This window comes from Cupressus sempervirens, chromosome 3 (assembly GCF_028749045.1).
Source record: "Cupressus sempervirens isolate cs-2001-9-10 chromosome 3, ASM2874904v1, whole genome shotgun sequence".
NCBI classification, from domain to species: Eukaryota; Viridiplantae; Streptophyta; class Pinopsida; order Cupressales; family Cupressaceae; genus Cupressus; species Cupressus sempervirens.
Window position 1 is genome coordinate 682755111 of NC_143120.1, and position 61657 is coordinate 682816767.

The following is a 61657-nucleotide window of genomic DNA, read 5'->3' on the forward strand; positions in this document are numbered from 1 at the left end:
ATTTTATTTGTCAACCCAGGAGCGTAAGCTTGAAAGGGTGGCTACAAAGTATATGCTCTAATTCCTCTGTAAGTCATTACAATTAAAACAAAATAAAAATGTTGAAAGAACTAAGCTAGCAACTGAATGACATTCTGCCTTAAAGCTTAAGGTAATGCTACAAATAGTAAATCTACTTATGCACCTATGCTGCAGGAACAATTCAATTATTCTGTTATTAATGGCTGCAGGATTAGCAGATTTCTACTTTGCAAAGAAAATGAATAAAGAAATAAAATCTATTCTAACAAAGCAATTCACTCACCAAGTGGGCCCCCTTGGATGAGTGAACAAAAAAATGATCAAGTTTGAAGGTGGAGACTTGAACTCTATATTCTATTCATTCGTAATAAGAGGTTAGATTTGAAAGTAAGATTACACACTACTAAACAAAACAATCTATTCTATCTTTCTTCTAGTCAAAATGAGGAAAAATCTCCCTTTAAGGTTACAATAGAAATTATTTAAAGGAAAGCTGCAACAACTTCCTACTTCTATGATCACTCCATCATCAAGGATTAATTACAGATCATAAAGTTCACAACAAAAATATCATTAACTACATTTTAATTCCTCCAAGAATATAGTAGGTTGAGGAAGTTGTATTCATGTGCTACCATAACAGGAATCACACCATATTCTTCTTGTTGCGATGATTCATCAATTTGGTAGGCGTTGACTTAGTGTTGAAATGCTAACTTGGACATGCACAACAAACACCTAAAAAGCATTAAATGCAACAACTTCTACATGCATGCATATTCATTTCATCATATGTTAGACATGGTATAATGTTCAAATTATCACTCTTGCAATTCCTATGGCTGCAGGAAGAAACCTACCCAAACATAGCATGGATGAGAAGATATTTATTAGCATGTAATATTCCTTCATTAAACCATAGAAATCCATAGATTCAAGAAAACACAACATATCTGAACAATCTATACTTCAATCTTCATGTCTTAACATATAGAAAATATATTCATAAAAGCATAAGTTCTTTTGCTTAAACCATAGAGTCATTAAATATTTCTTTCAAGATAATCATCTAAAAGCAAGATAAAAGGTTCCCAAAATAATGGCCTTTTAGAGGCTCATCATTTCCCCCAACTAATCTATTGCTGGTCTCCAACAATCATGAAGTTCTAGATCCGAGCTCGCACTCTCCAGTCATTAGGTGTCCTTCCTGGCTACTTAATGCATGCTTCCTTAATAGCTTTAATATAGGTAGGGAATTCCTTAATAGAATCCAACAATGGTATTTTTATTGTCATTTGTTTCAGCTGATTAAGAAAATCAATGATTGCATGGTTCTCTGTGGGTTAGCCTTGTTCTATTAACCTACGGGGAAATGGAGGTTCTTTGGCTATAGGAGAGGTATGCTGATTTGAATCATCTATACACTCAATTTGAGGATCCTCAGCTTTAGTTATTATAGGTTTTTTGGGTGCAGGAAGAGTGGTGCCTGACCTTAAGTGAATATTATTCAATGAGATGGCATAGCTTTGCTGCTGAGCTTGCTGCTTAGTATTGTTTGGATTAGGATTGGGTTAAACTAGTAGTTGGGTCTACTTGGTAGGTGTATTAGTGGCTATAAGAGGAGACATTAGAGCTTGTTGCTGAGTTGGTGGCAATAGGGTTGGCTGACTAGTTTAGGTACTCCAATTCTGAGGTAGCTGCTAACCCTGCTGAGGTTACTGCCAACCCTGTTGAGGTTGTTGCCAACCTTGTTGAGGTTGAGATCATTGCCAACCTTGCTGAGGTTGCTACCAACCCTATTGAGGCTGCTACCAACCTTGCTGAGGTTGTTTCCAACCCTGTTGATGTTGTTTCCAAATATGATTTCCACTAAAACCAATATTTTGAATTTTTTCCATTGATTATTACTATTATAAATTTGAAGAGGATCTTGTGGCATACCTTGTATTTGATCCCATGGCCTTCTTTGGGTGACATAAAGAACCTCTCCATTTTTATCAATGGCTTTGAACTCGGTTGGCATTGGTTGTGTCTCCACACTTGCAACAGACTTACATCTATAGTGCTTTTTCTTTTCTCTAAAATGTGGATAGTATTCAGTCAACATGGCATCAGCTTCATCTTTCTTTCTTTGAGCTTGCATGGTGTCCAACTAAGTGGCTACATCATTAATGATGTCTTTCTTGAAGTCTAATAGCAAATTATATAATTATAGCTTCGATAATCTTGAATTGCCATTGGACTTATGTGGTAGAACTCTAAGTCCCCTATCTTTCTTGATAGTAGCTTTGGAATAATTTAAGCATATACTTTGTATATCAGTCCAAGTCTTTTGAGTGATATCCCTCCTACCATAAGGTCTAGAGCTTCAATGCTTCCTTCGTTTACACCCCTTAGAAAAAGATGTTTCTTGGATTCCTCATTCAATTGATGTCCTTTGTTATGCTGCAGATTCAACATGAACTAGAAACATAATATTCCAAGCATTCATCATCCTTTTGAGACATTTTGAAAATGTCATCCCCTTTTAAAACTTGACCTCTACAATATTCCTTATACTTTGGAAGAAACAAATTGCTCATTGTAGACCAATATACTATAGCATTGGCACCCAACCCCATGAACCATCTCAGAGAAACTTATCTGATGGTAGAAGGAAATAACTTCAATTTTTAGGCATCAATTGTATAGTCATAACTACTACATCGTATGTCAAACTCAAAGAGAAAGGTTTCAGGGTCTTCAGTGATCTAGCCATAAAATTTGGGGAGTGCAACAATAGATATGTTCTTCAAATTTTGGTTACCTTGTTGAGTAGGAATAGGAAAAGGCAATGTTGGTCGAGGCTAAGCCATTCCTAGAGGAGGTACTACTAATGGTGATTGATAGATGAAAAGACCAAGTGGATTATCTTGGTATTTAGGTTCAACAAAGAGAACATTTAGATGCAAGGATTCATCAAAGGATGAGGGTATTTGTTCTTGAGTAGCAGTGAATGGATTTTCAAAAGGTCCTTCTTCATTCTCGCTGTGAGGTTCTTTAGGTTCTAGATGAAAAATGTCTTCTTGAATATTACAAGGAAGAAATCTCCCAAAGGGGTCTCTTATTCTATGCATACAAAATAATGCAAAAATCTAATCTAATATAATGACTTTAGGGTTGAATTAGATTGACAACTTCCTCATCAATGACACCAAAAATGGCTGGTCAGCTAATTACCTTAGTAACAAAGGATTGGACATCCATCTACATTGACTCTATGACTAAACAAAATCATGTATTTTCCTAAGAACAACATACTAAATTCATTTTATTTGTCAACCCAAGAGCGTAAGCTTGAGAGGGTGGTTGCAAAGTATATTCTCTGATTCCTCTTTAAGTTGTTACAATTAAAATAGAAAAGGAATGTTGAAAGAACTAAGTTAGGAATTGAAATGACATTTTTCGTTAAAGCTTAAGGTAATGCTACTAACAATAAATCTACTTATGCACCTATGCGGTAGGAATAATTCAATGATTCTGTTATCAATGGCTGTAGGAACAATAGATTTCTACTTTGCAAAGAAAATGAACAAAGCAATAAAATCTATTCTAACAAAGTAGTTCACTCATGAAGTGGGCCCCCTTGGATGAGTGAATAGAAAAATGATCAAGTATGAAGGTAAAAACTTGAACTCTGTATTCTATTCATTCGTAATAAGAGGTTACATCTAAAAGTAAGATTATACACTACTAAATAGAACAATCTATTCTATCTTTCTTTTGGTCAAAACCAAGAAAAATTTCCTTTCAAGGTTACAACAAAAATTATTTAAAGGAAAGCTACAACAACTTCCCACTTCTACGATCACTCCATCATTGAGGATTAATTACAGATCATAAAGTTCACAACATAAATTTCATTAACTGCATTTTAATTCCTCCAATAATATAGTAGGTTGAGGAAGTTGTATTCATGCACAACCATAACAGAAATCACACCATATTCTTCTTGTTGCGATGATTAATCAATCTAGTCAGCATTGACTTAGTGTTGAAATGCTGAATTGGACATGTGCAAAAAACACCTACAAAACATTAACCACAACAACTTCTACATGCATACATATTCACTTCATCATCAATGTTAGACAAGGTATAATGTTCAAATTATCACTCTTGCAAATCCCACGGCTGTAGGAAGAAACCTACCCAAACATAACATGGATGAGAAGATATTTATCAGCATGTAATATTCCTTCATCAAACCATAGAGATCCATAGATTCAAGTAAACATAGTATATCTAAACAATCTATACTTCAATCTTCATGTCTTAACATATAGATAATATATTCATAAAAACATAAATTCTTTTTCTTGAACCATAGAGTCATTAAGTGTTTCTTGCAATATAATTGCCTAAAAACAAGATAAAAGCTTTCCAAAATAATGGCCTTTTAGAGGCTCATCATTGTCTGTGATTATTATTTTTAATTTATAATGTCTTCCAAGTGACTTGAGGATGTCTATGGACTAAAGGAATAAGGATAAGGAGTATGATATTTTCTTTTGATTTTGCCTATGGGAATTATTCCAATGATTTTAAATGTCAAATATTTCTAGATATTTGTGCATACGTGCTTCCATATATCTCATAATAATTAAATCATGCAAAATTTTCACATAGGTGGATGGATTAAGATAAGCTACACATAACTCAACTCCAAATATTTGTACACCAAGGTGAGGTTGGAACTCTTTCCTCATCTAGTTCATTGCATTACTGCTTTAGTCTCCAAGTTCATCAATCTTTTACTATTATTTCTATTTTTAATAAAAATTACACTCTTGATTTGCTTCAATAATTTGGTATGGTTAATTGCAATCCAACCCCTAGTTTTTAGTAGTCATTGTGTTGTCTACAAATTGTAGTACTTAGTTGATTCATACTACCTTCTATCAATAGTTTGTTGGCAACCTTTTGTACTTGACATAGTCACGTCATCATATTTCCCTTGCAGCTAGTCTTGTCACTCCATTTTCTCAATATCATCATTAGTCATTAGAAGGAAACCAAGTGTATATTGAGGTACTAGTGCATGAGCACCTAACCATCCATTTACCATTGCATCTACAATTTTAACTCTTAATGAGTTCTAATCAAAGTAATTTATGCTTAACAAACATTTTTAATAAGGTAGTAATAGTTATTCAATAATATGAGCCTAATTGTAAGACCTAGTCCCCATTTGGTACTTTATAAACCATGGGTTTTGACTATGGTCAAGAGGTATTTCTTAGACCTAGCATATTATAGGAGTGTATTTATATTTCTAAACATATTCTAGGCCCCTAGGTCACAAGGCAAAGGTCCTAGATGGGTCAGATTGCAGAGTTTGTAAAAGTTACTAAATGCAACAAAAAGTTGTCAATTTTTGCCAAAAAACTCCCCAATGGTGAAAACCTTTGAATATAGGTTGGGATGGTTGGGGAAGGACTTCAAATAGCCCTTCCAAGTAGGTAGAAGTCACATAATGTAATTTTTCCTTTCAAATCAAATAAAGATCCCATTTTTCCTTGTAAAATGCTGCAATTTCTAAGTGTATGAACATGTATGGATTGGCACATGTGAATAACATATTGTTCTAGAATCCTGGATATCATAATTGATCAATGAAATTTATTTGAGGGTTTGAAGTTCTCTGTAACTCAAGATATTCAAATTTCTTTCTTGAGTGCACCAAAACCCTCCTTTTGGTGGCCAGTTTTAGAAATGAAGCCCTAACATGCATTTCCACCATGGTCCCAAACCACTTGGTAAAATGGAAGTTAGGAATTCATATTATAAGATTCCTGAAGGATGGGAGATGGAAGTCAAGGCTCCTATTTTTGCTAGCAAGCCCCAGGCCAAACATCTTTATGTGTTTGGTGTAGGAAAATGGGTATTAGAGTGTTCTAGGAACTTGGAGGATGGATGAAGATAAAAAAAGGGTGGATATTGAAGCCTAGTAGTTCCCTAAATTTTTCCTAATTGATAGTTTTTCTTGGTCAAACACCTATTCAACATTTCCTCCTCAAACCCTAGCAAGTAAGCTTTAACAAGGAATTTGCTGCATTCTTGGTTAGGGGACAATCTGACCAGTCTAAAGTCTTTAAGTTTGGAATCTTAGACTTCCTCCAATAGGTTATCCATATATGCAATTTTTTTTGGGGTCCTTTGGAGGAATTTCAAACCAAGTCCTAATTACCTTGTTGATAGGGCTAATAGGGGCTCTTTAGCCTAAAAGGCACTATAGTTATTTGTGACCTTTGGGAACAAAATGGGCTAATCAAACTCACTAGTTTGAGATGGTTGATCATTAAGGAACCTTTCCACTCCCCCCTAAACTCATAGGTTCCATAACTAAGCAAAAACCTAGTTTGTGTAGAATTTGGAAGCCTAGTTGTGCAATTTTGGTGCCTAGCCTATGTTTTGGAGTACTTGAAAGTGTCCTAAGGCCACACCACATCAATTTTTCTATTTAAGGAAGAGCTCTGCATCAAGTGGTATCAAAGCATACCTAAGATCCCTTAGGCTAACAAATTTTTTTAGACCAAGGTAGAAGAAGATGAAGGAGGTTATCTTCAAGTATGACCAATGTAGAGATTTTGAAATACTTGAGAGATCAAAGATTAAGGAAAGACGAGAAAAGATATGCATTTAATGAGGTAAGAAATGAACAAACTTAAGGAGGAACTTCATAACAAAAGTAGTGAAAACTCTAAAGAAGTCAGAAAAGGGAGTGATGACGAACCCCTTGAGCAAGAGGAAGAAGAATTTCTTGCTAACCAGAGGCTTCTTATGAGGACTTTGAAATCTATGGAGAGGAGAACCATGGATGCTAAGTTTGATTTGCCCACATACAATGGGAAGATGGGCCCAGAGGTTGCAATGGATTGGGTGCATACCCCAAATAGTTTCTTTGATTGTGAAGACATCCCTGAGAACCAAAGGGTGAAGATTGCCAAGTATAGACTCAAGGGCTCTACACTCACATGGTGGAACTTCATCCAAGATGATCGGATGAAGAATGAGAAGAATCCAGTCATGACATGGAAGAATATGGCGGCTCTACTCAGAGAGACATAATTCCCTAAGGATTATGAAGTTCAACTTCATAAGAAAAGAATGAGTTTGAGGCAGAAAGAGATGGATATCCTTAGCTACACCAAGGAATTCTAGAAGTTGGTTATGAAATCCAAACTTGTTGAACCTAAAAGTGTGAAGCTTGCAAGATATATGTAAGGATTAAGGCTTATCATCTAAGATGAACTAATTTTGAAAATCTCTACCACTATAAATCAGTGCTATTAATTTACTCTTAAAGTTGAGTAGAAGTTCAAAAGAAGAAATGAACAGAGTGGTAGAAAAAAAGGGAAGAATGATATAGGAAAAGGAAATTATGGGGGTAAAGGAACACAAAGAAACAAACCCCAAGGAGATTCTAACAAAGAAAACACCCAAGGTGAGATTAGTTCAAGAGGTGGATATAAAGGAAGGAGAGGTAATGGCAGAGGTAGGAATGGTGGAAGGAACAATGGGTAGATCAAGTACTATAACTACAATTAGATGGGCCACTATGCAAACAAGTGTCCTCAGAAGCATAACAACCAAGGAGAAAGAAGGATCAATATTTTTCAAGAAGATGATGACGATGAAGGTGTTAGAGATTGTACTAGTGAAGAGGGGGACACTCTCATGATGAAGAGGACATTGATTCAAGCACTTATGCCAGTGGAACCTCCACAAAGGAAAACTCTCTTTAGGACCAACTATAAAACCCTTGGAAAGGTATATAAAGTTGACACTTGTCATTGATTATGGTTCTACTAAGAAAATATTGTTTCTAAGGAAATGGTAGAAAAATTGAATCTTGAAAGGATATACCACCCAAGCCCCTCCCATGTATCTTGGTTAGCAAAAGGCCAACAACCCTAATCAATGGACAAGCTTGGGTAGATTTCTCAATCAAAGACTATAGGGATAGGGTTCTTTGTGATATTTTGGACATGGACATATGTCATCTTCTTCTAGGTTGTCCACGGAAGTATGACCTCAAAGAAAAATATGATGGGGTCACAAGCAAATACCAAATTGTGAAGGATGGTCAAAAGTTCAATCTTCTTCCCAACCCTGACCCTCACCAAGAGAAGCCCATGGAATAATTTTTGTTATGTTAGGCAAACAAGAAATGTTACAAACCATTTAGGACTCTCAAATTGGGTATGCCTTAGTTTTCAAGCCAAAGACAAAACCAATCCGTCAAGAAGTATCGAAAGAGATCAATAACCTACTATAGAAATACAAGGGAATCCTTGCAAGGACACACCAGATGAACTCCCACAACTAAGGGACATCTCACATTAGATTGACTTCATACTAGGTTCCTCTCTTTCTAATAAGGCTACATATAAACTAACCCTTTATCAGAATGCAAAGGTGTCAAGATAGATCAATGATTTGTTGTCCAAAGGACTCATTCAAAAGAGTCTTAGCCCTTTTGTAGTCCCTAGTGTCCTAGCCCCTATTAAAGATGGAAATGGAGGCTATGCACTAACTCTAAGGTAATAAACAAAATAACTATCAGATATAGGTTCCCTATACCCAGAATTGAAGATTTACTTGATCAACTAGGAGTATGCTACTTCACCAAAATAGATCTTAAATTAGGCTACCATCAGATAAGGATTAGGCCTAGAGATGAGTGAAAAACTACATTTAAGACCACTGAAGGGTTGTATGAATGGCTTGTCATGCCATTTGGTCTAAGAAATACCCCTAGCACCTTTATGAGATTGATGAATCAACTATTGCATGAATTCATAGGAAATTTTTTAGTTTTCTATCTTGATGATATATTGATTTTCAGTAGCAGTAAGAAGGAATAGTTGAAACATGTTGAACAAGTCCTCAAAAGGCTGCATAACAATAAACTAGAAATCAGCCTTGAAAAATGCTCATTCCTATAGAAAGAGTTGACATTCTTGTGTTTTGTCATCTCAAAGGGTGTAATGAAGAGGGATCCTAAAAAAGGTAGAGACTATCCTCAATTGGCCAACACCTAAGACATCTCAAGAAGTTAGGAGATTTCATGGATTGGCCACATTTTACAAAAAACTCATTAAAAACTTTAGTCACATTTATGGACCTCTCTTGGTTACTTCAAAGGAGGTAAGAAAACAAAGTTTAAATGGTCCACTCAAGAAGATACATCATTTGAGTATTTAAAATGTAGAGTATGACAATATCCTATCTTGGCACTACCTATCTTCAACAAACTATTCACTGTAAAGACTGATTCTAGCATCCTTTCCATAAGAGTAGTTTTTAGTCAGTAGGAAGACCAGTTGCTTTCTTCTCAGAAAAACTTAATGCTACAAAGAAAAGGTACAATACCTATGACCTAGAACTATATGCTATGGTTCAGGCTCTAAAGAAATGGAGGCACTAGTTTCTTCCTAAGGAGTTCATTGTCTATACAGACAACCATGCACTAAGCTTTCTCAATAGCTAGGACAAGTTGAGTTGTAGATAAATTAAATAGGTAGAGAAACTTCAAGGATTCACATTCTCCATAAAACAAGAGAAAGAAACTGCAAATAAGGTAGCAGATTCCTTGAGCAGGAGAATCACCTTGGTAGAAGAAGTTCAAATGAAAAGTATGAGGATGAATTCTTTTAAAAAATTGTACAAGGATGATCTAGAATTTGAAGAGATCCACACGATCTATTCTATACTATTAGATGCCTATACCATGACATATTCAGAGTACTTGTTGTAGAATGATCTATTTAGAGGAGGACAACTTTGCATTCCTAAATGCTCCATGAGGGAAAACTTGATCAGAGAGAAGAACTATGCAACTTTAGGACAACACTTTGGGATTGAAAAAACTTTGGAATTGGTGAGAAGAAACTATTTTTGGCCCAAACTACTTATTGATGTCAAGAAATTTGTTGAATGTTGCACAATATGCTAAAGAGCGAAAGGAGTAAGGACAAATCAGGGACTTTACCAACCCCTACCTATTCCAACAAAGCCATGGGACAATGTGAGTATGGACTTTGTCTTAGGCCTCCTAAGGACAAGATATGAATTTGATAGCATTTTTGTCATTGTTGGTAGATTTAGAAAAATGGCTCATTTTGTTCCTTGTAAGAGCTCTAATGATGCTTCTCATATTGCTAACTTGTTTTTTAAGGAAGTTGTCAAGATACATGGATTGCCAACATCCATAATATCAGACAACGATGTTAAATTCTAGGGCCATTTTTGGGGGACCATATGGAAAAAAATAGGCACTAACCTATCCTTGAGTTTTGCCCACCATCTACAAATAGATGGGCATACTAAAGCAGTGAACAGATCATTGGGCAACCTTTTAAGGTGCCTTACCAAACAACATCAGCAGACATGGGATGTAATTCCCCCTCAAGTCTAGAGTTTGCATTTAATGATTCAGTCAATAAATCCACAAGGAAAACTTCATTGTAAATCAATTATGGCTTCCATCCTAGAGGAGTCATGGAACTAAGAGACTTGCCTAATGATGCAAGAACCAATGCACAAGGTGAAGAATTCTCAACATGGATAAAATAGATCCATGATTAGGTCAGAGATACTTTGAATTAAAAAACTGCCAAGTACAAGTAGCAAATAGACAAGAAAAAAAGACATGTATCATTTAAATTGGGAGATCAAGTATGGGCATATCTGAACAAGGAAAGGCTACCTAGAGGCCATACCTAGTTGCAGATGAAGAAAATTGGGCCATGTCAGATACTACACAAATTTGGAGAAAATGCATATGAAATTTCATTACCTCCTAAGATATCAATTTCCTCTATCTTTAATGTTGTTGATCTCACCCTTTTCAAAGGTGATGCCAATACTAATGATGTCATGCAGGATATTGATGAGATTTAGGCAGAATGGATCAAGGATCTACCTCCTAGCTAACCACTTCAGTTGGAAAAGATTTTGGATTCAAAGGTAGCCAAGAAGATAAGGAAGAAGAACTCTACTACCTATTTGGTCAAATGGAAGGGTCTACCAGACATAGATGCTACTTGGATGAATGGAGAATGCATTTCCAAGAATGGCACATCTGTTGAACAACTATCCTCAAGTGGGACTTGAGTTTTTCAAGCAAGGGAGTACAGTGCAGGAGCACCTAACCCTCCATTTACCATTTCATCTACAATTTTAACTCTTCATGAGTTCTACTCAAAGGAATTTATGCCCAAGAGACATTTGTAATAAGGTAGTACTTGTTATTCAATAATATAAGCCTAATTGTAAGGCCTAGTCCCCATTTGGCACTTTATAAACCATGGGTTTTGACTATAGTCAAGAGGAATTTCTTATACCTAGCATAGGATAGGAGTGTATTGAGGTTTATAAACATATTCTAGGCCCCTAGGGCACAAGGAAAAGGTCCTAGATGGTTCAGATTATGGAATTTGTAAAAGTTGCAAAAAGTTGCTAAATGCAACAAAAAGTTGGTTGACAACTTTTGCAAAAAGTTGTTAATTTTTGTTAAAACACTCCCCAACAGTCACAAACTTTAAATACCAGTTTGGATGGTTGGGGAAGGAATTCAAATATCCCTTTTAGGTGGGTGGAAGTTACAGAATGTAATTTTTCCTCTCAAATCAAATAAAGATCCCATTTTCCCTTGTAAAATGCTACAATTTTTGAGTGTACATACAAGTACAGATTGGCACATGTGAATACCCATTATTTTGAAATCCTAGATATTGTATTTGATCAATGCAATTGATTTGAGGGTTTGAAGTTCTCTGCAACTCAAGATATTCAAAGTTCTTTCTTGAGTGCACCAAAACCCTCCTTTTGGTGGCCAATTTTAGAAATGAAGCCCTAACTTGCAATCCCACCGAAGGATTCCCAAAACACTTAGTAAAATTAAAGTTAAGAAGTTGTATTATAAGATTCCTAAAATATGGGAGATGGAAGTCAAGGCTCCTATTTTTTCTTGCAAGCCCTAGGCCAAACATCTCTATGTGTTTGGTGCAGGACAACGGGTATTAGAGTGATGCAGGCACTTGGGGGATGGATGAAGCTAACCTAAGGGTGGATATTAAATCTTGGTAGTTCCCTACATGTTTCATAATTGATATTTTTTCCTGGTCAAACACTTATTCAACATTTCCTCCTCAAACCCTAGCAATATGCTTTAACAAGGAATTTGTTACATTTTTGGTTAGGGGATAATCTGACCAGTCTGGAGTCTGTAAGTTTGGAATCTTAGAATTCTTCCAAAAGGGTATCCATATATGCAATTTTTTTTTTTGGGTCCTTTGGAGAAATTTCAAACCAAGTCCTAATTACCTTATTGATAGGGCTAATAGGGGCTCTTTGGCCTAAAAGGCAATATAGCTATTTGTGACCTTTGGGAACAAAATGGGCTAATACAACTCATTAGTTTGAGATGGTTGATAATTAAGAAACCTTTCCACTCCCCCATTAACTCATAGGTTCCATATCTAAGAAAAAACCTAGTTTGTGTAGATTTTGTGTTTTGGAAGCCTAGTTGTGCAATTTTGGTGCCGAGGCTATGTTTTGGAGTAAATTTGTTTCAAAGGTGTAGAACCATCTCTTGACACTATTTTGGAGTACTTGAAAGTGTCCTAAGGCCACACCACATCAATTTTTCTATTTAAGGGAGAGCTCTGCATCAAGTACATTCAAGGTAGTACACAATTTGAGATTCACTACACATAAGAAAGTGCTACTAATATTGTGGGATCCATTATTCTTAGATTGGATTGTGTTCCCTACTTAGAGTATTTTCCTACATAACATAAAATTGTAAACATATTTACTAAATATGTGGCATCTCCTTGCTATCTTTAGTTGCAATCAATGCTACGGGTGTAGGAAGTAGTCCTTGACGAGTCCTCCTTTCTTTTAGGTCTTTTTTTTAACAATACATGTGATTTTTATTTGGAGAGGAGTTTTCTCCCATGTGATTTTTTCTCCTTTCTCCCTTTGTTAGAGCTTTACAATTCATTACATTGTAGTTATACATAGATACCTAGAATGGCTAAGTGGTCAAGAATCATAATACATCTCATATTGTATCTTGCTTTTTCATTCATTGATTGTAATCCTTGCATATTTTTTCCTTAGTTTCTCTTAGGAGGGGTGTTGGTGTACTTATTAATGTTGTGCACAATTTCTTAAGCTTACTTGGGAAATTTTATTCTTCTAGATGAAATAATTACATAAAAGCTAATAAAGTTACGTATATCATTTTTTTTTGCCATATTGGTTATACCCACTCTTATTCCCTTTTGAGACATCTATCTTCGTCACTTGTATTATTTTCTTCCACTTTATGCTTTATAAGCATCAAGGCTATATAATTCAAGACATCTCATTCTCATAATGTATTGCATATATTGACTAGTGAACTAGTTTGTGGTTTCATCTCATTATTTTTGCTGGTATATGATGTGACTTGCAACACAAACTCCTAGGTGCATCAATATTAGTTAGAGAGAAACATGTAAAGCAAGGATGACATCATGAATCTATCAACTTGGAGGATGAAAGCACAAAAATGAAACTTGCACAAAAATGGAACCAAAGCATAACATGCTAGTGTCTAGAATCCATACCATAGTTTTGTTTGGTTGTTGGTGACCATTATCAGTGCTTCAATCCTATAGTTAAGTTTGACAAGGGTTCCTGAAAGATTAGAGTATTTGAATAGTTGACCAAATCTTGAGGTTTGAGTTAGAGATCTTTGTATTTTGTACATGTTTGATGTAAAGTTTCAAAACAAAAGTTATTCCATGTGTTCTTATGTATGTTTTTATCATATGATCTAAGATTCATTGAGAGGGCATTACATCCTACATACTTCCTCATCCAAAGGCTCCTATATATCTTGATTATCTCATCCTTGAGCCTTTGTGTGATCTTGATTTTCAAGTGCATTCCCAAGTAGACATTAACATCATTTTGATTTATTCAATCTAAATTTACAAAAATAAATGTAATTTAGTGGTTTAATTAATTTTTTTTAGGTTAACCTAAATGTTATTAAAGTGAACTTACATCAAATTCAAGCCTTTTCAAGGAAAACTAAGCTACTAGGATAACTTTCAAATATTGTTTCCTCCCAACTCTTCTCATTACCTCTTGTTTTGTTGTTGTTGTTTACAAGTGTGTATAATTTTTTTCTCGATATAAGACATATATTTTGTTCATTTCCACTATCAACATATGCAATAGTTGATGAAGATATGAGTGAAACAAGTGAATAGTTTTTGGTGTTTGTCTTCAATTGTACATTTGAATTTTGTCAATAAAATTAAATTATGAGGAATTGTCACAATTGATTATACTAATTAAGTTTTATTTTGAAATTGATATGTTCCATTTTATAATCCACAATAAGATCAATCTATTTTGAGATCTATAAATGATTTATTTAGTGCATCTAATAGTACCACCTTGGACTTGCAAAGTAAAAAAGACATCGAACATACTGCTCTCTTCATAATAGTCCTATTTATAATTTTCTTACTTATAAATTCAATTGATTATAATAATTAAATTTTATTTTGAATTAATAAGAAATTATTAAACCTTATTCATCAAACACCTTCTATCATTGCCAGGTAAAGGCAATGAGACTCCTCACCAAATGTATTCCAAGACCAATTTTCTGAGTTAAGCTTTAAAATTTCAAGGAGGACATGGGGCAGGTGGATCTCTCTAGTGTGTATTAAGGGTTTATAAGAACTTTCCCTTTGTTTGTTTGAGTTTCTTATGTTTTAGAATTTCACTAATGTAGTGTCATGTAGTGACCATTTGACTAGATCTTGAGGTTTGCGTTTAAGATCTTTATATGTTCTACATGTTTAATGTAAATATTTCTAAACAAAATTATTTCGTTTGTTCTTACGTATGTTTCACTCATTTAATTGAAGGTTCCTTGGGAGGGCATTACATCCTACATAATTCCTCATTCAAACACTCTTGTAATTCTTGTGCATTTCATCCTTTAGCCTCTACTTAATATAGAATTTCAAGTGCATTACCATCATCACATTTATTTATTATTTCTTCATTTCTAAAAATAAATGTAATTTAGTGGATCTTTTTGTATTTTAGGTTAATCTAAAACTTAACTAATAAAGTGCACTTACTTTAAATTCAATCCTTTTCAAGGCAAACTAAACTACTAGGACAACTTTAAGATATTATTCCCTCTCAATGATTCTAATTCCTCTTGTTTTGTAGTTGGTGACTACAAGTGCACAAAATATTGTTGTTGATTTAAAGTATAGGTTTTGTTCATACTCAATATTGACATTTGCAACAAAAGATGCATGCAGTTGGAGTCCCTTCCTTAGGTAGGAGAAATTGTTCATTTAGTTGTAAATTACATAGTGTCCATCAAGAAATTGTTCATTTGACTACACATTTCTCAATTGTTATTAATCCAATAAATAAATATTTAATTAAGCAAGTGCAGTATATGAAAAATGATCTTGTATACATACCCTCTAGGGAAGCCAACTTCATAGATCCCAAGTCCCATAAGAGTTATTATAGGTACTCCATAAATTGGACTAAGAAATCTAAGAAGTGTAAGACTACCAACTCATTCATGTCAAGTTTTAGAGACTACAAAGTGGTGAAATCCCAATTTTTTCTTGTAGCCTATAGAAAGTAAACAGAGCTAGCAACATTTTTTAAGAAATAGGGAATATTGAGAGGGGGGTGGGTGGGTTTAAGCTTGCATAAAAGATCAAACTGAAAAATAAACATACACATAACACAATGCAACTCATAACACCATTATTTGTTAACTACCGAGGAAACCCCGGCCAAGGGAGAACCTCGATGTAGATGGTACCCATAAGATGATTCACTAATCAAAAGTATCTTGTGAAAGATATTGACCCTCTTAGGAATCTATTACACTATATTGTATTTGTCCTTTGTTAGAGGACTAGACCTTGTTAGAAGCCTCAACACTATTAGGAGTTTTTATTACAATACAAAAGAGTGCAAGATGAACCCACTACTCAAACATGCATATACAACTATACAATGCTATCAATAGAGATAGATACAATTTTTTTTACAGTGGTGATGTCTTCAATATCTGATCTATTTTTGTAGTTCCTTCTTCAAAACTATATGTACAATTGGTCTACTCTTTAGTAACATCAAATTCACATCTATACTTATCACATAAAGTATTCATGCAAACATTATATCAATACAATAAAATTCCACACTTTTCTTAACAAAATTCATTTCCTTTGTACCAATTGTCTTAGTCCTATCGACCTTGTTACTTGACACTTTGCTAAATATTTTGAATAGTCTTTTTCTATGTGTCGGTTAACAATTACGGTGTCATCCCAACATTGTTAAGTAATTATATTGGCAAACCAAAACAATTCCTTAACTAAAATTCCATTATGATTCCTTTAACTCTATTATGTCTTGGCAACCCGTACTTGGTAAATTCACAATAACTCCTATTCTTGACAAAATCTTTTACACATTTACCCACAAGTTGTATAAAACTTGTTTCACCATCTCGAAAATGTGTATAACATTAGATGTCTTCTATGAAATGCATCAAATCAAAATGTCCAATTGTTAACTATTTTCCTTCATCATACTTAGAAAAATTTCCAAACTTCTATACTTCAAACATATTCTTATCTTTTTCCATCTTAAAATAGGCTATAGGTTTCCATAAATGACAACTCTAGTACATTAGAATTGCCAACATAATTGCCTAGAGACCACAAAATCCAACAATATTTTATTAATTGAATGCAATAATGAGAGAAACATGCACTTCTCATATTGAATGTGAAAGTATCTATAAACAAATTAAGTAAAAAAGTATTCATGTGTTAGGAAAGTGTTATAGACCATATGCATTTCCTAATCAACTTTGAACAAACTAAAATGTACAATTTTTTTATATACATATGTATCATGTGTGTCCAATATGTTTTGAAATTTTTTGGGTTGGAATAATGAAAGCATAGGACCATCCAATAAGAGTAGTAAGCATAGTCTCAAGTTACAAATAGTAACGTATGGATAACTCTGGGTGGAGTTTGAACCAAATTGCAAAAAGTAATAAAAAATTAGGAATGTTTGTAAATTAGTTTCAAATCCTAAACGTGATATGATATTTACAGTTTATTGAATGGATTTTCCAATAATGCTTAGTAGTTTATCTCATCTTTTTTCCTTCTCATGTTTGTTAGGGCTTGTTATAAAAGGGCAAAAATACACTTGATTAAATTATTTATGTAATATATTAAAATTTACAAAACAATTGTACTTCCATTTTTAATTTAATCAATAGATAGAAACAAATCGTCTAATCAGGTGCATTTCAACTCTTACATAGACATTGCCTTCCCTGTGCACTTACTAATCATTTTTTCATGTTTGTGTAGTGCCGCTTTCATCACCCACGTGGATTTTTTTCATGATTGCATACCTTTGAATCATGTTTATACATTTCTAATTACCCATACCTTTGAATCATGCTTGTGCATTCTTGATTACCCACTTTCATTCAGTCACCTTTGTGCAGTTCTTAACACTTAGATGTTTTCATATTTGTGCACTTTTGAATACCCACTTGGATTCTATCATGTTAGGGTACTTCTTATAATACTAGTTTTGGTTGTGATTGATGGACATGGAAAGTTGTCAAGAAGATGGCTAGGACAAGGATGCCCTTCCTTAGGAAAATTGGGTTTGTCCAAGTTCTTCTTCCCTTTGATCAAAATGTTCAAGGAAATAACATGTGGAGTTGTGAGTTAACATTAAGAAAAGAGCTCCATAGGAAATGCCTTTCCACTATGGAGGTTTTTTCATGCTCCCTAAGGACTATGGAAATCACACCAATTTCTATCTCACATGCATGTGATTCAAGGGCCATAAGACTAAGACCCAAACTATTTAAAAAGGGCAGTCACCATGTTTCCTCCTCATGATTTACCTCTGTAAATTAGTTTTGGGTATATTTTTCAATTATTAAGCATTGTTTTAATACAAAGAACCTCCTCCATGCGAATAAATCCTCACATAAAACTCTTGTGGTACTTCCATCAAAAGATGGTTAAATTTTCTCATGGGTAAATCATAGATGAAATTGACTAGTTTTATTAAGCTTTCCTTCATTGCATCTAGAACATGTCAGATTTTTATTTTTCTAATTCAACAATTATCCTTTCTTTATTTTTTTCATGTATAAAATAAAAAATAGATTTTCTTTTGTGAATTTTTATATACTTCTCATATGGAATTTAGCTTATATTAAAATTGCTACATATACAAATAAAATGTTTGATTTCACTTTTCTTTTAGAATAAGGGTTCCATATCTTGGAAAAGCATACCATCCCAAATTTTCATGTATGTCTCTTTGAATTCTTTTTATCATTCATTCATGATGAGATTAGAGGAACTCAGATTCTATCTAAAACTACACTTTCTTGAAAGATGACCGATTGCAACTATTGGTCATGTGCATTGACAATATGTGCAACCCTCATCCATTAAATATGTGCGATCGTATTTCCATTTCAAACACAAATAAAACTTACAATATTAAAATGTATTGCAGATAATTCACCAATTCAACTTGCATCTTGAGATATTTCATGCAAATTTCATCTCGTACATATTCAGGAATCACTTCATTTCATTCCCTTTGATGGCATCTATTTGAAACATTCGATCAAAAATCTCATATGCATCATCATAATAGTCGCATTCTAAGTCTATCTTATTTTCTCATTTGAATGGTAATTTGGGGAGCATCTTTCTTAATCTTACAAAACAAATTTGTGTCGATATCAATGTCGACACACAAGAATCCCATGCAGCCCTTTTTAATTTTGTGGTGCCAACTATCAAACTCCGGCTTAATGATACGAGTATGAGGGATTGTGGAAGATTTTGAAATAAGAGCACAAATTCCCAAAGTCAAATCTCATTCCTTAAATATTAATCAAATTTTAGAAAAGAACCAAACACATTCTCCACATTTTGCCAAATAGTCAAATCATAAAATTCATAGGGAAGATTGGGAAGTAGAAACTAAGTAGGCTATTGTCTTGGAAGATCGTGTGAAACTTGAAATAAGGGTTTCTAAGCAAGAATATGAGAATAATTATGAATAATCCATTGTTATTAATTTTTCAAGATTTTCATTTTTTGCTTCATTTCTATGAGATAAGAAATGTGTCAAGCAATAAAACTTGGAGGAAAAGTAAACCATACCATTTTAAAGAATTTTTTTTTCCGCAACTTAGGTAGTGAAATAAATTTAGCTCGAATATTTTAATTTCATCTACATTTTGCATTCCTAGAAGCCAAAAATGTTAACAAAGAAACAACCATAAATGCCAATAAAGCAATTTTTAAGTAGCTAACTGGGAATTTTTGATAGAAGATGATACAAGTTCCATTAGACTAAAATTTTTTGTGGGTATTCATTGCAAGGCAAAAGCATAAAGAATAGACATTAGAAAACATAAATTGAAAAGCATGATAAACTTGATTGCTTATTCATTCCTTACAATAGAAAAGGGAAAAAATAGTGCCACACCAAAAAAGAAATAGCCAAACGCTTAAGGGGAATGCCGAACTTTATTTTGAAAGTGAGTATGTTGTTGTTGTGTCCTTAAAATGCAATGTAGAAATCAAAGGAATATCATGTTTCTTCTGCTACAATGACACTTTTGTTAAATGAAAATGGGAGATTTAATATAGTAATAAAAAACTGATGCCCTAGAAGTAAAACTTGGATGGAAATGACACATCTATTAGTCTACATAATGCCACAAACAAACACGGTGTAGTGCCATGATTCTCTGCAACCCTTTTTTGTTTCAATTTCTTGAGAGAGAAATTCTAAAATACCAACGAGAAAATGGACTAGCACCAATATATAGAAGCGAAATTAAATTTCAAAATTCATTTGGATGAGAAATATTTCATCCACCATAGGATAAAATGAATATGTTGCTAAGTTTCACAATCTTCAAAGCAATAACTAATATGAATTAGACATTCAAAAACATTAGTCTCTGCCATTAAAAGCCAGGGACTAATAATTGACAAAGGAAAGAGTGAAATATTAAATAATTATTTGTTTGAAACTTATTCAATAAGAGCTTTGTTTAAGCTAGAGTCTTTACCTATTGACAAAAGTAAAAGATATATTTTAGAAGAAAATAAATTATTAAATATAGTGGAAGCTAAAAATATCATTTCAATGAAAGAAGTAATTATTTTTACAATTTATACAGATGATAGATATAGTCAGAGAACATTAACATATAACATGTTAGATATTAGTATCTGAGGAGTACTAAATCAATTACATGTTTTCATGATTACAAAGTCAATAAAATGATTGATTTTTTTTTTTTTAAAATAGTAAACATAGCATGAATAACATGTTTTTACGAAGCTAGTTTGAATAATTTCTTTGTGGAAAATGAGGAGCCGGTTCGATATAGAGGAGGGTTTAAAAGGGACAAGCTACCAACCCCATGGGACGATGTGTGCTTGGTCCTCGTGAGATATCTAATGCTGGAGGGCAGGTTCGGTGTCTGTTACTACTATCATTTCCCTTTGTTAAATCATTTTAGAAATAGGGATTTCATTTCTATCCCATTTTATCTTCTGCATTCTCTTGAGGATATGGTAGCAGATATTAGGGAAAAGAGAAGTAAAGGGCAAAACTATACCATAATCCATCAAGGCCTAATTTTCCACCTCTGTCAGTTTCAATTTTCCCTATGTCCCCCGAGGGTGGTGGTGGTTGACAACCAGTGCCACCGCTAGAATTCACCCCTGAGCACTAGTACTGTTACTAAAATCCACACCCCCTGCCCCTCCCCTTGTAAGGAAAATAAGAAAAAGAAAAAACCAGATATGGCTGTGGAACAAAAGGGTAATAAAAAGATAAAAATTGAAAAACCCATAGAGGTGGATGAAGAGGATTCGGAGGAGGAGGCCGGAGGTAAGGCAAGGAGGAGATCTAGTAGACTTACCCAATCCTAGGCAAGGCATAAATAGAAATCCAATAGATTCAGGGTGGAGGAGGTTGAGGAGGAAAAATCAGAAAATAATAAAGAAGAAAGGGAGGAGGAAGAAGAAGAAGGTAAGGAGGAGGTGGAAAGAAGTATGAACTCAGAAGATAATTCTGTTGATAATGCACATACCCAAGTTTTTGTTGGTAATGCTGATACCATGGAGATCACACATGTGTCCGCAAGCTTCTCCCTCTAGCCCATAACCTTTTGTGAAGAAAGCAACAAAATGCACACCTCCCCCATGACTATCTTATCCTTGACCAAGGATAATTCTAAGGTTTTTACTAATCCAAAGGTTTTGCAGGATAAAATCTAGGTCAAGAAAACCAAGGAGGAAGAAAAGAAGGTGGAAATGGAAACTAAGGAAGAGATCAAGGAACAGGTTGAGCAGTATTCCAAACTGGAGAAGAGGGTTAAAGTTCTAGAGGAAGGGTTCTTCACCTTCTGTAAATTTAACCTCAAAGTCACCCACGCTGCGGCCACCACCCTCCAGCTGTTGGCGTAGGAAAAGGAGGATACGAGAATGGATATGGAGGATCATAAGTTGCTCTTCAAATTCCTTGCTGATGATTGGTCTCAGATTTTACTGGCTGCGAAGGGGAAGGAGTAAAAAGAGAATTGAGTTTTTTAGTTTAATGGGATCCTCAGATCCAAGACTTTTATGTTTATCTGTTGTTTTTGGTTTTGCTGGTATCTAGTTGTATTTACAACTTGGTGTTGGCCTGTTATGCCAACCGTTATCTTGATGAACTTCCATAGTATTAGATATTTTGGTCTTTTTAGTTTAGTTGTTACTAGTATAATGCTGATTAGTTACTAGTTGAAGGATCTTTGATTTTTTGAAGCTTTAGTTAGTTTTTTGCTTGCAATTGGACATTGTTGGTAATGTACTGGTTACTAGCTTTTTGCTTGTAAGGGCCAACCCCCTAGTTTTGGTCGCTTTATATTTCAAAAACATGTTTTTATAATATTAAAACAAAATGAATCACTTCTTTCAAACATTTATCTTTTTTAAAATTTTCCATTTATGTCTAAATTGTAAAATTATCCTTTGTTTTGCTTCCAATAACCCACAAAGTTGCAAATTCAAAACAAGTTAGTACTAAAGATAACATTTTGTGAATATAAATCAAATTTAGATAATATATATTGTTGCTGTGGAGAAAAAAGTGAGGATTTACAAAAAAAGTGTTTCTTCTACATTTTTTGTGACATTCTCTTTCAGTACTACATTAAAAAAAAGTAATGTGATGGGAAATTATTGAAAGACATGATGTGTGGACAATACAACTATAGAGGATATTTTTCAAATTTAGTGCTAAGTAGGAAATATATCATATACATTGATGCAATGAGGAAGTATTTATCTTGGATATTGGAACATAGTATTAGATGTTATGATTTTCTAGTGATAAGAAAAAAAAGTTGTACCACAATTCGAAGAAAATAAACATATCCAGATAGTAACACTCCAAAAGGGTGAGTACACACTTGAACAAATCTTAATTTTTTGGTTGATTTTTGAGCCCATGTCAACCAAGTTAGAAGTGCATCATAGACAATGCAAGTCAATTGAAGCACACTTAATGTGACTTTAAACTTATCTATGAGCTTTTAAAAACACAAGGGGAAAATTTGTAATTAGTTTGGCCCAAAGCAAGGAAGGCTAATATTACATAGGGTCGGCTCATTATGTTGATGTTTATGACCAAAAAAGCAACACTCAAGAGTAACTTAAGCTTTGGAAAAGTGTATGACATACTGAATTTGGTGTCTCATATTGGAAAGCATGGTTGATATTCAATCAACTGATTCTCTATTCATTCTTATCTATTTTTTATGTCCCTCAAAAGATGGTAATACTATGAGTTGTGTGTAGGGAATGGAAGTAAGAAGGTTTGAAGCTAATGGTAATGGAAGAACAGAACATGATTTTGCATTGAATTTTTTTTTTGCAATAGTCTTCTCTACTTGTAGCTATTGCTTGTGATTGATTTTCAACAAGTAATAATTCATAGAGGATTATTTGTGCATTTTGCAAAGCATACATTCAACATTTCAAGTTTCCTATTTCTCCTAATTTTTAATGACATAAACTCTAGCTATAATGAAATAGATCCAACTGTAACACAATTCTAGTAACTAAATAAAAATATTTTAATAATAAATATGTACTACTATTTTGAAGTCCAATAATACATTAACTCCATCTAATTAAGTTTCCCAAAATTGCTTAAATTGAAGGGCTTACTAAAATTGGTAAACTTTATCTGAATATTGGTAAAAAGATGTAGATATTTCAAAAATCTAGAAAAGTAGTTCCTATATTTATAAACAATTCAAAAACAAGGGATACAAATATTTATAATATCTATTATTTTGAATTATAAACATTCTAAAATACAACATTTTAATATTAATTTTTAAAACTAGTAAAATGTAGAAAACACAATTCCTTAAGAAGTTTACAAATATTGAATAGACTACTACAAGTTACGAGGAGTTGTATGCATGGCCTGCTGAATACAATGGACATGTTTATGTGTATGCTTGGACAATTTACATGCAACATACATGTGTTACCTTTTTTTCTGTATATTATTCAGTGTTCCTAGGATCTTGCCTACTCTTGGCATGATTGCATGTACCATTCTTCTATTCCCTCACTCTTGGTCATCTCTGATGATGATTTTGCCTAAATATGTGAACTTCTTGCAAATTTTTGTCACCTATACATAATTCTTTTGTGAACTAGTTTCAATGTCTATGAAGTACTTTTTCTACTTATAAATTTTAGAGAGCAAGGATATTTTTTTGTCCTTTATGTCTTCAAAATCCATATGTTCCATGACATTGGATATTTTCTTGTATTTTGTTTATGATCGCGACATAAGATAATTTCTTGTATTTTGTTTATGATCGCGACATAAGATAATTTCTTGTATTTGGTCTATGAATGAACTATTTTGTATTTAGTCTCTAAGTGAAAAGAAAATGAAAATATTCTAATATAAATTTTGAAGGAATCTAATAATTTCTGGTATGTCTCAGTTGCTATTGATTTGTTTGTTTAAATTTAATTTTTTTTCCAAATCTTGGTAGAAAATGTTGGTTCTAATGTGTAGTAAGATTTGAAATATGTTGGTTCTTCATTTCCATTTTAATGGAAGATTATCTATTTGAAATTTCCAACATTGAATATGCAATTGTAAGATTTAGAATACATTCATAACTGCTAGAGACTTAAATTCACAGTTACAATTATTTTCCTTGAATTTCATAATAGAGATTCATCCTTTATCATTAAAACAATAGATATGTTAGGTGATAAAGAAAAAGAATTTAGTAGGCTAACAACAGTTATCCATGTTTCAACCATCACTATGGGGTTTTGAAAGCTAGAAGTCCTCAACAAGATACCTTCAAAGATTTTCAATTGGCATTAAAAAATTCATAATGAAAATGTTTTGAGGCTAATAATTGGAAATTTCACTTTGTTAACATGATTTCATAAGGGATATTAATGAGGATCTTGAAAATTTGTGCTAGTGCCTACATAAAACTCTCCATAAAAGCAATTCTTTCTTGGTTATCATTGTTCTTATAAGTTTTAATGTTTAAAAAAAGGGTATACAGTGACTAGGTGAAATGTGAACTCCGATTATTTCTCTCAAGCATACCAGCATTTAACCACTTTTCTGTCTATGACATTTCACTATATTTGTGTCTTGTATTCGCTTCCTACATTTCTATGATTGATGAGCTAAAAATGTGTGAGGTGCTAGTTATTCTAGGTTGTGACATTTTCTATTCCTTTCATTCACTTAAAAAATATAGATGCATACGCCCTCCTATTTCATAACGAATGTTCTAAACTTAGGATAATATTATCACTTGAAAATTTGATCAAACTACATTTATGTTGTCTTTCCATTGTCCATCCTTTATAATGATGATATCTTAGCTTTGTTGACAAAGATTTGAGGGTTGGCAACAAGCTATGACAAAACCATTTGAACCATTAGCTCAAAACATTTAATTATTTTCCAAATGGAATTTTTAGGGCTTGGCGACAACACCAATGGTCTAGATGTAAATCAAGACATGCATCTGATTCATCATAGTCGTGCTAGATTTGGTGAAAAGTATGGTTCTCAATTTCAATGCAACACTTAAGATGATAATCTTTTAATAGATACAAAAATAATGTACACAAAAATGAGAGTTTCAAAATTAATAGGGAAAACTAGGGAACTAGTAACAATTCTAGAAGAAATGCTGTGAAAGTAAAAAAGCCATCGCAAACCAAAAAAAAATTCTACTTTTGCCAAAATTAATACAAAAAAATGGGCAAGAGTCTACAACACAATGGTAATTTGTGAACCTCTCATATGGTAGGTCCTGGGTTCGAACTCTCTTAACACATTAAAATAATTAATTAAAATATATAATTATTCTAGGCTTCGGTCATTTACCGATAAAAAAATATAAAAATACAAAAAGAGAGAGTTATAATAAAGAAGCTATATTATTTCCTTTTTTGTTACGTATTGTAGCTTAATCATCACCCCATTTTAAAATTTTTTAATTTATAAAAAAAATTCTTACTTTTGTTTGTAGGGCACTTCAAATATTTGTCACATAATCTATATCACAAAATCTAAAATAATGAACTCAAAAGTTTTATCAAGAGAATTTGAAATGTATTATATTTTTTTTTGTCTACAACAACTTAGAGAAAAATACTAAAAAGCTTGCGCACTAAAACTGTCAATGAGAGTTGTTTTATACAATTTCATTTAACTCTACATGTACCACCACTAGCTATAGTCTTAAATGTAGGGCAACATAGCCAATTATAATCTTAAATGCAACATTTAAGAAGTATCAAGTGACATGTATGTCTTATGTTATTGCGCTACAAGCTATGCAAATTAAATAATTTAATAAAAAACATATCCTAAACAAAACATTACTAATATGTTTTATTTTTCTCTATTCATTAGTTGGTTTTATAAATTTATATATTTTTTATTTGAGAATCATAAAACTCCAACCAAAAATCTCACTGACCAATACGAAATTAGGAAAAGTACTAATTTAATTAATTATCAATAACTAATATCTCATAAACTTTAGGAAAAAGTATAGTTTTAAAAAATTGACACAATTTTCAAAAAAAGATTAATACAATTGAAGTAAATGAAAATATTAGTACTAACAAAATTCAACCTTGTAGAAAATATTGTCACAATTGATTATGCTAATTGATTTTTTTTTTAGCGAAACAATATATTTATATTAATAATAACTGGTTCAAAATAGCTCCCGGAGAAAAGAACCAGAAAAGAAAAACTCGAGTCATTGCCTGATAGAAAAAATATGCAAAAGAAGAAATACTGCATCTAGAGAAAGTATCTATCAACACTAATGAATCTTGTCCTAGATATTCCCAAATATCTAATATAGTGATTACAAAGAGCCCAAAACTCATATGAATACAATTCATTGTTTGGTGCTAGAGACAAAGCCAGAGCCAAGCCAAAAACTGTCATAAAAGTTTCCATCACTGAACTTCATCCAAAACTCTAATTGAGACCGTGATATTAGAAAGCCATTTGATGCAAGTGCAATCCAAGACCATGAACTGCATACAATATCTCAAAAGAACAAGTGAGATCCATAAAAGTAAAAACATGTGAAATCATAGAGAAGCCGTGATTTACTATTGAATAAAATATGACAGGGACTCAACCTAATTGAATTTTATTGCAAAACTAATATTTTTTATTTTATAAACCAAAAAAAGATCAATCTATTTTTAGATCTATAAATGAATTATACTATATTTAAGAGGTCCTCAAACTTCAATATGAAAAAGATACCTAAAGGGTAATACATGTTACTATTTCAAAACAATAGTTCCTGGTGAACTGAAGTCCCTGTCTTTTGAAGAAATAGGAGCAATGATGAAGTTGAAAAGTATCATAAATTAAATTGAACTTAGAATGGAGTCTTCAATGTAAAACAAAAGGGTCATATTATATGAAGAGAGCAAGGTATATCTTGAAACCATTTTTGGATCAAATGACAAAGAGATTAGTGGGGTTTAAAATTTTGAAATACGTAGAAGAAACATTAAATAGATTCTATGTTGCAAAAATTAATTAATTATATAGAAATGTAAACATGAAATATGTTTTATTTTATAATTTTAATTTGTGAGATTAAATGTTGAATAATATAGATTAATTGATATTTAAAAAAAAAAATAGAAGATAAGAAAATTTAAGAAAAAATTAAAATGTAAATATGTAAATGTAAAAGTAAAAACTAAATCAATTAAAAAAAGAAAATTTAGATAATCAATATTATTTCATCTTTAAATTAACTTGAAATGAGAAAATAAATTTCCAAAATCATATATAGAATTATCTTAAAATAAATAAATGTATCTTACAAATTACAAATTCATATTTAAATAACTTAAAATGAAATTAAATGAATAAATCTTTTTATCTTGAAAATAATCTTACATTGTTAATATTATAAATTTATTTTTTAAAAATTAACTTTAAAACACAAATGCAAATATTATACAAAACACATTGTTATGAGTAATCAATATTATACAAAACATACTGTTAGTGGTTTATATGTATTTATTTTCTATTGCACGTATGACGTGTCACCTATACATGTCTAGCAATTTTTCAAATTTTCTTGAAATTGACATTACACAACATTCATAGTCAACAGATTCAACATATTTAACAAGTGCCACCTAGTGGCTTAGTACTTGCCTTTTATAGTATTAGTTTTAATTTTATTATATGTTTTTTTTTTTATAAAAGTGAAATAATAATTTTTTGTTTCACAATATCACTAATTAATAAAAATTGAATGGAATGGAATGATACTAATTAAGAATTATAATAAATAATTAGACTAAACATTCAAAATCTAAAAAGATAAGAATTATTTCAATATGTTTTTATAATTTAAAAAATATTTATAATACTTAAAAAATGAAAGATCAAATTATTTATTATATTACTATAATGTATAATTTTCTATCTTAAAATTCATATACAATAATTATAGTTTTAAAATAGAAATATAAAGTACAGCAAACGTGCTAAAATATGTGATGTGAAAAGTAGGGATAAGAGAAACAAATTCAAGTATTTTCTTAAAAATCATTTATGATGAACTCACAAATCTCAATATAAGACTCTAATTCATACATCTAATCAGAAGTCAAAAGACTTATATATATATATATATATATATATATATATATATATATATATATATATATATATATATATATATATATATATATATATATATATATATATATATATATATATATATATATATATATTACATAGTTAAAAAATTGGCACGTATATTTAACAAATATAATATTTATGAAAAACAATAAATTTTTTTTTGAATTTTAATTGATAGAAAAGTAATTCATTTAATAACTAGTTAAGCTAAGAAATCCAAAAAGTGGCACAATAGTACTTAGCCTACTCGACAAGTACTAATTTAAAAAAAAAGGACAACTTGCTTACCTCTGATAATGTTAATAACATCTGACAAAAATTTATTTCACTCTTATCTTATGACTAGCTTTTTCCCTCTTTTCAGTTCCAAAAATATGATTTTTCTAGAGGAAATTTGGTTTGGGCCAATAAGAATTAAAAAATTAGAAAGTTGTAAAAGAATTAAAAAATATGAACATTCAAAACCCTAATTCCAAATTATTTTTTGCCATAAACGAATTAATAGTGGAGTCAAATGGGAACATTAGTTCAAGACAAATATAAATTAATGATTTATTTAAAAAATGGTTGGTTCATTAATTTAAAATTAGAAATAAATATTAACATTAGGAAAAGAATTAGAATATAACAAAAAGAACTTTCATGAGAACAAATTTCCACAATCTATAACAATTATTTGCAAGACATTTCTAGATTTGATTGTGTGAATACTTTGAATCACACTTAGTGATCCATCATAATGAAACCAACCCCCAAATCAAGCATACAAGTGAAAATAACTTTGAAAACTATCATGATGTTGCTCTTGATCAGATGAACAATCATTAAATCTCATCCATTCGTCCATTGAACACCTTCCTTCTATCATTGCCAGGCGAAGGCGACAAGGCTCCTCACCAGATGAATTCCATCTGTCCATGTGATCGATCCATAGCTTTTAGACCCCGAGGAACTTGCCACCTCGTTTGTCGATTTGAAGGTAACGGTGTATGAACGCTTCTCCATACACTTTCCAAAGGAGAGCATGGTAGGCCTTGTAAGGGGTGGGTGATTCGCATAAGGGAAAGGGCTGCTTCTGGGTTGAGACAGAGGTCTTTAAGGGAGTTGCCGACTGTATGGTCGATTTCTAATGCGGGGCTGGCCGAGCACTAATAGCTATTATAGGGGGAAGAAGAGTACCCCAACCGTTCTGAAATGAACATCTACATGTGATTGCTTTTATTCTCCAAAGCGAAGTGTCATGGTGTAGAAATGCAAGGAGGCACACAACAACTATCAGTGAGCAGAGTGTTCAGAGATTGCAGTGTGGTGATGTGAAGCAGTGTAGAGATAGTGAAGTGCTAGGGTGCAGTGTGACTTGGGCTCCCCAGCTAGGAGAGGCTTGGGTCTTTTCTGTGTAAGTCAATCAGGCTCAACAGAGAGCCAGGGTTGCCTCGGAAAGTTCCAATGACACAGGGTGTTGGGGGTGTGGAGTCTACATGAGGAACAATAGGCTTGGAGGTGAGGTGGACAAGAGGTGTGCTAGTGTTCTAAGAGTGGGTGCACATCTAGGGGTGGGAACTTGTATTGGGTGTTAAGGAAGCACTCGGGTAGTGATCAACAACATAGTTGAAATTGATGTAGACTGGGCCAGGGGCCATTGTTCAAAATCAATAAAGCTACTTGTTACCCTATATGTGGTGTTCATGGTGTGTTGAGTAATTTCTGTTGTGCAAGTTATATTGTGATTGTGCTGACCAGGGTGTGTGCAGGTGTTGAACTAAGGGAATTTGGAGACAGGCGTAGTCCGAGATTGTCTCGACGAGGGGAGATCGCCAGTGTCGCATGGGGTAAAAACCTAGCCCCGTGATAGTTGGTATTAGAGCCAAGAGGCTTGATATTCCTAGCTTGACACAGTCAGTGCAGAGTAGGATGTCTGGAGAAGAGACTTATATGTCTGGTGAGGAGGCATCATCAAAGGAGTATCCCCCAGGGAGACCTCCAAGGTCCAACATCAATACTGGACCTAGGAACACACTGAGAGTAAGTAATAGAGTCAACAACTTGGAGAGTTGGATGGAGGCAATGGAGGACATAGCTACAGCTCAGAGGATAGGGTAAGTGGAGGTAGATGTCAAGGACCTCTTAGATGACTCAGGTAGACTGAAAATGGAGTTGCAGACCCTGCAACAGGATCATAAATCACTGTCCGATGATCATACTCTTTTGGGAGAATCTCACAAGAAGTTGCGAGATGATCATGCAACATTGTCAATAGAGTTCCAGACCTTATCAAGGGAGCATAATACCATGATTACAGACTGTCAGACTTTGGCAGCAGAGGTGCAGAGGTTAGTCAAGGAGGTTGACTTCATGAAGGAACTCTTCACTCAGGGAGGTGGAAGCAAGGTCAGGCACAAGAGGAAGCCCCCTGATCCCTACGATGGAAAGAGGGATGACAAGGTGTTGGAGAATTTTGTTTTTGACATGGAAAGATTTTTGAAATCTCTCAAGGTTACACCGATGAGGAGAAGCTTGATGAGGCGGTGTGTTGCCTCTCAGGGGAGGCCAAGTTGTGGTGGAGAACCAAGATGGAAGACTAGAAGGTAGGGAGGCTTGTTCCAACAGTGAGCAAGTGGGAAGACTTGAGTGCACTGCTCAAACAAAAATTTAAGCTGGAGAGTACAGACTTGGAATTGAGGTATAAGTTCAGATATATGAGGCAGATGGGGTCACTGAGGGATTACATCCAAACCTACCATACCTATATGCTGCAAATGCCAAACTGGGCAGAGGAAGAGAAAGTGCATTTCTTCATAACCGGCCTAAAACTAGGTCCAATGGCTGAAGTAAGGAAAGCTAGACCTCAAACAGCTGAGGAAGCCATCACCATTGCGGCCGTTCTTGAAGACCACCAGTTCTGAAAAGAGACTAATAATAACAATGGGCCATTTCAGAAAGGGGACAATAAGCAGTTCCAGAAGAAGAATGACGAGAAGAGTAGTGGGACTACCAAGTCAGCTAGATCTTCTTCGAGTACCAAGACGACAGGGTCATCAAAGCCAACACACAAGAAGGATTCAGGCAAGGGAAAACCTGATGGGTCAAAGCCAAAGCCTAAGATCCCTTACAAGGCATGTTTTACTTATGGAAATAAGGGCCATTTGGCCAGGGATTGTCCAGAGAGGCAGAGGGTGTCATCGACACAGGCTAAGGTTGCAGAGAAAGATGGTTTAGCTCCACTGATGGGAGTGATTCAAGGTTTGCATGCTATGAAGAACCAATAACCTCAGAAGGCTACGGTAGCTAGGCCCGAGAACTTGAACAGATTGTTGTATGTGGAGACCATGATGGCCAACAAGGTGACCATGGGAATGATAGATTCTAGTGCCACACACAACTACATCTCAGCTAGGAGAGCTGTTGAACTAGGACTTAAGGTGAAACTAGGCACAAGTTCCTTTACGATAGTGAATTGACCTGCCAAGCAAGTAACTAGTGTACTAAAAGGCTCACTGGTGAAAGTGGGAATGTGGCAAGGCCACATGGATCTTATGGTGATTGAAATGGATGATTTTGAGTTGATTTTGGGGCAAGAGTTTTTGAGGCTAGATAAAGTGGTAGTGATGCCTCATTTGGAGTCAATTTTGTTCTTAGATCCGCAACACTCGTGTATGGTGAAGACATCAGACAGGCGACAGTCTGGGAAGGCTCTAGTGATTTCAACTATGAGCATGAAGAAGTCAGCCAGAAAGAAAGACAAAGAACCTATGTTCTTGGCGGCACTACTTGGAGGTTGGGGTGAGTTAGAAGGAGTTAAGGAGACACCGATTCCAACAGAAGTAGAAGAGGTCATATCAAATTTTGAAGACCTGATGCCTGTCAAATTTCCCACACAACTCCCTATCAGAAGAGCCATAGATCATAAGATTGAGTTGATACCGGGGGCAAGGCCTCCGGCTCAGGCACCATATCGGCTATCTGGGCTAGAGATGGTTGAACTTAAAAAGAAGTTGGAGGAATTGCTTGAGGCAGGATATATCGGACCATCCCATTCTCCATATGGAGCTCCAATGTTGTTTCAGAAGAAGAAGGATGGAACATTGAGGTTATGCATCGACTTCAGAGCTCTAAATAAGTTAACCATCAAGAACAAGTATCCCCTCCCACTCATTGCAGATTGTTTTGATCGCTTATCAGGAGCGAGGGTGTTCAACAAGCTTGATATGAAGCAGGGCTACTATCAAGTGAGGATTGCTGTAGGGGATGAAGAGAAGGTTGCATGTGTGACAAGATATGGGTCATACGAGTTCATGGTGATGCCATTTGGGCTATGCAATGCACCAACAACATTTTGCACACTCATGAACGATGTGTTTTGCCCTCTATTGGATAAGTTTGTGGTAGTGTATTTGGATGACATCTTGGTCTACAACAAAGATATGGAGGAGCACAAGCAACATTTAGCAGAGGTTTTTGAGTTGCTTAGGGAGCACAAGCTGTATGTGAAGAAGGAAAAGTGTTCCTTTGCTCAGGAAGAGGTGCACTTCTTGGGTCATATAGTTGGAAATGGTCTGATTCATCCAGACCCAGAGAAACTGCAAGCAATCAGGGATTGGGAGCCTTTGAACAATGTTCATGAAGTGAGGCAGTTTCTAGGTTTGGCAAATTACTACAGGAAGTTTGTTGAAGGGTATTCCAAGCTTGCACCCCCTTTGACAGATCTCTTGAAGAAGGACAAGAAGTGGTGGTGGTCAAACAAGTGTCAGGATGCGTTTGAGGGATTGAAGGAGAAACTCACTTCTTCACCAGTGTTGACATTGCTTGATTTCGCAAGGCCATTTGAAGTCCATTGTGATGCTTTGGATTATGCAGTCGGGGGTGTGTCGATGCAGGATGGACATCCAGTTGCATATGAGTCTAAGAAGTTGTAGGATAGGGAGAAGAATTATCCTATCCATGAGAAGGAAATGACAGGGATCATACATTGTCTCAGAACTTGAAGGCATTATCTCTTGGGGACACAGTTCATTGTGAAGACAGACAACGTCTCCTCAACTTACTTCAAGACTCAAGCCAAGGTGACACCGAAGTAGGCTAGATGCTAGGAGTTTCTGGCAGAGTTCAACTTTGAGATCCTGTATAATCCAAGAAAGCAAAATGTGGTTGCGGATGTTCTAAGTCGAAAGGGACAGTTAGCTGCAGTGGAGGAGGATCAAGGGGCTTAACCAGGGGCTAGCCGAGTGACACTATTTGAGAAGGTCTTGGAGACTATCAAAGAAGGGTATCAAATGGATCCTTAGGTGGCTCAATTGTTCAAGCAAGCATTTGAGAGTAGGACTCGCAAGTTCAGTATCCAAGATGGGTTTTTGGTCTTTACCCAGGATCGAGTCTACCTTCCTAAGTGGAAGAATGTGAGGAAGGAATTCCTACATGAATGTCATGATAGTCCTTGGGCTGGGCATCCAGGGCAGAAGAGAACCCTTGCATTGCTTGAGAGAGGGTTCTACTGGCAGAATATGAGAAAGGATGTAGATGAGTATGTCAGAAGTTGTCTCATTTATTAGCAGGACAAGGTGGTGATGAAGCCTTCGAGAGGTTTTCTGCAGCCGCTACCCATGCCAGTAAGACCATGGGCAAGTGTAAGTATGGATTTCATCACAAGGTTGCCTGAAGTGGATGAGTGTACAAGTATTATGGTTGTAGTTGAAAGATTCTCCAAGTATGCCACATTTGTAGCATGCAAGGCACCATGCAAGGCAAAGGATGCTGTGGATTACTTTTTCAGGAATGTGGTGAAGTATTGGGGTGTTCCACTGAGTATCATTAGTGATCAGGATGCAAGGTTCACCAACACTTTTTGGAAAGAGTTATTCAAACTGATTGGGACAAAGTTTCTCATGTCAATGAGTCATCACCCGGAGACAGATGGACAGATTGAAAGGATCAAAGGGATTCTGGAAGATTATCTGAGGCACTTTGTTTGGTCAGACCAATCCAATTGGCCAAGGCTATTGGACTCAGCTTAGTTTAGCTACAACATGCAGAAGAGTGCATCGAGTCAGTTCTCACTATTTGAGTTGGCAACAGGCCAGCAACCACTAACTCCTCGTACAGTTTTGAGTGGATAAATGGGAGAAAGTCTAGATGCAAGGAAAAGGTTGCAAGAGTGGCATGACTAGGTAGATCTTGCTAGGCATAACTTGGTCAAGGCTGCTGAATTAATGAAGCACTATGCAGACTCAGGGAGGAGTAGTGTGGATTTCAAAGTTGGTGACATGGTCTTTTTGAAGATGGATCCAATTCAGTTCAAACCACCAAAAGGGTTGAGTACAACACTGGGATGGTGCTATGATGGGCCTTTTTCAGTTGTTGAAAAGATTGGGAAGGTGGCATACAAGCTGAAGTTGCCAAGTCACATGAGAGTTCACAATGTGTTCCATGTCAGCCAACTCTGTCTGTATCATCAGGATAAGGATGATGACAGCAGGAATGTTCCAACACAAGGACTAGCGTTTGTCAGGGACAAGCCAGGGTTAGAGGTGGAGGAGGTGATTGCTGTTAGAGATTGAGGATATGGTAACAAAAAGTGGAGACAGTTCTTAGTTCACTGGCAGGGCCAGACCAGGGCAGAAGCATCTTGGGAGAGAGCTAAGAGCATGTGGAAGTGTGAAGACAAGGTTTTGGAGTTCTTGAATCGGGACTCCAATGTACCTCTTTGAACATCCAGCTTGGAGCTGGGTGCCTTCACAACACAACATGGCCAAGTGTTTTCGGCGTCTGGGATGTCACCTGTTTTAAGTGGGGGAGGATGTAAGGGGTGAGTGATTCGCATAAGGGAAAGGGTTGCTTCTGGGTTGAGACAAAGGTCTTTAAGGGAGTTTCCGACTATACAGTCGATTTCTAATGCAGGGTTGGCTAGGCACTAATAGCTATTATAGGGGGAAGAAGAGTACCCCAATCATTTTGAAATGAACATCTACATGTGATTGCTTTTATTCTCCAAAGTGAAGTGTCATGGTGCAAAAATGCAAGGAGGCACACAACAACTATCAGTGAGCAAAGTGTTCAGAGATTGTAGTGTGGTGATGTAAAGCAGTGTAGAGATAGTGAAGTGCTAGGGTGTAGTGTGACTTGGGCTCCCCAGATGGGGGAGGCCTGGGTCTTTTTCGTGTAAGTCAATCGGGCTCAATAGAGAGCCAGGGTTGCCTCGACAAGTTCCAATAACACAGGGTGTTGGGGGTGTGGAGTCTACGTGAGGAACAATAGCCTTGGAGGTGAGGTGCACAAGAGGTGTGCTAGTGTTATAAGAGTGGGTGCACATCTAGGGGTGGGAACTTGTATTGGGTGTTGGGGAAGCATTTGGGTAGTGATCAACAACATAGTTGAAATTGATGTAGATCGGGCCAGGGGCCATTGTTCAAAATCAATAAAGCTACTTGTTACCCTATATGTGGTGTTCATGGTGTGTTGAGTAATTTCTGCTGTGCAAGTTATATTGTGATTGTGCTGACCAAGGTGTGTGTATGTGTTGAACTAGGGGAGTTTGGTGACAGGCATAGTCCAAGATTGTTCCAACGAGGGGAGATCACCAATGCCGCGCGGGGTAAAAACCTAGCCCCATGACAGGCCTAACCACAATGCTCACCCCATTGCTCGACGGTGCAGAGACGAAAGCTTTGTACTTCACCGGGCCATCGCCCACATTGGTCATGGTCCTCTCGTATTTCAAGACCTGGGTCGAATTAGATGTGGTGAAAACAAGGGAAAATGAGGGGTAATTGATGTTTCTCGGATCTTTGTGAGGACGAATGTTTTTAGGGCAAGTGGTATTATGCCTGGCTATGATCCGTATCTGCTACTGTGTGTAGTTGAGCGAGCAGAGAAACATAATGTAGTCTTGCATGCCCATATCGTAGATGAGACCAAGGGCAAGTGCCTTGTTGGGGTTCACATGACCTACGTCGTGCACAAATGGGGAGGATTCAGATTGTGTGACGGCGTCGCGGAGAAGCTTGGCAGTGTTGTCCAAATTATAGGCCATGGTCATTAGGGCGGATCTGATTGTTGCAGGGCTCCATTTTGGGTGAGTTACTTTGATCAGGGCAGCTATGCTGCTCACATGAGGGCACGACATGGATGTTCCTGAAATAATCTTGAAATTGGGGCTTGTCTAGGCTGTGAGAATGTCTACGCTTGGTGCGATTATGTCTGGTTTCAAAATTTGGGGCGTCAGTGGATTGGGGCCTCCAATGATAGAGCCGAAAGCACAGGGATATCTGCGACGAGATCACTGCCGTATCGGGCTATGTTGGTCAATATCATGCCCACTCCCCCTGCAGATTTCACCACTCTCCCTTCGCTTCTACGAAGTTCATTCCTTTGTCATAGATTAAGATTTTTCCCTTCATGGCATTTGGGTCTAGGGTGTCATCCATGTACAGATCGCTGCGAAGTGTGCTGGGTGGGGCATAGATTATAGAGATTCCTAACCCTTTTCCCCTGTTCAGAGCTTTGCTAGAGTAGAGAGAAACTCCATTGAGATGGACCCTGTTGCCCAAAACTAGAGACTCTGAAAAAGCCCTGTCTATTGAACCTATGCCAATAGTAGTGATCCAGGGAGCCACATTGTCCATAGTTGCCCTTTTCAGGCCTAAATTCCTCGCCAAGCATGCCACGAACACACCTCTCTTCATCGTCTCATCGCCGAAAATGCAGCCAGTGCAATAGGATCTTAATCGTAGGGCACATTTTGGCTATTCCCAAAGGACAAAGACAGAATGTGAACACCGTCCTTCACAACTTTTGTAAGGGGCTGGTGACTCACGATATGAGACCGAGAGGCCGGATGGGCCTGTGCTACAAAGCTGGGTGCACATAGGTGTGGTGTAGGCAAGACATGGGTTGAGCCGAGGTGTAAATGGGACTATGTCGTGTGCTGGGCAGACATGGTTGTGGTGTAGGATCTTGTCCTAGACATGATCTGAGGTGTATGCTTGGGGCTGTGTTGCGATATGTTCCCTCCAACATAGTTGTGGTGTAGGCACGATGTTTGATACGGACCGAGGTGTGATCTTGGGGTTGTGCTACGAGATGTTCCCTCTAGCATAGTTGTGGTGTAGGCGAGGCTTGGAGCCGAGCTGAGGTGTATCCGCGGAGGGTAGTGCCGGTGTGCATGATGGGTGACTTGGAGAGTCGACCTCCCTCAAGAGAGATGAAGTAGAGTAGTCTCTCCCTCTAGTCTCAAGATGAGATAGAGGTGACACATAGTCATTAGGAGTGAAGTAGAGTAGCTCCACCATTCCATAAATAGGTGAGGTTTGGTGCAATGACCAGGTGGTGTGTCAGCTGTTGGGTGTGGCATCGAGTGCACATCCAGGGTGCTTGGTTGAGTGGGTTTCCTTTGGGAGTGGATCTCAAAGGCCATGGCGAATGGGATACAATATTCTAGGTTAGGTTCATGGTCAGCCGAGTCATGAGGCAGATCCATATCAAGTATCGAAAGAGGTAATCTTTGGCATGGCTCATGGAGGTGAGTCATGATGGAAGGTTGGAACAAGGTTTGTGGTGCATGGTTGAAACGGGTGACACAGATGGGTGAAGTGGTTCAAAGGTGAAGCTATGGAGTGGTAACTGAGTTGGCTTGAGAAGTCCAGCGTCCAATAGGGTTGGGGGATCATGGAGCCAGGGTGTGGAACTCAAGTAGGTTGTGTAATGCAAAGGGGATCTGGAGTGAGTTAGGTGATTGCGTGGATGCATGAAAGTGGTTGGTTTGAGTACACCAGGTGTACAAGAGAAAGAGGGCCACCAACAAGGCATGTAGACATAGACCTGGGTGTTGAAGCAGTCAGGACTCAGTGTGAAGATCTAGGGTTGGCTAAGGTAGTTAGTTGTTCTGTGGGAACAAGGGTTGGGCTTCAATGGTTTAGTGGGGAGCTAGGGAGACCAACAAGATGTGGAACGTCGTGGAGACATAGTCATGCTAGGATCGCATGAGGAGTTGGACTAGAGGACTCTAGAAAGTTCAGAGAGGTTCCATAAGGGTGTCAAGTATACCGTGGAGGTGGGCATATGAGCCAGGAAGTTCAGAGAGGTACCGTGGAGGTGTCGAGTATACTCTGAGAGTGTGCGTATTGAGCTAGAAGGTTCAGAGAGGTGCTGAGATGGTGTCGAGTGTTCTTGAGGAGGATGCATATGAGCTAGGGAGTACTCATGGGGTTTAAGTTAGCCAGTGTGGATGCAATGTTCAACAAGGGAGTCTAGGTGGTTCTCGATGCAGGGTTGCAGTGGTGCAGCGTGGGGCTTGGGGAGTCAGCAGGGTTCAACAAGGGGAGCTCTAGGAGCTCGGCGCATTCCAAGAGTGGCAAGGTGATCTAGAGGATTAGGAGGTGGTCAAGAGGCTTGGGGAGTGAGATCACATGTAGCCGATGTTAGAGCGTGGTGGTCTTATGGGAGACATCATGGCGAAGATATCAGAAGGGCTGAGTAGGGGTTCTGTGAGGAGGTTGAACAGGAGTAGAGCTTGTAGCTCGAGGATGCATGTGTGGAGCACCTAAGGAAGAGAACCATATGTAAGGATGGTTCAACATGCACTTCTATTTTGCAGGAGCGTATGTTTAGGCAGTCAGGTGTGAGGACACTTGATGAAGAAAAGGGAGGCATAGTCTAGGTGAAGGAAAATGGTCGCATCTTATGGTGGATCAAAAGTAGGGATCGCCAGTGCCGCGCAGAGTTTGGAGATTCTCAAGGAGAAGGCTTAACCTGGGCATAAGCATAAAATCCAGCCCCGTGATAGTTGGCATCAAAGCTGATCAGTCTAAGCATGGTAAGAGTCTGTGCATGAATCTTGGAGTGATCTTGCTTTTGTTACCCTAACTCTTGGTGAGGAGATGATAGTGTGTGTGATCTGGTTGGAGTGTTGCTTCAGTTTGTTAGTGCTCGTGAGGGAGTAGGTAGTGAAGTGTTGATCTTTGGTAGATTGGCTTGGGTTTTCATTGACTCATGGAGTTGGCATCAAGGTATAGAGATGGCCAAACTGATATGCAACTTGTGGAGAGTTGATATCGACATTGTTGGAACTGGGTTCAATAGTGGAACTTGGCGTGGGTCAAGATGTGGCATTTGGGTCACAAGGCCATAATGTAGGAAGATGGACGTAGTGCAACATGGTGTTGTGAGTTCATTGGAGTGCAACTTGAGTGAAAATGGCAGTGTCAGGGACATTTTAAGACCAGCTTAACAACAGTTCGGGCTGCAAGGTACAGTGAGGTGTAGGAGTTGGAGAGGCAATTCCAAGGAGTATGGAAGTTGGGCTGTAGGGTGGCTTGTTTGGTCAGTCTTAGTGTGGTGTAGGAATGTGTGCGGACATTATCCGAGGTGAACTTGAGATGCTACTTGGAGTAGATCAGTGTGGGCTGTGAGGAAGCAGTGAGGTGTAGGGTCTCTTTGTTGTAGATTCGAGGTGAAGTGGGGGCTTGCATAAGGTAAGTCCGTTGATGTTAAAAATTTGGGGCCATTTAAGATGGTGAGGTGTAGGATTTCATTCGGTGGAAGTCTGAGGAGGAGTATTGATGGTGTGACAGGCAGGCTTGGAAGTCGGGGTGGTGGTCTAGGCAGTAGTGTCATGAATCAGTGGAGTTGGGCGATGTGCAATCGTGAGGTGTAGGTTGATGTGAAGTGCATCATCCGAGGAGAACAATGGATTGGGCTGTGAGAGCAGTGTGGTGTAGAACTTGCCGAAGGTGGGTTCGAGGAGAAGAAGCAAGTACTGAGAAGTCACTAAGTTCTGGAAGGGTATCGGTGGTTGGAAGTGGGTGTGTTCTGAGTTGATGTGTTGGGGATGAGTGGATGCAGGGCATGCCGAGGGTTGGTCAATAGTTGGGCATAATGGCATAGTGGAAGATCGATTACAAAGCCAATGTTGAAGGTGATGACTTAGGAAAGTGGATTTGGGGAGCTGTCAAGTGCAGTTTGGAGTAGGATTGTGTCGACGACATGGTCTGAGGAAGGTTGTGTAAGTACTAGGTGTAGCACAAAGGTTCTGGAAGTGGATTGGTAGATGACTGTTGGTGGTCGAGTTGATGTGCAGTGTGTGTGGACGAGTTGGGTGTAGGGCATGCCAGAAGGTTCTTCAGCAGGGAATCAAAGTGGCATAGCAGGAGTCAAGATGTCGAAAGTTGACCATGTGAAGCTTGGGAAAGTAGGGTGGCTTGCGCATTAGGGTGATGGAAAGTGTGTCTTTCAGTGGATGTCAAGAGTGGAATCTTGGGCAGTTGAAGGTGGAAGACAGGACTGAGTGGAGATGAAGCAGTGGTGCAGAGTTCTCAAGGGTGTCATCAGGGATGACTAGGTCAGTGGAAGTTAGACATGGAAATGGTTTCATGCAAGTGGGGTCAGTATCGGGGATGCTGACAGACACCAAGTATGTTGTTGAAATAGAAGGTGTGCACTAGAGGTATAAGGTGATGACAACAACCAGTGTATGTTATACAAGACATCTGTAGATCCAATGTGACAAGTTGCGGTGGTGGTGTCGGCATCGAGGATGTCGTCTCTTTTTAAGTGGGGGAGGATGTAAGGGGCTGGTGATTCACGATATGAGACCAAGAGGTTTGATGGGCCTGTGCTGCAAAGCTAGGTGCATATAGGTGTGGTGTAGGAAAGACATGGGTCGAGCCGAGGTGTAAATGGGACTATGTCATGTGCTAGGTAGACATGGTTGTTGTGTAGGATCTTGTCCTAGACATGATCTAAGGTGTATGCTTGGGGCTATGTTGTGAGATGTTCCCTCCAACATAGTTGTGGTGTAGGCATGGTGTTTGATCTAGGCTGAGGTGTGATCTTGGGGCTGTGCTACGAGATGTTTCCTCTAGCATAGTTGTGGTGTAGGCGAGGCTTGGAGCCGAGTTGAGGTGTATCCGTGGAGGGTAGTGCCGGTGTGCATGATGGGTGACTTGGAGAGTCAACCTCCCTCAAGAGAGACGAAGAAGAGTAGTCTCTCCCTCCAGTCTCAAGATGAGATAGAGGTCACGCATAGTCATTATGAGTGAAGTAGAGTAGCTCTGCCATTCCATAAACAGGTGACGTTTGGTGCAATGACCGGGTGGTGTGTCAGCTGTTGGGTGTGGCACTGAGTGTACATCCAGGGTGCTTGGTTGAGTGGGTTTTCTTTGAGAGTGGATCTCAAAGGCCATGGCGAATGGGATGCAGTATTTCAGGTTAGGTTCATGGTGAGCCGAGTCATGAGGCAGATCTGTATCAAGTATCGAAAGAGGTAGTCTTTGGCATGGCTCATGGAGGTGAGTCATGATGGATGGTTAGGAACAAGGTTTGTGGTGCATGGTTGAAACGGGTGACACAGATGGGTGAAGTGGTTCAGAGGTGAAGCTATGGAGTGGCAGCTGAGTTGTCTTGAGAATTCCAGCGTCCAATAGGGTTGGGGGATCATGGAGCTAGGGTGTGGAACTCAAGTAGGTTGTGCAATGCAAAGGGGATCTGGAGTGAGTTAGGTGATTGCATGGATGCATGAAAGGGGTTGGTTTGAGTGCACTAGGTGTACGAGAGCAAGAGGGCCACCAACAAGGCATGTAGACATAGACTTGGGTGTCAAAGCAGTCAGGACTTAGTGTGAAGATCCAGGGTTGGCTAAGGTATTCAGTTGTTCTGTGGGGAACAAGGGTTGGGCTTTAGTGGTTTAGTGGGGAGCTAGGGAGACCAACAAGAGGTGGAATGTCGTGGAGACATAGTCATTTCAGGATAGCATGAGGAGTTGGACTAGAGGACTCTAGGAAGTTCATAGAGGTGCCATAAGGGTGTTGAGTATACCGTGGAGGTGGGCGTATGAGCCAAGAAGTTCAGAGAGGTACCGTGGAGGTGTCGAGTATACTCTGAGAGTGTGCGTATTGAGCTAGAAGGTTCAGAGAGGTGTTGAGATGTTGTCGAGTGTTCTTGAGGAGGATGCGTATGAGCTAGGGAGTAATCATGGGGTCTAAGTTAGCCAGTGTGGATGCAGTGTTTAGCAAGGGAGTCTAGGTGGTTCTCGATGCAGGGTTGCAGTGGTGCAGCATGGGGCTCGGGGAGTCAACAGGGTTGAACAAGGGGAGCTCTAGGAGCTCAGTGCATTCTAAGAGTGGCAAGGTGATCTAGAGGATCAAGAGGTGGTCAAGAGGCTCGGGGAGTGAGATCACATGTAGCCGATGTTGGAGCATGGTGGTCTTATGGGGGACATCATGGTGAAGATATCAGAAGGGTTGCGTAGGGGTTCAGTGAGGAGGTTGAACAGAAGTAGAGCTTGTAGCTCGAGGATGCGTGCTTGGAGCACCTAAGGGAGAGAACTAGATGTAAGGATGGTTCGCCATGCGCTTCTATTCCGCAGGAGGGTATGTTTAGGCAGTCAGATGTGAGGACACTTGATGAAGAAAAGGGAGGCATAGTCTGGGTGAACGAAAATGGTTGCATCTTACAGTGGATCAGAAGTAGGGATCACCAGTGCTGTGCAGAGTTTGGAGATTCTCAAGGAGAAGGCTTAACCTGGACATAAGCATAAAATCCAGCCCTGTGCAAGCTTTGTCCATGCCCGTAAGAATATCAGAGTTTGCGCACCCTCGAGCCTAGTAGACCTTGTACACTGCCAGTCTTGCAGAGGGGGCCATGCCCGCGGAAGTTCCAGGGGCGAATCTAGAATAGTTGGCATTCTGTACAAATGATCCCAAAGCTGTAGAAGTCGTGTGGGTTCCATGGCCGTCCTGATCACGAGAAATCTGTAGTCTTCGGCCTCATTCATAGGGCCCCTTGAAGCCTCGTAGCCTTCACAGAAGAATCTTGCTCTGATCAGCTTCTGATTGCAATGCGATGCATTGAATTGTGTCCCGGACTCACATTCCCCCTTCCACCTAGAGGGCAAAGGTAGTCCCTTCATTCCCCTGTAGCTGAAGCTGGGGCTCTCTGGCCAGATCCCCGTGTCCATCATTCCCACTATAACTTGATGGGCATTGCCAAATTGGGTATTCCATGCGCCATTCTTGGCATCCAATCCCAGAAAGTGAGGTGTGCGCATGGTATGAAGTTGGTACACTCGCTCAGGGTGCACTGCTGAAACTCCTTCCCTTCTCTTCAACGCCTCGGCCTGCGCAGCAGTGAGCTGCGCTGCAAAGCCATGAATAACTTGGTCGTAATTGTAGAGAATTTTCTGATGAGATCTATCGATATCTTCATGGGCATCCAAGGATTGCACTAGAGATGAATGCCATTGCTCCTTGTTGTCAAAAGACGACCGTATCTCCGCCTCCAATGTGTGGACAATGTACGTCTGGAGTGAGGCAGCGTCTGTTACAGAGCTTGCAACTGAAGAAGCCATGGTAGCAAGTGTTAAAAAGTAGAAAAATGACATACATATCTTCTCCATCTTGTCCGAGAATACAGTGGCTGCAAACTCTTCAATAGTTCGAAAAGGTGATCTCATGTGCCCCCCTCTGGTTATCGAAGCGTGAGAGTCATGGTTTAGATCTGATTATGTGTCTGCTATTTGTTACTTGATATGAAGACCACGGGAATTCTTTTGGAATTCGGCAAAGCTGACAAACATCCACTGAGTGCACGCACATTTTGATCTCGTGGGAAATGAGTCTCCCCAAAGCAGAGCAGAGATTCGATTGGATACAGCCATCATCTGAACTTCACGATGGAACAACGTGGTGCACACCATCGAATAGAACAAAGCTTTTTATCTTGAAAGATAAATTAATATTTCCCCTCCAATAATGGCCACTTGGTACAGACTGTAGACTCCATTAAAATAGAGAATGGCTAAGATCCATTGAATATTATATTCTCTCGGATAATGTACATGAGTGTGCGCACTTGCATTCACATCAAGTTTTAACATGGAGTCGACGGCACTGGCTAGCTGCCCCAACTCAACTCTGCCCCACATTTGGCCCGTGGCTATACAGCCACGAAAATGCACTTCCTTTACATTGATTTTTCTAACTTTTAAAAAAATTGACTAAGTCTTTTCCTTCATATGAAAGTGCATTTTTGTGGCTGTATAGACGTTGCCCCACATTTTCTCGATCTGACAACACGAGCGTACTTCCTTCGCTCTGACAAGCTGGTGCTTGCGAGCATGTCAGTCAATTCAGAAATATATCACGGCAACGGCTAAAGGGTAAACTATTTTGTTTACCCTTGCCGCTATGCCTAGGGCTGTACCGCCTGTACCGCCTGTCATGGGCCATCGTCAGTGCACAGTTGGAGCTTGTGTCCACGTGCGGGGGAGTCTTGGCGTGGGAAAAGGGAAGTGGGGTGGATAGTTTAGTTTTAAAATTAGTATGTTTTTTTTTAAAAAGTTTTTGAAGTTATGTAAGTTTTTTTAAATAGTATTAGTAAGTGTTATTAGTATTTAGTCATTTTAGATTTTAGTATTAAGTAAAGTTTTAAATTTTAGTTAGTTTTTTTATTAGATTAGTTTTTAGTTTTAATTATTAGTTAGTTTTATTTTTTTAGTAATTTAATTAATATGTTTTAAGTATTAGTATTTTTTTTAAAAGTTAAGTGATTATATTGTTTTTTAGATTGTAGGTTACTTAAATTTAAGAAATTTATTAGTTTAGTTTTATTTTAATAATGAAGATTAGCATTAGATTCAATTTGTAAAGTTTAATAAATTTTAGTTAATTGTTAATTGTTTAACTATAGACTTTTAGTCAAACTCTAGATAGCATTTATAAAGTATAAAATAATAGTTAGTATTTTTAAATAGAGTTTTGTTTTTAGAAAAATCTTATTTATAAATGCTAGATGTTAGACATGGTAAGTGATTAAATAGCTCTTTTTAAGTTTTATGTATGTAGATTAATTTTGTTTTATTTAATTCTATGAAATATGTTATGAATTTTGATGTTAAATTTTAGTATTAAGAAATGTTAGTAAGTCAAACTTAGTGAACTTAATTATTATTGCTTTAATCTTTTTAAAAAAAAAATTACGTTTGTTTTTGTCCGCATATTTTGGACATGATAGCTTTATAGGTCAATAAGCCTCTAAATTTGTTTTTTATTTTATTGTCTTATGCCCTTTTCAATAGCCTGGTCGACCCTTACTTGGGGATTGCATGTCCTTTTCCATGTCACTTCTCACGCTGACATCTATTATTATGTAGGTGACTTAATACTAGTATTTATGTTATATCATTATTTATATTTATATTATTTTACTGTGGGGTGAATATTATATTGAACTGTATTGGGAGGGGATTTTATCAGTTTATATTTATATTATTTTACTGTCGGGTGAATATTATATTGAATTGTATTGGGAGGGGATTTTATCAGTGTTTGCCATACATTTTCTAGAACATAAATTTGCACCTACAGGCCTCACTTGGAGTTTTTGAGCTATTCCTTCCTTTCTCTTCTAATTCACCAAGTATATATATTGGATTGAGTTGATGAAATTTTCTTTTTATGCTATCTATTTCTTTTCTAGCTCATAGTCTTAATGGTGTGTCTTATTGGTTTTCATGAAACTAATATCTCATTAGATAGATTGTTTGGTTTCAGGGCCCATACTATCTAATCTTATCAATTGCATTACAAATTATTGCTTGTTCGAAGTCAAGAATTTCAAATGCATGGAACATCATTATCTAACATTTAGTTTATTATTGACATCTGTTAAGTCAAATCTATTGAATGCACATTCTACACCTATATAAGATTCAAGATTGGTCATATAATGCATCTAGTTATTTCTATGAGAATGAAGAATAATAGTATAACAAGGTGCTAGTTTTATTTACATCTTACTAATGTCTACTATGATACTAAATCCATTTTCCCAATACATTCATATTCATGATAATAAATCTACAACAACAATACAATGGAATTCTCTCTTCTATTTCTCATATGATAAGCTTGTTGCATGTTATATGAGAAATAGAAGATAGAATTCCTTAACATTTCTTAATACTAAAATTTAACATCAAAATTCGTAACATATTTCATACAATTAAATAAAACAAAATTAATCTACATACATAAAACTTAAAAAGAGCTATTTAATCACTTACCATGTCTAACATCTAGCATTTATAAATAAGATTTTTCTAAAAAAAAAACTCTATTTGAAAATACTAACTATTATTTTATACTTTATAAATGCTATCTAGACTTTGACTAAAAGTATATACTTAAACAATTAACAACTAACTAAAATTCATTAAACTTTATAAATTAAATCTAATACTAATCTTCATTATTAAAATAAAACTAAACTAATAAATTTCTTAAATTTAACTAACCTACAATCTAAAAAACAATATAATCACTTAACTTTAAAAAAAAAAAAACTTAAAACATATTAATTAAATTACTAAAAAATTAAAACTAACTAATAATTAAAACTAAAAACTAATCTAATAAAAAACTAACTAAAATTTAAAACTTTACTTAATACTAAAATCTAAAATTACTAAATACTAATAACACTTACTAATACTATTTAAAAAAACTTACATAACTTCAAAAACTTAAAAAAAAAAAAACATACTAATTTTAAAACTAAACTATCCACCCCACTTCCCTTTTCCCACGCCAAGACTCCCCGGCACGTGGGCACAAGCTCCAACTGGGCACTGACGATGGCCCATGGCAGGCGGTACAGGCGGTGCAACCCTAGGCATAGCGGCAAGGGTAAACAAAATAGTTTACCCTTTAGCCGTTGCCATATATCACTCCCTATCTTTCATGAGATGTAATCAATGAATGAAAAAACTGAAAAGTGCAAGATTCGAAGTAACCATAATTTCAAAATAAAATAAAATATAAACTTATTCTAAATTTAGTATATAAACTATCATATGTTTATTAAAATAAAGTAAGTTTTTATGAATACAAAAATTGATTGTTTTTCTACTTATTAACTTTTCTAAAGAAGTGAATAATTTTTTCTTCTCATTGTTATATTTTTATTTTTCTCTCACAAATGATTATACAATGTTTTGTTTGCTAATTCACAAAAAAAACAAATATTAGTGATCCTAATACTTAGAAGGTAACATTCATCCTCATATATTTTATAAAATATATTTATATTAGGAATAAAAATTAAGAATTTAGTAAATTTTAAAATTTATAATTAATAAGTAGTTAATATCATAAATATAAATAAAATTTAAAAAATTGTTTTTATTTTAAAGGTTAAAAATATAAACTAATTTTATCTAATTTATATTTTTTAATATAAAGTTATATTTTTTTCCAAAATTTTATTAGTTACTAGTATCATAAATACAAATAAAACTTGTTTAAATATATTTACTTTGAAGAACTTAAAATCTTTTTGATTTTATTGATCTGTACTCACTAACATTCTTTCTCATATTTTATTTTACAAGTTAGATTATATAATTTTTTTTTTAGTTATTATTAAGATTATTTTTACTATTCTTATAACAAGATATATCTAAAAGACTCAACTCATTTCATTTGTCTTATAAGAAAAAAGAATTATAAACATTATTATTTAATAAATATCATAAATATAAATAAAATTTATTTACTTTTTAGATTTTCTTTAAATTTACTTCAATGTTAAAAATTATTCTACATATAAATTATAGAATAATTTGATAAACTAAAGAACATTTTGTTATTTTAACTATTAATTTAAAATATATACTCAAATCTTCTTTAGGAAATACTATATCTACATATAAATGTAGAATAATTTGATAAACTTTATTTTAACTTATTAATTTTAAAAATATATTAAGAAGTTTTCAAGAAATACTATATATATTTTAATACATTAATGTACATGCATAATCAATTTTTGTGTTTGTAAAAACCTACTTTATTTTAATAAACATATGATAGTTTGTATACTAAATTTAGAATAAGTTTATATATATATATATATATATATATATATATTTGAAATTATGGTTACTTCGAATCGTGCACTTTTCAAATTTTTCATTCATTGATTACATCTCATGAAAGATAGGGAGTGATATATTTCTGAATTCATTGACATGCTCGCAGGCACCGGCTTGTCAGAGTGAAGGAAGTGCGCTTGTGTTGTCAGAATGAGCAAATGTGGGGGAGAGTTGAGTTGGGACAGCCAGACGGTGCAAATAAGTTGCATTGTAGTCGGTGCCGAAGTCAACATTCGAAGGTAGTACTGTGGTTAGTCAGATAGAACAATTAACCGATGCTTATTTCCATAGTTTTTATTATGGAGTGAGATGTCTAGCAAGCACACTAGGTATGTTGTAGTGGTATGAAAGATTAATTTAGTATTTTTTCTTTTTCTTTTCTACCTCTATCTTTTCTATATATCTCGTCTTTCTATCAATATATCTTACCATCTATACCTTCCTACCTCTTCCTTTCTATAGCTTCCTCTCTATGTTTCCCTTTTGTTTTTTGGGGATCTCTTTCTATCTTTACCTCTTGATCTATCTCTATCTCTCTATTTATTTTTCTTCCACCCTCTCACTCTATATTCATATGTATCACTATCGTTCTCTCCCCCCTCAATGTTTAGATATATCTACATGTGATGAACCCCAATAGGGTCTTATTTAAATTTTCATAATAATTATAATTAGGGTTTACGTTATATTTATTTCATACTTTGAGAATATTAAATATCTATCATTTAATATTATTAATGACATTGAATAACGTTATTTCTCCTTATGTGTCAAATTATGTAATTAATGGTAGATTTACTACTACTCAAGTTTGGACACGCTTAGTTTGGGACTCCCTTAGATCTTTGTCTATATTGAGATTTTGTTGCTCCAACAAGTTCGCCTTACTCCTTCCCCTATGCACACTCCCTATCCATTATGCAATAAGACAAGAGGGATTTTGTCCAGTAACTAATTGTATTATCTTAAACTTTACGCACAAAAATAAATTTAGATGTATTCTACAAAGAAATACTATTACTAATCTTAAGATGTAATATATGAATTTTATTATTCAAAGGAATGAGGGTTTCAACTGCTCCCGTGATCAAGACTTTGGAAATCAAAGAGGAAGAGGTAGAGGACGTGGGCAAGGAAGAGGAGGCTTCCGTGGTACCTGTTTCCATTGCAATGAAGAAGGTCATCGTGCCTTTGAATGCCCTCAACGACAAGGAAGGACAGATAGGAGAGCTGAGGGCCAAGCTAGGGTTGCTCATGTGGATGAGGATGCACAATCATCACATTCAGAGGATGCAGAAAGAGGAGAGGCCTTGGTAAATGAAAGAGTCCTACTAAGTGGTGAGAATGAACTAGGGCAACAGAGGAGTTTGTTCTGTACTAGATGCAAGTGTGAGGATAAATGTTGTGATGTGATCATTGATGGTGGTAGCACTGATAACCTGGTATCAGAAGAGATGGTCTCTAAGCTGAAGCTCAAGAGGGAGAAACATCCCCAGCCCTATCGGATTTCTTGGGTAAAAGATGATCATAAGGTCCTGGTAAGTGAACAATGTTTAGTAAAATTCAAAATTGGGAGTTACCATGATGAAGTTCTTTGTGATGTTATTTCGATGGATGTTTGCCATCTATTGTTGGGTAGACCATGGCAGTTTGATAGACATGCAATACATGATGGACATGCAAACACATACTCTCTGACAAAGGATGGAGTTCGCCACAAATTGAAGCCCATGAAAAAGGAAGGTGAAAAGGTATGTAGCAGTGCTAGGATTTGTCTTGTTGATGGAAGGAAGTTTTTAGATGGCATGAAACATCAGCTTATGTGCTATGCTTTGATTCCTAGGAAAGATAAAGAAGGTAGTAGTGAAATACCATTTGAAGTTTCAGATTTACTAGGAGAATTTGGAGATATTATCTCTGATAATGTTCCAGATGGATTGCCACCAGTAAGGCAAATAAGTCATCAAATAGATATGATTCCAGGAGCTAGTTTTCCTAACAAGGCTGCTCACAGGATGACTCCTACTGAAACAGAGGAGCTAAATAGACAGGTTCAGGAGCTGTTGAGGAAGGGCTTGATTCGGGAGAGCCTGAGTCCATGTGCAGTACCTGCAGTACTTGCACCAAAGAAGGATGGAGAGTGGAGGATGTGTACAGATTCTCGAGCTATAAATAGGATAACCATCAAGTACCGGTTTCCTTTACCAAGGATGGATGATCTTATGGACTGCTTGAGCGGAGCTCAGTACTTCACAAAGATAGATCTGAAGAGTGGGTATCATCAGATATGGATTCGAGAAGGAGATGAGTGGAAAATAGCCTTCAAGACCAAGGAGGGTCTTTATGAGTGGTTAGTCATGCCCTTTGGATTGACGAACGCCCCAAGCACCTTCATGCGGCTCATGAATGAGGTACTTAAGAAGTTCTTGGGAAAATTTGTTATTGTCTATTTGGATGATATTTTAATTCATCAGTTTAATCCTTAACATCTCCAGCTGTTTGGATTTGAAACAAATTTCCCTCCCATGAAGGGTATCTATTAATGCGATCAAGTTTCCACAATCCATCATAGTTTTGTGCATCAGTTTCTGGATTAGATTGTGTGACAATTTTTACCATCAACGTTTCGAATCACACTACGTGATCCATCATCAGGATGAGAGAGCAAGAGATGTCAAACAAAATAAGTCTAAGGGAACATTTACTACATATTCGTAGTGTCCTTGAAAGGCTAAGGGAAGAGAAACTGTTAATTAATCTAAAGAAGTGTGTCTTTGCAAAAAGGGAGTTAGTCTATTTGGGATTTTTTATATCACCTGAAGGTCTCAAAATGGATCCAGAGAAGGTAAAAGCCATCTTGGAATGGCCTACTCCAAGGTCTGCTACTGAGGTAAGATCATTTCATGGTCTGGTTAGTTTTTACAGGAAGTTTATTAAGAATTTCAGTGGCATATGTGCACCTCTAACTAATACAATAAGAGGGGATAGAAAAGAGTTCAAATAGACTTCAGCAGCTGCGAGAAGTTTTGAATTGCTGAAGAAGAAGGTGACTGAACAGCCTGTGTTGGCACTTCCAGATTTCAGAAAAGTATTCCAGGTGGATTGTGATGCCAGTGGTAGCGCTATTGGGGCTGTACTAAGCCAAGAAGGTAATCCTATTGCATATTTTAGTGAAAAATTGAATGATGCAAAGAAGAAGTATTCTGTTTATGATCAAGAGTTCTATGCGATAGTTCAGGCCTTAAAGAAATGGAGGCATTATTTATTGCCAAAGGAATTTGTTTTGTATACTGATCATCAGGCATTACAGTACCTAAATAGCCAAGGTAAATTGAATCAGAGGCATATGAAGTGGGTAGAATTCTTGCAGAGTTATACATTTGTGTTGAAGCATAGAAGTGGAAAATCTAATAGGGATGCAGATGCATTAAGTAGGAGACAGTTGTTGCTTACAACAATGCAGGTTGAAGTAGTTGGGTTTGATGAACTCAAGAATTTGTACCCCGAGGATCCTGATTTTGCTGAAGCATGGGAAGCTTGTAAAGAACCTGTGGCTGTAGATAGAACCAAGTGGTTAGACTATTTGATTCAGGATGGCATGTTGTTCAAAGGTAGTCAATTGTGCATTCCAAGGAGTTCCATGAGGGAAAATCTGATTAAGGAGAAACACAGTGGAGGGATGGCAGGACATTTTGGTCGGGATAAGAACATTTCCATTCTTAGAGAACATTATTTTTGGCCTCAAATTACATAGGATGTGAAGAAGTTTGTACAAAGTTGCCAGGTTTGTCAAGTTGCCAAGGGGTTTAGTCACAATACTGGCCTATATCAGCCATTGCCTGTTCCATCAAGGCCATGGGAGGACATAAGTATGGATTTTGTTCTTGGATTGCCAAGGACACAAAGGGGTAATGACTCAGTATTCGTGGTGGTTGATAGGTTCTCCAAAATGGCACATTTCATTCCATGCCACAAAACTCATGATGCTGTCCATATTGTAGACTTGTTTTTCAAAGAGGTGGTAAGACTACATGGTCTTCCAAGGAGTATAGTTTCTGACCGAGTTACTAAATTTGTGGGGTATTTCTGGAGGACATTGTGGAAGAAGTTGAGAATAGACTTGAAATTCAGTTCCACACATCACCCACAGACTGATGGCCAAACAGAAGTGGTAAATAGAAGTCTGGGCAATTTGCTGAGATGTTTAGTTGGAGATAAGCCCAAGGGATGGGATTTGATTCTACCATAGGCAGAGTTTTCTTATAATAACTCTGTAAATAGGAGTACTGGAAAATCACCATTTCAAATTGTATATGGAAATAGCCCAAGGACTGCACCAGAATTGAGGAAGATAGAACAAGGGGAGAGAACAAGTGCTGAAGCTGAAGAATTTGCTGAACACATCAAGCGTCTACATGAGGAGGTTCAAGCACACATTATCAAGATGAATCAAGAGTATAAAGCTAGGGCTGATGCAAGGAGAAGACATAAGGAATTCCAAGTAGGGGATCTAGTCATGGTGCACTTACAAAAAGAAAGATTTCCAGTTGGTACTTACAACAAGCTGAAAATGAAGAAATTTGGCCCCTGCAAAGTTTTGAAGAAACATAACTTAGGAAATGCATATGAGGTGGAGCTGCCAGATGGTATTCACATTTCTCCCATTTTCAACATTGCAGATTTAACAGAGTATCATGATGATGGTGCAAATGAAGAGCTGGTTTTAGAGCCATGTCCAATTCCTACTTCTAAGAAGGAGGAGATAGAAGACATTCTAGATCATCGTGTGGGTAGGAGTACCAGAAACAGGCAGTATGAAGAGTATTTGGTCAAATGGAAAGGACGACCGATCGAAGACTCAACTTGGATTTCAGCAGCTGAGGTTTCCCATTTGGGATTTCCTCTACCATCCATAAAGTGACAGGGTCACTTTTCAATCTACCCTGGGTGTCTGATGCAGGAGCATCCAGAGGTATAAGGGCAATCCTGTGTCACCAAAAAAATGTACTTAGACTTAGTTTCTGTTTTATGTCTTTACATTTTTGGATACCCATTTGGCTCAAATAAAGGTTCCAACTCTCATAGTTCAACTATCAATGCATTTGAAAATCCCGAAAAAATAGGAGCATGCAATTTGACCATCATTTTGGTGACCTGGAAGGTGCGATTTGGCCAGATGAATGTAATTGAGATTTAGAGCATTCCAAAAAAAGAATCAGGTCAAAAGGCCCCACGGTTTGAAAGTTGTTGCAATTTTTCGGGTTTTGGAGACCTCCTAAGAATGCTTCAAAGTCAAGTTTGGGGCATTAAATGACCTCGAAAAGGGTCAAAAAATGGGGGACGAGCGAAGCTATCCACAAGGCTATAGAGCACTTCGAGAGCTTTCCAAAAATGTAAATGGTTCATCAATCGGAGCTACGGTTCAAAAGTTATGCCTCCTGGAAGTTTGGCTACCATTTCTGGATTCTTCTAGATTTGCATCGACTTCTAACGCAGCTTCTGGAACCTTCCATTTTGTCGGTGAATGCCTACTAGTACTTTCTAGAATGTACTCCTAGTCCTTAACCCTCCGGGGTCTATTTAAGGAGATTTTGGCATTGTAAAAGGAGTTCGGGGTGGAGTTTGAGAGGAGGTGCTATAAGGAGAAATATTCTCCAGATTTATGCTATTGTAAGCCCGTAGGGCATGTTTTGAAGTTTATTTTCTCTGCACTGTTTGTACTAGCTTATTTTCTCAATTAATATAATTTCCCTTTTCTATTGTGTCCATTCCGTTGTTGGGTTGTGTCTTCATCAGTGGTATCAGAGCAGGAGTTCCTGAGTGTGCGGACAGATCGCCGAACGTGAGGCAGTTTGCACCAGGACCTTGAGTTGGGTGAAGTTTGTGAAGAAGTTCTTGATTGTGTAGACAGAGCGCCGACTATGAGGCAGTTTGCACGAGGTTCTTGTTTTGGACAAGATTTGTCTTTTGAAGACTTGATTATTGAGAAGAGAAAGAAGAAGATGACTTTTGTGATTGGATGGATTCTGAGGATTCCTCGACTTGAGAAATTTAGAGCAAGAAATCAAAAATCATTGCTAGTTGATTTGCAGAAGCAAGTGAATGAATTAGAAGCTGAGTTGCGAAAACAAAGAGCATGTCACCAGAAAAGAGATGTTGATAATTCCTTGGATGTGGAAAAGAAATATGATCCAGTGGAAGAGCAAGCGGATGAAGAGGAAATCATTTGCGAATCTAAAGTTGAAGAAGATGAACGAGAAGAGGAAGAACATAAAGATGACAAGACTTACAAACCCGAAGTAGATCAAGATGATTTGAAGATTGCAGCAATGGAGGAGAGGTATAGTGCCTTAGTTGGAGATCAAACAAGTGAAGTAGTTACATGCATGAAAGAGGCAAGAAAAGATGAATATGTCAAAGAGGTAAATTCTTATGAATTATATGATGCTGAATTTGAGGTGATTTTGAAAGATACTAATGATGGTTTGCATGAGGATCTTGTTCGTGATGTATGGTATGCAAAGGAAGATTGGTATGGTGTTGCTGGGTTTATTACAGGTGTGATTAATTCAACAAGATTGGATGAGGAAGAGAGATTTCTGTAGCAAACAGTTGTTCCAGCTAGGTGTTGGAAAAGAAGAAAGAAGGAAATATATCGACATCGGATACTTGTTCCAGCTATGTGTTGGAGGAAGAGGGAAAAAAATCTGTCAATAGTGGCTACTTCATTTTGTGAATCCATATTCAAAAATTTTTTCCTACCATGGGAGTCGGATGCAGGAGCATCATGCATCAGCAAAAAAAAATGTGGAAGATTTGCACGTTGGTTTTCTTGTCCTATTGAGGTGGAAGCTTGTGGTGAAGATGAAGATGGTTGTATATCTTTCTTTTGGCGTTAAAGTGTGGGACACACTTTTCTATCTACCAAGGGAGTCTGATGTAGGAGCATCTTACATGGGAAAATTAAATTATTAGAAAAAAAAAAAAGAGAGGGAAAAAACAAAAAAAAAAAAAAAAAAAAAATTTGTGGAGGAGAGAGAAAGTGACGAAAATGGAAGGAAAATAATTTAAAATAGAAAATAGGAAAAGTGGAGAAAAGAGGAATCTCTATTTTCAAGGTGCATGGGTGGCATAAATAGAAAAATAGAAAAATAGTTGTCATTCCATTAATCGAGGTGTGTAGGTGGCAATTTAGAAGTTTGTGGAAAGTTCCTTAAATCATGCATTTAATATTTGTTGGGTGCTTAGTTGTATTTGGGTGGGAATTTAATATTTATTTAAAGGTAGTTGTATTTACCTTTTATCCCACATTGGTTGTGTTTGTAATGTCTTGAGTTAGAAGTGCTTATTTAAGCAAGGCTTATTATCATTTGTAATCAAGTTCAAGAAATGGAAGCTCTTCTAAAGAAAGTTCAAGAAATGGAAGCTCTTCTAAAGGAAGTTCGAGAAATAGAAGCTCTTCAAGTGTAATCTCTTGTAGTGAATTTCAAGTATTAATGGATGATGCTTTATGAAGCATTTTTTTTTGTCATCTCTCTATCTCCATCTTGTTGCATTTTTGGTTGTGAGTTGGTATGGGTGGTGTGGCCCGTCATCACAAATTATTGATAACATTATTGATTACTAGAATATAGCCTATAAATGTGATTTTAAAATTAGCAAAGCCAATATATTTATTTCCAACATTTAACATGTCAAATTCATTTAAAAAAAAGGACATACATTTTCTTCACTAAAACTTGCCTTACTTTATTGGACACTTTGCCCAATATACATCTCCTCCCTCTTATTAGTCCTTGCCTATGTCTAATACTTTCAATTGAGGTCACAATCAATTTTCACAACTAATATCAATGACTATCTAAAGTTAAAAAATCAGTTTATTTTAAAATTAATTCTTACTCAATAATTATTCTTTTTTGATTGACCCTTCTTATTTTTCTAATTCAAAAAATATCAAAGAATAAATTGTTTATAATTTTTGGAAACTTCCAAAAAACTATGGAAATGGTATCTCCATAGGTTGAACGCCATCATCTTTCTCACTTTCATCACTCTGTGAAAGTCAAATGACAACTTGCTGCACAATCTCCACATCAAAAAGCATATTAGGGTTATGTGGGAACAAAACCACTAGAAGATCATGAGAGGTTGTGCAATCGAGACTCATAGTCAGCCATGACTCTAATTCCATCCCACAAAAATGGCTGTCTCGAGCAAACCAGATAGAAAACTCGTCGGCACCACATTTTTTACTTGTGGGATAATAGTAGTGATTCCTTCCAACATAGAACTCTGCTCTTGTTGCTTTTGACTCAGATTGTGCAGTGAATTATTGACGTAATGTCCATGACACTTCTAGTCATTTTTGCTCCGCTTTTGAGTTGCACCTATTTATGAGTCTCTCTTGAATGTTCTCAACTTCTCCATTATTTAATTAATAGTCTCATAGCTAATTTTTTTTTTATTTTAAAAATTTATTTCGTTGAAATATTGAAATACACGATATAAGAATTTCATCTGTATACCTTTTAAGTACATGTAATAAAAAGAAGGGATATATATATATATATATATATATAAAGCTAAGATTTTAGATTTTTTTATATTGATCAATGAAAATTATAGCATTGATATTCATAAGAGTATTAAAGAGTATAAACAGCTTACAATAATAGCAAACAAATATCAAAAACATTTTAGACCAAAGTTAATAAAATATCTTATAAGTTGTAATAAGATATTTACATTGTATTATTATTATTATTATTATTATTTTAAATTATAATTTTCTTTAAAGTTCAATTTTAGTCAATTTAATAAGAATTTTTTTTTCTAGCTTGATTATAAACCCCAATACAATAAATAACTTTTACAAATGAATTATTACGGGTAGTTAGGATCAGATTGATGTGTACTTTAATTTTTTCTCTTCCAATATTAACAATATCTATATTTGTAACAATTAACAATTTTATTATATAATTGTTTATCTATATTCTTTGTGAAATCTGAGATTTTTAAGATATATGAAAATAGTTACTATTTTATGTATCTTCTTCTTGTGACTACAAATTAAAGCATTTCAACTTCACAATTTAGGGACCATAAATCTTATTAATATCTCTTTAACTTAGAACTTTATAATATTATTGATTACACCTTTAGAAGTTTGATAACTAGATTAACCCAACTTAATCGAGTCTTTATCTCAAATTGAACTTTTAGCTGTAATTAATATCTTATTATTAACTCTTATATTCCCTTCTACATGCCACAATAGGCAGGGACTTGTGCTCAAAGAGAGCTCTTGTTTATTATCTTCCCTATTATTTTGGCCTCTTTATGCTTTTTAAAGGACTCCCCATTATTATAAAATCTTCCATAATCTATATCATCGAAAGATATAGCTTCAGATCCTTTAAATTAGCATTCAATGTCTACGTGTTTTAACTTTCTTCTTTTTCCTTTCATTCCCAATGTTGGAAGTTGTGTATTTAATTTTAACTATTTTTCCTACCTCTATGTTGGACGATACTTTTTATAATCGTTGACCCCCTTCCTTCAATCTAACCTTGTCATGGAATATATATCATGCCAATGTAAGGGACGTGCCCTTTTGTACCAACACTCAATACTTAGTTTTTTTATTTGATAAATTCAATAATTTATTATTATTTGATTTTGTTTTAGATTATTTGATTTAGTTATTAGTTTTATATTTTTCATTTTCTAATGGATGGTTCTTAGTGTTATACATTATTTAACATTTTGATAATGATTTTTATTAATTTACAAATAAAACTGATAATGTGTATTTCTAGACTATAGGTAAATTATGAGAATGAGTATATATAACTTTAGACAACTTATATTTTCTTAATTGTGTGTGTGTGTGTGTGTGTGTGTGTGTGTGTGTGTGTGTGTGTGTGTGTGTGTGTATTCATCAAACTAAGGATAGGTTATCTTGTTATCTATCATTATTAGGGCTCATGACACTCCCTCTCTCTATCCATCCATCTTTCTCCACCACCTCCTTTCTATACTTTTCAAATCTTTGCATATTCATTTTTATTCTCCCATCTCTCCTTCTATCTATCTCTATCCCTTTATCTCTCTATCGTTATCTATCCCTATTGATATATCCTTTCTATCTCTCTATATTACTTTCTTCCTCTACCATCATGTTTATATATCTCCATCTCTTTTGTAGATATTTATATTATCCTCTCTCTCTCTCTCTCTCTCTCTCTCTCTCTATCTACACACACACACACACACACACACACACACACACACACACACACACACACACACACACACACACACACACACACACACACACACCATAACTTGGTAGGTGAGTTAACAAATTAACTTAGCTAAGGCTTCAACTTTTGAGTATTCATGGATCTCTCTATAAATATTGTCAATAAAAAAGTGGTTAAAAAAAAACATCTCAAAAGTGTCTCCCAACAGTTGCTATGTTCCTACACCAACAATAGTTCTCTTAAGAATATCGATATTGGAGACAACCTAGTAGCCACCCATGTTCTAATGATTGCTACGTCTACTTTTATAGATCACCCCAACTACCACTCATACAAAACCCCAAAACATGATAGCACATGTACTAATAGTTGATCACACATGTCCTATTAATTGATCATTTTTTAGCTTTGTTGGTTGTTGATTGGTCCATTTATGGAAAAAAGTACTATTTTTTTTGGTGAGTTGCTATTGGGGGTAAACATAATGGGTTTTGAGAAAATGTTTTAAAATGACACTTTTAGAGCACCTTGCACTCTATCAGTTCTATAGAGAGCTCCATAAATATGATAATACCAAAAGATTAGCTTTATGCTCTTCACTCACCTACGAAGGTTCAACGATTTTTTTGAGAAATTTTAACATACGAATTAGGAGTTCTAGGTGCCCAAAGTTAGTTTGGGCAATTACTGGGTATGGCCAAATGTCCAAGTAATCTTAATGAAATGTCTCAATAGTGGTGCAAAAATGATCAATCAGACTAAAAATGCTAAAAAATCATAATTAGTGGTGCAAAAATGGACCAATCAGACTAAAAATGCTAAAAAATCATAATCTAATTTATAACTTTCTACCAAGTGTTGTAATGAATAGGATTTTCTTTTAAACTCTACAAAAAATAAGTTTAGATCACATAATAAAACAAAAGCTCTATTGAGCTAGAATCCCTACCTTATGTAAGTGTTAGATAATACATAATAAAAAATCTTCATCAAATGAAAAGTTTTAAATTTTGTTTCTCAATAATTCAACTTTAAAAGAATGAATCCAACTTCTAATTTTTTTCTACACCGAATTTAATCCATCTTCCTGCAATCCAACACAATCAAGCATATGTGTGTATGTGTCTTTTATCAAAATTTCAAATTGGTTGTATTTTTATTAAGATTACTATGCATTTTTAAAAGTTAAATAATAATATTTAATCAAATGATTATATATCATAAACAATTATTAAAATAAATAAAATAAAAATATATAACATTAATAAAAAATGTTAATATATAATATTACATTCATAAAAAATAATGAATAAAAACTTAGTGATAATTGAATTCAAATAAATCTTTTTAAATTATAAAATACTTTCTAACATAATATAAATTTATTTTACATAAAATTCAATATAAATCTAATATAAGCTTAAAATGTATGAAATTAAAATAAAAAAACATAAATTGAAAAATAATTTTAGATTGTCTTTAAAAACTCCACAATCTTTGAGGATGAAAATGTAGGAGTATGTGGCAAGAAAACCTTGGTTTTGTTGTAGTATGTGGGCATGTATGGACAGAGTAAGGGTAGATGCTAAGAGGTGCATTTTTTAGATGACATAATTGCTAAGCTCCACCAAATTGATTGTGTTGTCAGATGACATGACTACAATGACGAAGATGAAAACCCTCTACGAAAGTTGCAGAGATTTGGAAGAAATGAGCTTAACAAGGGAAAGGTGCCAATTATTAATTTTATATTAGAACACCGCCTTTTATTTTTTATTTTTTTTCCTTATGAAAATATAAATAAACCCCAAGATATTGCTCAAAGACCAATCTGAAAATCACAATTAGTATTTCATAATTAATTTTGAAAATCAAACCTTACAAACTTTTGTAATTTTTTGCACAAAAAATTAATAGTGATTGATGGTTGGGGGGGCCTAATGGGAATATTAGTTCTCTTCCTTATATCTAAGGCAGGGACTAAAAAATAAGTGCTTGATCTTATGAAACTACAAACTCAAAATAAATTAGAATTAAAAAATGAACTAAAGAAATAGACTACATAATTGTTATTGCAACCGAATATATCCACACTTTCATATGAGATGAGATATAAATATGATCAAGTGATTCTCATGCAAGTGGAATTGTTCAACATGAATAGATGAAAAAACTCTTACACAATCTTTCCCAGAAATTAATACAATATTAATTTTTCCTATATAATTAAACATTTAATTAAAAAATAATTTTTAATTTAAAAAATATATATTTTAAGATTATATGATAATTATGGTTAGAATTATATAATAATTAAATCATAGTAGAACAAAAAATATTAGTCATTATTAGATTATTAGATATGAAAGATAACTTTTATTCACAATATAAAACAATGTCTTGTTTGATTCAACAAGACATTTTCTTTATCATTTGAATAGGGAACCCTCCTACAAATTAGTCATTAATCTTTGAATAGTTATGCGACTAAAAAATAAATTGTAGATATATATTTAGGGAAGAGAAATGTATATATGTTAGAAAATAAATGCTTCGTGTAGGTTGTCTGCCAATGATAACATCTTTGGGCTTCACTCAAGATTGCAATCAATTTCAATGCATTATAAATTGAATAAATAAGCTCAATCACATCCTAACATATGAACTATGTATGAAAATTATAACAATGCACAATAATATCCAGTTGAACTTGAGTCAATATGGTTCAAGGTGTACTAAAATACCTATCAATGCATGTAGTTTGAAGATGTTATACCTAATTTTGGTACTGATTATGATTTTGCTTCACTTATGTGTGATTGGATAATATGAAGAGAGCATCCTATAGTGGTAGTGGGGTTATCTATAATTTTGATAATTTTGTTTCTTATGGAGAAGTTGATTAAAGTTTGACTGAGAGTCAAGAACCACCTTTTTTTGTCAATCCATATATTGAGATAACATCTTTTTTACATAGGCATTAAATGAAGTGATTCTC

At 35.8% G+C, this 61657-nt stretch overlaps 1 pseudogene; it reads right to left on the reverse strand.

Annotated features, from left to right (window-relative positions):
• Positions 1-29334: 29334 nt before the first annotated feature.
• On the reverse strand, positions 29335-43909 carry LOC149568570 (subtilisin-like protease SBT1.7 pseudogene; annotated as a pseudogene).
• Positions 43910-61657: the final 17748 nt, after the last annotated feature.